The 72,089-nt window shown below is 38.2% G+C and overlaps 1 protein-coding gene across 2 annotated transcripts; it reads left to right on the forward strand.

Moving 5' to 3' along the window:
* Positions 1–24,900: 24,900 nt before the first annotated feature.
* LOC128577607 (syncytin-1-like) lies at positions 24,901–32,374 on the forward strand. Of its 2 annotated transcripts, XM_053579867.1 has the most exons (3): positions 24,901–25,111; positions 30,618–30,690; positions 31,006–32,374. In XM_053579867.1, the coding sequence occupies exons 1-3, from the start codon at positions 25,019–25,021 to the stop codon at positions 32,100–32,102; spliced, it is 1,263 nt and encodes a 420-aa protein (XP_053435842.1). In that variant the 5' UTR covers positions 24,901–25,018; the 3' UTR covers positions 32,103–32,374. The 2 variants fall into 2 exon arrangements, with proteins under 2 accessions (XP_053435842.1, XP_053435841.1); XM_053579866.1 differs by having other exon boundaries at positions 30,618–32,374.
* Positions 32,375–72,089: the final 39,715 nt, after the last annotated feature.

Here is a 72,089-nt window from a genome sequence, read left to right on the forward strand (position 1 = left end):
AAAAAACAAGGGATCCCATCGCAGGCTGGGCAAGGGATTTGAAGAGAAACTTCTCTGAAGAAGACAGGCGCACGGCCTTCAGACATATGAAAAAATGCTCATCATCTTTAATCATCAGAGAAATGCAAATCAAAACTACTTTGAGATATCATCTAACTCCAACGAGACTAGCCTATATCACAAAATCCCAAGACCAGAGATGTTGGCGTGGATGTGGAGAAAAGGGAACACTTCTACACTGCTGGTGGGAATGCAAATTAATATATTCCTTTTGGAAAGATATATGGAGAACACTCAGAGATCTAAAAATAGATCTGCCATTCAATCCTGTAATTCCTCTGCTGGGCATATACCCAGAAGACCAAAAATCACAACATAACAAAGATATTTGTACCAGAATGTTTATTGCAGCCCAATTCATAATAGCTAAGTCATGGAAAAAGCCCAAGTGCCCATTGATCCACGAATGGATTAATAAATTGTGGTATATGTATACCATGGAATACTATGCAGCCTTAAAGAAAGATGGAGACTTTACCTCTTTCATGTTTACATGGATGGAGCTGGAACATATTCTTCTTAGTAAAGTATCCCAAGAATGGAAGAAAAAGTACCCAATGTACACAGCCCTACTATGAAACTAATTTGGGACTCTCACATGAAAGGTATAACCCAGCTACAACTTAACAATAGGGGGAAGTGGGATGGGGGGGTGGGTAGAGGGAGGGGGATCGGTGGGATCACACCTGTGGTGCATATTACAGGGGTATTTGCAAAACTTGATAAATGTAGAATGTAAATGTTTTGGCACAGTAACTGAGATAACGCTGGAAAGGCTATGTTAACCACTGTGATAGAAATGTGTCACATGGTTTATGAAGCAAGTGTATGATGCCCCATGATCATATCAATGTATACAGTTATGATTTAATAATAAAAAAAAGAAAAAAAAACCCAAAAAAATAGTCCATTGAATGAATATAGTACATTTTGTTTGTGTATTTGTCTGTTCATGGATATTTGAGTAGTTTCTACTTTTTGGCTTTTGTGAATAATGAATGCTGCTATGAACAGTCTTGTGTAAGATTTTGTGTAAACATGTATTGTAAATGCTCTTGGATATAAACCTGTTATAAGTTGAATTATGTTCCTGCAAAATGTATGTGTTCAAGTCCTAATCCCGAGTATATCTCAGAATGTGACCATATTTGGAAAGAGTACCTTTAAAGAGCCAGTTATGGTCATATGAGTGATCTCCATTCTAATCTACTGGGTGCCTTTACATGAAGAAGAACATGCCACAGGAAAGGTGCACAGAGCACAAGACTACCTGTAAGCCAAGAAGAGAACCCTCAGGAGAAGTCAAGTACACCAGCAACTGGATAGCAAACTTCCAGCTTCTAGAGATGTGAGAAAGTAAATTTCTGTTGTTTAAGTCATTCAGTCTGTAGCTATTTTGTTATAGCAGCCTGACCAGGCTAATACAACACTGAAAAGAGTAGAATTTCTGGGTGATATTTTTGAACCAAACTGTCTTCCACAGTTGGTGTTCCATTTTAAACTTATAGCAGCAATGTTTTAGTGTTCCAGTTTCTCCACCTCCGCATCAATAGTTGCTATTTTCTGGATTTTTAAAAATTACTAGAGTCATCCTACTGGGCATGGTGGTTGTGATTTGCATTTTCCTGATGGTTGGGAATGTTGAGCAACCTTTCACATGAAAATTGGACATTTCTACTACTTCTTTGGAGGTATTTCTGTTCAAACACTTTGTTGATTTTTAAAATTAAGTCATATATCTTTTTATTGTCAAGTTGTAAATTTTCTTTGTGCATTTTTTAATTTATTTTATTTTTTTATTAGTAAACCATGCTGTGTACATTAATGCAATCATGGGGCACCATACACTGGTTTTTTAGACCGTTTGACGCATTTTCATCACACTGGTTGACATAGCCTTCCTGGCATTTTCTTCGTTATTGTGTTAAGACATTTATATTCTACATTTACTAAGTTTCACATGTACTCTTGTAAGATGCACCACAGGTGTAATCCCACCAATCATTCTCCCACTGCCCATCCTCCCCTCTCCCCCTTCCCCATATTCTTAGGTTATAACTGGGTTATAGCTTTCATGTGAAAGCCATAAATTAGTTTCATGGTAGGGCTGAGTACATTGGATACTTTTTATTCCATTCTTGAGATACTTTACTAAGAAGAATATCTTCCAGCTCCATCCATGTAAACATGAAAGAGGTAAAGTCTCCATCTTTCTTTAAGGCTGCATAATATTCCATGGTGTACATATACCACAATTCATTAATCTGTTCGCTGATCGATGGGCACTTGGGCTTTTTCCATGACTTAGCAATTATGAATTGGGCTGCAATAAACATTCTCGTACAAATATCTTTGTTATAATGTGGTTTTTGGTCTTCTGGATATATACCTAGTAGAGGAATTGTAGGATTGAATGGCAGGTCTATTTTTAGATCTCTAAGTGTTCTCAAACATCTTTCCAAAAGGAACGTATTAGTTTGCATTCCCACCAGCAGTGTAGAAGTGTTCCCTTTTCTCCAAATCCATGCCAATATCTCTGGTCTTTGGATTTTGTGATATGGGCTAATCTTACTGGAGTTAGATGATATCTCAAAGTCGTTTTGATTTGCATTTCTCTGATCATTAAGGATGATGAGCATCTTTTTCATATGTCTGTAGACTGTGCACCTGTCTTCTTCAGAGAAGTTTCTCTTCAAGTCCCTTGCCCAGACTGAGATGGGATCACTTGTTCTTTTCTTGCTAATACATTTGAGTTCTCTGTGGATTCTGGTTATTAAACCCCATTCTGAGGGCTGTCTGCTTGCTTTACTTACTGTGTTCTTGTCTGTGCAGAAGCTTTTTAGTTTGATCAGGTCCCAGTAGTGTATTTCTGAAGCTGCTTCAATTGCCTGGGGGTCCTCTTCATAAAATACTCACCCAGACCAATTTCTTCAAGAGTTTTCCCTGCATTCTCTTCAGTATTTAATGTCTTAAGTTTAAATCTTTAATCCAGTGAATGTCTATCTTAGTTTATGGTGAAAGGTGTGGGTCCAGTTTCAGTCTTCTACAGGTTGCTAGCCAGTTCACTGAGCACCATTTGTTAAATAGTGAATCTTTTCTCCACTGAACATCAACTATACAAAATCTCCCTAAAAGGAAAAGCCTGGGACCAGATGGCTTCAAATCAGAATTCTACCAAACCTTTAAAGAGGAACTTGTACCTATATTACTCAACCTGTTCTAAAATATAGAAAAAGAAGGAATACTACCCAACACGTTCTATGTAGCAAACATCACCCTGATCCCCAAACCAGGAAAAGACTCAACAAGAAAAGAAAATTATAGACCAATGTCACTAATGAATATAGATGCAAAAATACTCAACAAGATCCTAACAAACAGAATCCAACAACACATCAAAGAAATTATACATCATGACCAAGTCAGTTTTATCCCAGGGTCTCAAGGCTGGTTCAATATACGTAAATCTATAAGTATAATTCAGCACATAAACAAATTAAAAAATAAAGACCGTATGATTCTTGATACAGAAAAAGATTTTGATAATATCCAGTATCCCTCAATGATCAGAACACTTAAGAAAATTGGTGTAGAAGGGACATTTATTAAACCGATAGAGGCCATCTACAGCAAACCCACAGCCAATATCATATGGAATGGAGTTAAATTGAAATCATTTCCACTCAGATCAGGACCCAGACAAAGCTGCCCATGGTCTTCACTGCTCTTTAATATTGTAATGAAAGTTTTAGGCACCACAGTTAGGGAAGAAAAGCGATCAAGAGTATCCATATAGGGTGAGAAGAGATCAAACTTTTGGTCTTCGCAGATGATATGATTGTATATCTGGAAAACACCAGGGATTCTACTACAAAACTCTTAGAAGTGATCAAGGAATATGGCAGCATCTCACGTTACAAAATCAACATTCATAAATCAGTAGCCTTTATATATACCAACAATAGTCAAGCTGAAAAAATACTTAAGGACTCTATTCCATTCACAGTAGTGCCAAAGAAGATGAAATATTTGGGAGTTTATCTAACAAAGGACGTGAGAGATCTCTATAAAGAGAACTATGAAACTCTAAGAAAAGAAATAGCTGGAAATGTTAACAAATGGAAAAACATACCATGCTCATGGCTGGGAAGAATCAACATTGTTAAAATGTCCTTATTACCCAAAGCAATATACAATTTTAATGCAATCCCTGTTGAAGCTCCACTGTCATACTTTAAAGATCTTGAAAAAATAATACTTTGTTTTATATGGAATCAGAAAAAACCTCGAATAGCCAAGAAATTACTCAGAAATAAAAAGAAAGCAGGAGGAATCACGCTGCCAGACCTCAGACTATATTATAAATCAATAGTGATCCAAACAGCATGGTACTGGCACAAAAACAGAGAGGTAGATATAAGGAACAGAATAGAGAACCTAGAGATGAACCCAGCTACTTATCGTTATTTGATCTTTGTGCATTTTGTATATTAAATCTTTGTCAGATGTAAGGATGCAAATATTCATGTAATATTAAAAATCAACTCATCCACTCTGTGAGTTGTCTTTTCACTTTCTTAACAATATCTTTAGATGAACAAGAGTTGTTTTTATTTTGATGAAGTTCAATTCTTTTTTTCTTTGGTTGCTGTGTTTTTGGTGTTTCATTTAAGATATCACTGCCTAAATCAACATCTGAAGATTTACAGTTATGTTTCTTTTCAATAGTTTTATAGTTTTAGTACTTATTTAGCATTTGAAACATTTTGAGTTACTGTTTGTAAACTGTATGATATAGGTATCTAAATTCACTTTTATTTAATTGTCCCCACACCATTTTGGGAAAAGACTATTCTTTCTTCATTGAATGATTTTACCACCCTTGTCAAAAATTAATTGACGGATATATACATAATGGGTGTAATTTCTGGAAGTTCAATTTCATTCCATCATATGTCTTTATGCCACATGTCTATCCTTATGCCAATATCATATTCTTTAGATTACTGTAAGTTTCTAGTAAGTTTTAAAATTGGGAAGTGTGAGCCCTTCAACTCTTTTCTTGTTTTTCAGTATTCTTTTGGTGACATAGATCCCATACATTTTTGCATGAATTTTAGAATTGGCTTGTCCATTTCTGAAAAAAAAAGAAGGCAATTGGAATTTTGAAAGGGATTGCATTGAGTCTATAGGTTACTTTGGGGAACTATTGCCATCTTAACAATATTAAATCTTCTGATCTGTAAGCACAGTATGTCTTTCCTTTATTTAGATCTTTAATTTCTTCTGACAATGATTTGCAGTTTTTGGTGCATGAGTGCTGCATTTCATTGATTAATTTATTCTTAAGTAGTTTATTATTTTTGACGCTATTGTAAATTAAATTGTTCTCTTAATTTCACTTTCAGGTTGTTTATTGTAACGTATAGAAATACAACTAATTTTTTTATACTGACCTTGCATCCTGAAACATCACTGAATTAATTATTAGCTCCAGTAGAGTTCTATGGTTTTTGTTCCCTTCTTTGTTGAATTCTTTAGGGTTTCCTACAGATGAGATTGTTTCATCTGATAATAATTTTACTTCTTCCTTTCCAGTCCAGATGCCTCCTATTTTTCTTGCCTAAATTCATCTAGATAGTATTTCTAGTACAATATTTAATAAAAGTAGAGAGAGTAGATATCTTTGTCTTGCTCCTCATTTTAAGAGAAATCTTTAGTCTTTTACCATTAAGTTTGATGTTAGTTGTGCATTTTTCACAAATACCTTTCATCAGGTTAAGGAAGTTTCCTTCTGTTCCTAATTTGTTTAGTGTTTTGATCATGACATGGTTTTAGATTTTGTCAAATGCTTTTTCTGTGTCTTTGAAGATGATTATATATTTTTTGAACCAATTGAATTTCTATGACAAATCTCACTTGTAGTATATAATTCTTTCAATATGCTGCTGAGTTTGATTTGATAGTCTTTTGCTGAGGAGTTTTGCATGTATTGTCATAAGGGATATTGTTCTGTAGTTTTCTTTTAATGTAATTTTTCTGACTTTAGTATCAGCTTAATACTAGCCACATAGAATGAGTTAGAAAGTATCCCTACCTCTTCTATGTTTTGGAAGAATTTTAGTTAAGATTGGTCTTAATTCTCCCTTAAACGTTTGGTAGGATTTACCTGTGAAGCCATCTGGTCCTGAGATTTACTTTCTTGCAAGTTTTGAATTACTCAATACCTTAACTTGTTATAACAAATTTTATATTTCTTATTGAGTCAATTTGGGTAGTGGTAGGGTTCAATACATGCTACCTTAAAAGAGGGGACTTTGGCACTTGAGAGAACAGTGAAGAAGCATAAAAGTCACTTTCACCTTCTCCTACCCCTCTTTTCTCTGGAGCAGTCCATAAAACCTAGCTGATCTTCCCCTGCCATAGGTTATGAAATCTTCATTCCAGAGGTACCTACCATATACCTGGAAGACAGCAATGTCCTTATCTCTGAAGACAAAAAGGTGCAGAGAAGAATCTGAACAGGCCTTTCTATAGTTACATCCAGTTTATTACCATTAGATCATGAACTATTGTCCTCTAATCATATTTCTGCATGACTATCTATACTTCGTTATACCTAAACATAAAAAGAAATCGCAGGTAGGTTTACCTGTTTCAGTGGGTCTTTATTTTTGAAGGCTTCTTTGTCAATTAAAACTTATATTAAATAAATTTATTATATTTTTCTCTTATTAATCTGTTTTTTGTTATAGGGTTCACAGCTATGAACCTAGCATAGCTGAGGAAAGAAATCTTGTCTCCCCTAGTCTTCATGGTTTTAGGAATTTGTCCAATTCCTCTACATTACCTAATTTGTTGGCATAATAAAATTATTCAGACTATTTCTATGACTTTTTTATTTCTGTACAGTCAATAATAACATCTCTACTTTCATTCCCAAATTTAGTAATTTTAGTCTTTCCCCCCATCTTGGCAAGTCAAGGTAAAAGATTATCAATTTTGTTCATCTCTCCAAAGAATTTAATTTGATTGATTGTTCTCTATAATTTGTCTATTCTCTACTCCATTTGCCTCCACTCTAATCTTTATTCCTTTTTTCTTGATTTGAGTAACTCATACTTTCTTTAGTTTTTTGCATAGTTCTTTTCTGTGCTATTGAAAATTGGACATTTGAATGTTATAATATGGAAACTCGGGAAATTATATTTCATCCCTTCCTAGGCCTCAATGTACTTTTTTTTTTTTTATTAAATCATAACTGTATACAATGATATGATTATGGGGCATCATACACTCACTTCATAAACCATTTGACACATTTTTATCACAGTGGTTAACATAGCCTTTCCGGCGTTATCTCAGTTACTGTGCCAAAACATTTACATTCTACATTTACCAAGTTTCGCAAATACCCCCGTAATATGCACCACAGGTGTGATCCCACCGATTCCCCTCCCTCTACCCACCCCCCCTTTCCCACTTCTCCCTATTGTTAAGTTGTAGCTGGGTTATAGCTTTCATGTGAGAGTCCCAAATTAGTTTCATAGTAGGGCTGTGTACATTGGGTATTTTTTCTTCCATTCTTGGGACACTTTACTAAGAAGAATATGTTCCAGCACCATCCATGTAAACATGAAAGAGGTAAAGTCTCCATCTTTCTTTAAGGCTGCATAGTATTCCATGGTATACATATACCACAATTTATTAATCCATTCGTGGATCGATGGGCACTTGGGCTTTTTCCATGACTTAGCTATTATGAATTGGGCTGCAATAAACATTCTGGTACAAATATCTTTGTTATGTTGTGATTTTTGGTCTTCTGGGTATATGCTCAGTAGAGGAATTACAGGATTGAATGGCAGATCTATTTTTAGATCTCTGAGTGTTCTCCATATATCTTTCCAAAAGGAATGAATTAATTTGCATTCCCACCAGCAGTGCAGAAGTGTTCCCTTTTCTCCGCATCCACGCCAACATCTCTGGTCTTGAGATTTTGTGATATAGGCTAGTCTCATTGGAGTTAGATGATATCTCAAAGTAGTTTTGATTTGCATTTCTCTGATGATTAAAGATGATGAGCATTTTTTCATATGTCTGAAGGCCGTGCACCTGTCTTCTTCAGAGAAGTTTCTCTTCAAATCCCTTGCCCAGCCTGCGATGGGATCCCTTGTTTTTTTCTTGCTGATGCGTTTGAGTTCTCTGTGGATTCTGGTTATTAAACCTTTGTCAGAGATATACCCTGCAAATATCTTCTCCCATTCTGAGGGCTGTCTGCTTGCTCTGCTTACTGTGTTCTTAGCTGTGCAGAAGCTTTTTAGTTTGATCAAGTCCCAGTAGTGTATTTTTGAAGCTGCTTCAATTGCCCGGGGGGTTCTCCTCATGAAATACTCACCCAGACCAATTTCTTCAAGGGTTTTCCCTGCATTCTCCTCTAGTATTTTTATAGTTTCATGTCTTAAGTTTAAATCTTTAATCCAATGAGAGTCTATCTTTGTTAATGGTGAAAGGTGTGGGTCCAATTTCAGTCTTCTGCAGGTTGCCAGCCAGTTCACCCAGCACCATTTGTTAAATAGGGAATCTTTTCCCCACTGAATATTTTTAATTGGCTTGTCAAAAATCAAATAGCGGTAAGTAGCTGGATTCATCTCTTGGTTCTCTATTCTGTTCCAGATATCTACTTCTCTGTTTTTGTGCCAATACCATGCTGTTTTGATCACTATCGATTTGTAGTAAAGTCTGAGGTCTGGTAGTGTGATTCCTCCTGTTTTGTTTTTATTTCTGAGTAATGTCTTGGCTATTCGAGGTTTTTTCTGATTCCATATAAAACGAAGTAATGTTTTTTCAAGATCTTTAAAATATGACAGTGGAGCTTTAATAGGGAGTGCGTTGAAATTATATATTGCTTTGGGTAGTATGGACATTTTGATAATGTTGATTCTTCCCAGCCATGAGCATGGTATGTTTTTCCATTTGTTAACATTTTCAGCTATTTCTTTTCTTAGAGTTTCATAGTTCTCTTTATAGAGATCTTTCACGTCTTTTGTTAGGTAAATTCCCAAATATTTCATCTTCTTTGGCACTACTGTGAATGGGATAGAGTCCTTAACTGCTTTTTCAATTTGACTGTTGTTGGTGTATATAAAGGCTACCGATTTATGAATGTTGATTTTGTAACCTGAGACACTGCTGTATTCCTTGATCACTTCTAGGAGTTTTGTAGTAGAGTCCCTAGTGTTTTCCAGATACACAATCATATCATCTGCGAAGAGCGAGAGTTTGATCTCTTCTGACCCTATATGGATACCCTTGATCGCCTTTTCTTCTCTAATTGCGGTGGCTAAAACTTCCATTACAATGTTGAAAAGCAATGGAGACAATGGGCAGCCTTGTCTGGTTCCTGATCTGAGTGGAAATGATTCCAATTTAACTCCATTCAATATGATATTGGCTGTGGGTTTGCTGTAGATAGCCTCTATCAGTTTAAGAAAAGTCCCTTCTAGACCAATTTTCTTGAGTGTTCTGATCATGAAGGGATGCTGGATATTATCAAAAGCTTTTTCTGCATCAATTGAGAGAATCATATGGTCTTTGTTTTTTAATTTGTTTATGTGCTGAATTACATTTATAGATTTACGTATATTGAACCAGCCTTGAGACCCTGGGATAAAACCAACTTGGTCATGATGTATAATTTGTTTGATGTGTTGCTGGATTCTGTTTGTTAGGATCTTGTTGAATATTTTTGCATCTATATTCATTAGTGATATTGGTCTATAATTTTCTTTTCTTGTTGGGTCTTTTCCTGGTTTGGGGATCAGGGTGATGTTTGCTTCATAGAATGTGTTGGGTAGTCTTCCTTCTTTTTCTACATTTTGGAACGGGTTGAGTAATATAGGTACTAATTCCTCTTTAAAGGTTTGGTAGAATTCTGACGTGAAACCATCTGGTCCCGGGCTTTTCTTTCTAGGGAGGTTTTGTATAGTTGATGCTATTTCTGAACTTGATATGGGTCTGTTCAACATTTCCACGTGATTCTGGTTAAGTCTTGGAAGGTGGCGTGCTTCCAAGTATCGGTCTATTTCCTTCAGATTTTCATATTTCTGAGAATAAAGTTTCTTGTAATATTCATTAAGGATTTTTTGGATTTCTGATGAGTCTGTGGTTATTTCGTCTTTGTTGTTTCTGATTGATGATATTAGGGATTTTACTCTTTTTTTCCTGATTAGGTTGGCCAGAGGTTTATCTATTTTATTGACCTTTTCAAAAAACCAGCTTTTTGATTTATTGATCTGTTGTATTATTCTTTTGTTTTCAATTTCATTTAATTCTGCTCTAATTTTGGTTATTTCTTTTCTTCTACTGGGTTTGGGGTTGGAATGTTCTTCCTTTTCCAGTTGCGTGAGATGTCCCATTAAGTTGTTAACTTCCTCTCTTTCCATTCTCTTGAGGAAGGCTTGCAGTGCTATAAATTTCCCTCTTAGAACTGCCTTTGCAGTGTCCCATAGGTTCTGATAGTTTGTGTCTTCATTGTCATTTTGTTCCAAAAAATTGGTGATTTCTTTCTTAATCTCATCTCTGACCCAGCTATCATTCAGCATAAAGTTATTTAACTTCCATGTTTTTGTATGGGTATGCAGATTCCTGTTGTTACTCAATTCAAGTTTTATTCCATGATGGTCCGAGAAGATGCATGGAATAATTTCTATTCCTTTAAATTTACTGAGGTTAGACTTGTGACCTAAAATGTGATCAATTTTGGAGTAAGTTCCGTGGGCTGATGAGAAGTATGTGTATTCAGTTTTGTTGGGATGAAATGTTCTGTAGATGTCTGCTAAATCTAAATATTGGATGGTTAGGTTTAAATCTAAGATTTCTTTGCTCAGCTTCTTTCTGGAGGATCGATCCAACACTGCCAAGGGAGTGTTGAAATCTCCAATGATTATGGAGCTGGAGGAAATCAAGTTACTCATGTCTGTTAGAGTTTCTCTTATAAATTGAGGTGCATTCTGGTTGGGTGCATAGATATTAATAATTGAGATCTCGTCATATTGAGTATTACCCTTAACAAATATGAAGTGACCGTTCTTGTCCTTCCTTACTTTTGATGGTTTAAAGCCTACTGTATCTGCAAATAAAATTGCAACACCTGCTTTTTTCTGATTACCATTTGCCTGAAATATGGATGACCATCCTTTCACCTTGAGTCTGTATTTGTCTTTTAAGTTGAGATGTGACTCTTGTATGCAACAAATATCTGGCTTGAGTTTTTGTATCCAGTCAGCTAACCTATGCCTCTTTAGAGGACAGTTTAAGCCATTCACATTGATGGAGAGTATTGATAAGTCTGGTGGAATTTTGGGTGTCGAGTTTTTCAAAGGTCCAGTGGACATTTTTAATCCTTTCGCCAGTGTGGAAGTTGGAGTTTGATCCGAAGTTTCTGGGTGATTTTACTTTTGTGGTATAGGATTGTGTTGGTCATTGTGGAGGATAGGTCTGAGAACATCCTGAAGAGCTGGTTTACTTATGGCAAATTTTTTCAACATATGAATGTCATTGAAGTATTTAATTTCTCCATCATAGATGAAACTCCATTTAGCTGGATGCAAGATCCTGGGTTGAAAGTTTTTTTGCTTTCAACCCAGGAGATTAAAAGTTGATGACCAGCCTCTTCTTGCTTGGAAAGTTTCAGCAGAGAAATCTGCAGTTATTCTAATATTCTTACCTTTGTACGTTATAGTTTTCTTTCGCCGGGTTGCTTTGAGAATCTTCTCTTTCATGTTAACTTTAGTGAAGCTAATTATGATATGTCTGTTAGATGGCTTATTGGGGTTGAATCGTGCTGGGGTTCTGAAGCTGTCTGCTATCTGAATTTCAGATTCTCTGGGCATGTCTGGAAAATTTTCTTTCATAATTTCATGTAGAAGGGCCTCTGTGCCCTTGGCAGCCACTTCATCATTCTCCGGAATTCCTATAACCCTTACGTTGTTTTTTTTCGAATTATCTGAGAGTTCTCTGAGTGAGTGATCCGTTTTTGCTCTCCATTTCTCTTCCTCTTTGAGAGATTGGGAGCGTTCGAAGACTTTATCTTCAATGTCAGAAATCCTTTCTTCTGCTTGCTCCATTCTGTTACTGAGGGATTCTACTGTATTTTTCATATCTTTGAGGGCTGTAAGTTCTTGTTTCCGTGTGTCTAAGTCTTTGGTGGTTTTGTCTTTAAATTCGTTAAATTCTTGAGACAATTTTTGAATTTCTCCTCGAATTCCTAATTCCATTTTATTGATCTTGTCTGCAAACCAAATTCTGAATTCGACTTCTGACATCTCAGCCAGTTGTTTATGAATGGGATCTTCAATCACATCTGCCGTATCTTTTCTTGGGGGGGTTGATCTATTCTGGTTATTCATGTTACCAGAGTTTTTCCGCTGATTCCGCCCCATGGTTTACTCCCTTTGGTTTTTCCCCTGGGGTTTTATCGAGGGCCCGTACAGTGTTGTGGCCTGAGAAACTGGGGCCCTGTCTGGTGTGGTGGAGCAAAGTGGTTCTGTCTTGTTTTCAGCTGGTTTCTGTTCGATCCTATTGCAACTTCTACTCTGGCTTGAAGTCTCAGCTGTGTGGAAAAATCAGCAATTAAGTCACCCCGCCTGCCCACCTCTGGCCCCAGTTGGAAAAGGAGAATCAAACCTTCCTACAATCGCACACCCAGGGCACCACCTGAAGAGTCCTCAGTCTATTAGCCCAGTTCAAAAGGTCTGAATCAACTGTCTCAATCGGCACTTGTCTCGGGTGGAAGGGTTCAAGAGGTCTCTGGGAACTGGATCACAGGGGCCTGGTTACTCCTCTGACACAGTTCACCCCAGTGCAGCGTGGAGTCAGGAGGAGACACCCAGCAAACAGAGCAGTCTAGGAAGGTTGACGTCTCCTTCCCCACTTTGCCCCTCTGTCGGACCCAGTCACTGGTATCTCTGCAGATGGCTAACCCAGTTGCCTGTAGTGAACAGACACTCCAGGGATTTGCACCTGCCTGAATCGCAAGGAAGTCTGCCAGGCCCCCGCAGACTGCCGCTATCTAGCAGGAGGAGATGGGGCCTGACATCTTTGAGTGTTTGATGCAGGTGATGGGAAGGAGGTGTTCACTCAGGCTTAGCCCCGTCCCTGATGGATGCTGCTAACAGAACAGAACAGAACAGACAACTTTGTGAGGTTCTGTCTCTGTTCCTGTTGTCGCCTACAGAAGACGGGCTGTTTTGAGTTCAAACGTCTTTGCTGCTGGAGAATTGCGTCTGAACACCTCTCTGGGTCGGCCCCGCCCTGGAAGCTTCCCGGGTTTGTGAGCCGCGTCACCCGGTGGCCTCCTCTGGTTGCCCAGGGAGACAGGGGGTGTGGCCTCAGAATATCCAGAAGTGAGCGTTCTGCCGTTAAAGAAAAAACGGCTGTTGATCTACCTCCAGGGAACTGCTGCTCTGGTGTGGGCACTCAGGCAACCCTTTTCTCCTCTGTCCCGCGCCCCAGAGTCAGCACTGAGCGGCCACAGTTTGTGCTGGGTCCACACCCCTTAAGAGATCCCCCAAGAATCAGAACTCTTGGGGGATGGGCCCCCAGACCCCGATTGGGAGTGGGGCGGGGTGGAAGCTAGAGTTTCATTCAGTTTCACGCAATACTACGGTCCGGGGAGGGCTCCTGCACTGCACCGCAGGGAAGTGCCGCCAAGGCTTGATTTCCCCTCAGCAGACGTATCCCAGAGTCAGCGCTGACATGACGCAGCTCAGGCACTGTGCTCTCCCCTCGAGAAATCACCCAAGGAGCCGAACTCCTGGGGGACAGGCCCTCAGACCCCGAGTGAGAGTAGGGGTTCTCAGCTCTCAGCGGGGAGGCCAGAATCTTATTCAGTCTTGGGCCCGTATGCCCGGGGAGGGTTGGTGCACTGCACCGCAGGGAAGTGCCGCGAGGCGTGACTCCCCCTCAGCCCGGTGCCCTCTCCTCACTCGCGCGACTCAGAGTCAATGCTGACCAGTTGCAACTCGGGGACTGTCCACTCCCCTTGAGAAATCACCCAAGGATTCGAACTCCTGGGGGATAGTCCCTCAGACCCCGAGTGAGAGTAGGGGCTCTCAGCTCTCAGCGGGGAGGCTAGAGTCTTATTCAGTCTTGTGCCCGGGGAGGGTTGGTGCACTGCACCGCAGGGAAGTGCCGAGGCGTGACTCCCCCTCAGCCCGTTGCCCTCTCCTCACTCGCGCGCCTCAGAGTCAATGCTGACCAGTCGCAACTCGGGGACTGTCCACTCCCCTTGAGAAATCACCCAAGGATCCGAAGTCCTAGGGGACAGGCCTCCAGACCTCAGTGGGCAGGAGGGGAGCGCCGGGGATTCAGGGTTGCCGGCAAAGGATTCCCAAAGTTTTATTCAGCCCTATGTCCGGCAGGAGAACGCCACGGCACCCCAGTAGGGGAGGTAGGTCCAGTTCTTAGAAGGTCTCTCCCGTGGAGTGTAGTGGGAGGGCCTTTAATTTCTGCCCGCTTGTTCAATTTTGGGGCTCTTGAGCCGGTCTCATGGGGGAGGGGGACTCCCGTCCGCTTGGTGGTGGATTTTGTACCTTTTGTTTGTGTCATTGTGATCACAGCTTGCCTCAGCGGTGTTGATGTGCGTTCTTCAGCCTTCTCTCTTGGTGAGGCTCAAGTCCACCAGGATACTTACTAAATTCCTGTTCCTTAACTCTCCTTCTGGACGGGAGCCTTTGTTGAAAGCTGGCTTCAGTCCACCATCTTGTCTCCCCCCTACATCGTCGTCAATGTACTTGTTGTAGTTGTTTGACTCGTGACTTTTCTGGACTAATTTTGTAAAACTGGTATTCCTTATCATGTGAACTAATTGTGTAAAATCTATATTTTTTATCATGTGTGCCTGCTAATGTTTCTGTTCCATTAGCTGAGTGATCAATACATTGATTGGATCGAGATTTCCCTAAAGTCTAGAACCAAAAATTATCCCAGTTTTTGCATAGTGGTTCTGGAGAAGGAACATATCTTCAACATTTAGCCAGGAAGTTTACAACTCTGCCTCAACCTTAACTTCATGTTTGCATAGAACCTCAAGGTTAACCAGAGGTAAGATTTTAGGGCCTTTTTAGGTCTTATCTGAGCATGTGTAGAATCCTGGCATGCATGGGGCTTTCTAAAATCCCAGGAATATATGTAAACTTTTTAGAGCCATTATCGCCCAAGGCATCTCACTCCCCAGATTTTCCTGATTAGCTTTATGCTTACTGTGTTGTTTTTCCCAACTATTATCCATCCCAGGCAGCAGGGACTAAAGCATTTATCTGTAAAGGTTTTCGACAAAAGTCTCCTGAGTAATGCCTTTAGCACATGGCATTTCCAGTCAGGCAAAATAAAGCAAGCCTTTTGTGTAGGTCTTACAGTGATCTATTTAACAGATCAACTAAGGGAAATTTTCAAAATTGATTCATTCTCCTCCTTTCTTTACTGATGTTGGGAATACAGTCTGGTATTTTCAAGTCTACCACTGTTCTTATCAAGATTCAAATGTTTTTCTTGAATAAGTACTCCCTGGGTTACTACAAGCTTTTCCTTAGTTGCCACAGAGGTACAGTCAGCCTCTATATCCATGGGTTCCACTTCTGTAGAGCCCTGTATATCCATGGGTTCCATAACTGCAGATGCAAAAAAACATGCCTTTGTACAGAATATGTACAGACCTTTATTCCTAGTTATTATTCCCTAAACAATACAGTATAATGACTATTTACATAGCATTAACATTGTATTAGGTATTGTAAGTAATCTGGAGGTGATTTAAACTATCCAGGAGGATGTGTGTAAGGATTTGAGCATCTGTGAATTTTGGTGTGGATAGGAGGTCCTGGAACAAATCACCCATGGATACTGAGATACAACTGTAACCATGTTTAGATGCTTCTTGTTATCTATCCTTGAGAAAGACTAAGCACATAAGTGCACAAAGATGTGTGCAGATGAAAATTAACTGCAGCCTTTTTGTTAATAAGAATTATGAAATATTAGAAACAAGTTGACCATTATAAGGGACTAATAAAATGAATTATAGAATATTCATGCCAATGAATCTATTCAGCAATTAAAATGAAGTAAAAAAATGAAGTAAATCTGTTTGTACTGAATGCCAAAGAAAAGTTCATCAAGACATATTGCTAGTGAAAAAAACTGGTAGAAAACTATTTAGATAACTAAACTCTCAAGCCAACCATCTAAATTTCAGGATGTCTATAAAGTTCATGTGCATGAACTTTACAGCCACCCAGTATGTAAATGAATTGACTATACAATGGAAGAATACTAGCCAAACTGTTCAAAGTGGTTACTTCTAAGGAATAGATATAGACAAAAGAAGAGTTTGCTTTGTTTACTTCTGCATTATTTTAATTTTTTGCAATGGTATTTATTATAATACTTGAGTATATTAAAAATACAAATGACAATCTAAGTAACTTTGAAAATCTATATTATCAGTAAAACATTACATTCTCATTTATTTTTATCATTAAAAATTTTTTTATTGAAATGGCCTATATCAAAGATATTTAAAACAAAGTACAAAGAGAAAAAATTATTTATTTTTTATACTCTGTCACCCTGGGTAGAGTGCCATGACATCATAGTTTACAGCAACCTCAGACTCTTAGGCTTGAGCAATCCTCTCACCTCAGCCTCCAAAGTAGCTGGGACTATAGGCACCTGCCACAACACCTGGCTCGTTTTTTTATTATTTATTTATTCATTTTTTAGTAGAGACAAGGTCTTCCTCTTGCTCAGGCTGGTCTCAAACTTCTGAGCTCAAGCAATGCACCTACCTCATCCTCCCAGAGTGCTAGGATTACAGGTGTAAGCCACTGTGCCCAGGCAGAAAAAAAAATTTAAATGGAAAACAATGTTTAAAATTATTTTTAAATTCAGGGTGGCACCTGTGGCTCAGTGAGTAGGGCGCCAGCCCCATATACTGAGGGTGGTGGGTTCAAACCCGGCCCCGGCCAAACTGCAACAACAACAACAAAAAAAATAGCTGAGTGTTGTGGCAGGCGCCTGTAGTACTAGCTAATTGGGGGGCTGAGGCAAAAGAACTGCCTAAGCCCAAGAGCTGGAGTTTGCTGTGAGCTGTGATGCCATAGCACTCTACCAAGGGTGACAAACTGAGACTCTGTCTCTTAAAATAAATAAATAAATAGATAATATTTTTGGACTTGGCTGGAATCTAGGAGGCCTTGTTTCCAGTGCTAACTCTGATAAGTTCCTCACCTGTTCAGTGGTCACTTTATTACTTAAAGAACATGGATTAGGCAATCTCCAATGTCTAACAACCTATAATTTTATAATAATTTTAAAATCTAACAAATGCATCTGAAACTGTTTATTGTGATTTTCAAGTTCGTAGATATCAACTTTGGGGAAGTCTCTTAATTATAAGTATGTTGCCCATTTTTTCTTTTCATGAGTGGACTGCTTATACCATATATCTGTATCTGGGGAGGAGGAGTTGTCACTTGGATTTAATCCTACTTAACAAGAAAGAGGTTAAGAAGTGGCTTCCCCAGAATAATACAATAATAGATAACGCAAGTGGCAAAGTATAGTGGGAATGACATAGCTTAAAAGTCACACAGGTGGTAATCAGAAAAAAGCAGGTATTGCAATTCTATTTGCAGACACAAATAGGCTTTAAACCAACACAAGTAAGGAAGGGTAAGAATGGTCACTTCATATTTGTTAAGGGTAATACTCAATATGATGAGATTGCAATTATTAATATTTATGCACCCAACCAGAATGCACCTCAATTTATAAGAGAAACTCTAACAGACATGAGCAACTAGATTTCCTCCAGCTCCATAATAGTCGGAGATTTCAACACTCCTTTGGTAGTGTTGGATCGATCCTCCAATAAGAAGCTGAGCAAAGAAATTTTAGATTTAAATCTAACCATCCAACATTTGGATTTAGCAGACATCTACAGAGCATTTCATCCCAACAAAACCGAATACACATACTTCTCATCATCCCACAGAACATACTCCAAAATCAATCATATCTTAGGTCACAAGTCTAACCTTAGTAAATTGAAAGAAACAGAAATTTTTCCTTGCATCTTCTCGGAGCACCATGGAATAAAAGTTGAACTCAGTAACAACAGGAATCTGCATACTCATACAAAAACATGCAAGTTAAATAATCTTATGCTGAATGATAGCTGGGTCAGAGATGAGATTAAGAAGGAAATTGCCAAAGTTTTGGAACAAAATGACAATGAAGACACAAATTATCAGAACCTCTGGGACACTACAAAGGAAGTCCTAAGAGGGAAATTTATAGCACTGCAAGCCTTCCTCAAGAGAACGGAAAGAGAGGAAGTTAACAACTTAATGGGACATCTCAAGCAACTGGAAAAGGAAGAACATTCCAACCCCAAACCCAGTAGAAGAAAAGAAATAACTAAAATTAGAGCCGAATTAAATGAAACTGAAAACAAAAGAATTATACAACAGATTAATAAATCAAAAAGTTGGTTTTTTGAAAAGGTCAATAAAATAGATAAACCTTTAGCTAACCTAACCAGGAAAAAAAGAGTAAAATCTCTAATCTCATCAATCAGAAATGACAAAGACGAAATAATAACAGACTCCTCAGAATTTCAAAAAATCCTTAATGAATATTATAAGAAACTTTATTCTCAGAAATATGAAACTCTGAAGGAAATTGACCAATACTTGGAAGCACGTCACCTTCCAAGACTTAGCCAGAATCAAGTGGAAATATTGAACAGGCCAATATCAAGTTCTGAAATACATACAAAATCTCCCTAAAAACAAAAGCCCAGGACCAGATGGCTTCACGTCAGAATTCTACCAAACCTTTCTTTTTTAATTGTTTCTCTTTTTTATTAAATCATAGCTGTGTACATTAATGTGATCACTGGGCACCATACACTGGTTTTATAAACCGCTTGACACATATTCATCACACTGGTTAACATAGCCTTCCTGGCATTTTCTTAGTTATTGTGTTAAGACATTCTACATTTACTAAGTTTCTTACCCTTGTAAGATGCACCGCAGGTGTAATCCCACCAATCACCCTCCCTCCGCCCCCCTAATAGCTCCCTCCCCTCCCTTTTCCCATTCCCCCTATTCTTGGGTTATAACTGGGTTATAGCTTTCATGTGAAAGCCATAAATTAGTTTCATAGTGGGCTGAGTACATTGGATACTTTTTCTTCCATTCTTGAGAAACTTTACTAAGAAGAATATGTTCCAGCTCCATCCAGGTAAACATGAAAGAGGTAAATCCTATAATTCCTCTACTAGGCATATACCCAGAAGACCAAAAATCACATCATAACAAAGATTTTTGTACCAAAATGTTTATTGCAGCCCAATTCATAATTGCTAAGTCATGGAAAAAGCCCAATCGATCCACAAATAGATTAATAAATTGTGGTATATGTACACTATGGAATATCATTCAGCCTTAAACAAAGATGGAGACTTTACCTTTACCAAACCTGTAAAGACGACCTAGTACCTAGATTACTCAACCTGTTCCAAAATGTAGAAAAATAAGGAAGACTACCCAACATGTTCTATGAACCAAACATCACCCTGATCCCCAAACCAGGAAAAGACCCAACAAGAAAAGAAAATTACACACCAATTTCACTAATGAATATAGATGCAAAAATATTCAACAAGATCCTAACAAACCGAATCCAGCAACACATCAAACAAATTATACATCATGACCAAGTCGGTTTTATCCCAGGGTCTCAAGGCTGGTTCAATATAAGTAAATCTAGAAGTATAATTCAGCACATAAACAGCACATAAACAAATTAAAAAACAAAGACCACATAATTATCTCCATTGATGCACAAAAAGCTTTTGATAATATTCACCATCCCTTCATGATCTGAAATCTTAAGAAAATTGGTATACAAGGGACATTTCTTAAACTGATAGAGGCCATCTACAGCAAACCCAGAGCCAATATCGTATTGAATGGAGTTAAATTGAAATCATTTACACTCAGATCAGGAACCAGACAAGGCTGCCCATTGTCTCCACTGCTCTTTAACATTGTAATAGAAGTTTTAGTTATCGCAATTAGAGAAGAAAAGGTGATCAAGGTTATCCATATAGGGTCAGAAGAGATAAAACTTTCACTCTTCACAAATGATATGATTGTATATCTGGAAAACACCAGGGATTCTACTGCAAAACTCTTTGAAGTGATCAAGAAATACAGGAGCATCACGGGTTACAAAATCAACATTCATAAATCGGTAGCCTTTATATATACCAAAAATAGTCAAGCTGAAAAAACAGTTAAAGACTCTATTCCATTTACAGTAGTGCCAAAGAAGACGAAATATTTTGGAGTTTATCTAACAAAGGACGTGAAAGATCTCTGTAAAGAGAACTATGAAACTCTAAGAAAAGAAATAGCTGAAAATGTTAACAAATGGAAAAACACACCATGCTCGTGAGTTGAAATAATCGACATTGTTAAAATGTCCATACTACCCAAAGCAATATACGATTTTAACACAATCCCTATTAAAGTTCCACTGTCATACTTTAAAGATCTTGAAAAAATAATACTTCGTTTTATATAAAATCAGAAAAAACTTCGAATAGCCAAGACATTACTCAGAAATAAAAAGAAAGCAGGGGGAATCACATTACCAGACCTCAGACTATCCTATCAATTGAGAGTGATCATAACAGCATGGTACTGGCACAAAAACAGAGAATTAGATGTCTGGAACAGAATAGAGAACCAAGAGATGAATCCAGCTACTTAACGTTATTTGATCTTTGATGAGCCAATTGAAAACATTCAGTGGGGAAATCATTCCCTATTTAACAAATGGTGCTGGGTGAACTGGTTGGCAACCTGTATTTGACTGAAACTGGGCCCACACTTTTCACCATTAACTAAGATAGATTCTCACTGGATTAAAGATTTAAACTTGAGAAATGAAACTATAAAAATAATAGAAGAGAGTGCAGGGAAAACCCTTGAAGAAATCAGTCTGGGCAAGTATTTTATGAGGAGGACCCCCTGGGCAATTGAAGGAGCTTAAGACATTTCTTAAACTGATCTGGGACCTAATTAAACTAAAAAGCTTCTGCAAAGCCAAGAATGCAGTAAGTAAAGCAAGCAGACAGCCCTCAGAATGGGAGAAGATATTTGCAGGGTATGTCTCTGACAAAGGTTTAATAACCAGAATCTGCAGAGAACTCAAACCTATAAGCACGAAAAGAACAAGTGATCCCATTGCGGGCTGGGCAAGGGACTTGAAGAGAAACTTCTCTGACGAAGACAGGTGCATGGCCTACAGACATATAAAAAAAATGCACATCATCTTTAATCACCAGAGAAATGCAAATCAAAACTACTTTGAGATATCATCTAACTCCAGTAAGATTAGCCCATATCACAATATCCCAAGACCAGAGATATTGGCGTGGATGTGGAGAAAAGGGAACACTTCTACACTTCTGGTGGGAATGCAAATTAATATATTTCTTTTGGAAAGATGTTTGGAGAACACTTAGAGATCTAAGAATAGATCTGCCATTCAATCCTATAATTCCTCTACTAGGTATATACCCAGAAGATCAAAAATCATATCATAACAAAGATATTTGCACCAGAATGTTTATTACAGCCCAAGTCACAATTGCTAAGTCACCGAAAAAGCCCAAGTGCCCATCAATCCACAAATTGATTAATAAACTGTGGTATATGTACGCCATGGAATATTATGTAGCCTTGCATAATATTTTGTTTACATGGATGGAGCAGGAACATATTCTTCTGAGTGAAGTATCTCAAGAATGGAAGAAAAAGTATCCAATGTACTCAGGCCTACTATGAAACTAATTTATGGCTTTCACATGAAAGCTATAACCCAGTTATAACCTAAGAATAGGTGGAAGGGGGAGAGGATAGGAGGCAGGGGGGAGGATGGGCAGAGGGAGGGTGATTGGTGGGATTACACCTGCAGTGCATCTTACAAGGGTACATGTGAAACTTAGTAAATGTAGAATATAAATGTCTTAACACAATAACTAAGAAAATGCCAGGAAGGCTATGTTAACCAGTGTGATGAAAATGTGTCAAATGGTCTATAAAACCAGTGTATGGTGCCCCATGATTGCATTAATGTACACAGCTATGATTTAATAATAAAAAAAAGTCATAAGAAAAGTCAGACTGATATATATCATCTGGAAGACCTTGAAAAAGCTTTTGAAGGGATCTCAGTCTCGTTATCTATATCTATAAAGTGGACCTAATACTATCTACAATTATATTCCTGTATTTATAGTAATAATTACCATTTACGAAGCCCACACTGTGTGACTGGCAATGTATCAAGCACTTTGCAATATCTAATCTAATTCTCACAGTAAATATTAGCTGCAGAGGGAAGCCTAGTTACTTTGTGGCACATTGTGGTAGAATGCTGATATATTGTATGTAGGGGAACAAGTCTCTTGTTGATGCTGCAAAACTTCACTTTTGTTATCATGGAGTTCTCTTTGAGTCTGAATACAGTTTACCACAGTACATCAGTGCTAGCAGCATAATAATTTTCCTTTTGTGCGAAATAATGTTCCTTCAGGGCTAAATTTCATTCCTCTTATTTTCTTTTAGAAACTCTCAATTAAGGAGTCACTTTGAACAGCAGAAAAATGAATACTAGATCCACTCCTGATTGTCTCTTTATAACCTTGGCTGATATGCATCATAATGTCATTCTTCTTTGTAGGTGTTTCCACTGATTCTAAATGTTACGACCACTTGATATTTGTCAGGCAACGTTTCAGGTGGAACATAACCTACTCTTCCTTCTCTTTCTCCTCTACAATATCAGCCTCTTCAAGCACCTCACAGTTAGATTCATCTGTTTGCAAAAATAAAACTCTTTCAAATAATACTTCCAAAACTATAAGCAATTTTTAGTTTTATCAAGGTTAATTTGTAAATGTAATGCCATTCCAATCAAAATGCTGACGAAAAGAATGCAAGCTAATTCTCAAGCTATCTTTAAGACAAAGTTTATAAGTTCAACCAAGAATTTTTTTCAAAACAATGCTGAGGAGGCAAAAATATCCAGGAAATATCAGTTATGGTTTGGACTGAAGATTTTGGAGTGAGCCTTCATGGGTTAGAAGCATGTCCACAATTATGCTCATTCTCATTATATCAGTGTTTACTGGAGTGGCTGTAATTAGACCATTGTTTGTATTTTTTTAAAATAAGATATTATAATTTAGACATATTGTTTTGCCTGCCTAGTAAAAAGCCATTAGGTTATAAAGAAATGCCCGATTTCATTAAGTACTAAGTTTGATAGCTCGTGTCTCTGTCATTTTGCTCTGACACTTCTTGTCTTATCTTTATTATGAAGGTACATCCTTCTTCTTTCAAACATGTGTTTTGGCTTGTGATTATCTTTCTAAGTTGTTTTAAGAGCCACTTTTGTGAAACTATAGGTAAGTTTAAAATTCATGTTACTTTCTAATATGACTTCCACCACGGAACCAATGCAGTGAAGATGACTTGAAATATCAATGAAGTATTTGGGAAGGATGTAGTGGATGAACACAAATTCCTTCATTGGTTTGAGAAGTTCCTTTCTGGTGATTTTAAACTTGAAAATGAGCCACATGGGTGACCTCAGGTGGATAATAATGAGCTAAAAGGTGCAATGAAAGTGAATCCATCTCAACCTCCATGGGAATTAGCAACAAGGTTTGACATTGCTATTGGAAGAATATTGGATCATTTAAAACAAACTGGCAAGGTAAAGAAACTGAATAGATGGGTTCTGCATGAATAAAGAAAAACCTTGAAGCTTGCCTTTATATGCTGTCAGAACATAAAGTTAAACCATTTCTATACCATATTGTTATGTGTGATGAAAAATAGATTCTTTTTGACAATCTCAAGAGTTCAGCACAATGGTTGGATAAAGATGAAGTGCTGAAACACAGTGCAAAACTGAATATTCATCATAAAAACTACTTCTGTGTGGTTGGTGGTTTGGTGCTAGTATTAACCACTACAGCTTTATGAAACCTAATCAGTCGATTGCAGCATATGTCTACTGGAACCATTTGGATGAAATGATGCAGATGCTTGTGATTAAGCAGCTGAGACCTGTCAATAGTGACAGGCCAATCCTCTTGCAAGACAGTGAACAACTACATGTTGCACAAAAAATTCTGCTGAGATTCCAAAAGCTGGATTTAGAAACTCTCTGTCATCCACCATATTCACCAGACTTTGCACCAACTACCACTTCTTCCAGGCTTTGGACCACTTCTTGCAAGGAAAAGTATTCAATTCTCAACAAGCTGTGGAAAATGCCTTTCGTGATTCCCTCTCCAGGCTTCTTTGCTACTGACATAAATAAGCTACCATTAGGATGGCAAACCTATGTTGATTGCTTTGGCACATACATGGATTAACTGTACTGTTTCTTGTGGAAGGCTGACACCACAGCATCTATTTTGTAGGCCAAGTGCTATTTCCATTACTAACAGAAGTAAGTTTCTATTTCCCTGCAAACGCCAGGCCTAAGTTTCTATTTCCCTGCAAACACCAGGCCTCTTCTCGTAAATCACGTGAGCAAAACTTGGAAACTTGCCATTGGGAACTCATCTCCGCCATGGCCAGGTTGCTTGGATACCTGGTGACGCAAACTTCCTCCTTCACCTACCCTTATATACCCTGGAAGAACATTGCAATAAACAAGACTTGATCAGACTCCTGTCTTGTCTCCATTCTTTGCGCCCGTTGCCCCTTCCCATTCTCACCCCCTCCTCCAGGTATCCCTGTCGACTGACCCGCGGGCTGGGTCACATGGCGCCCGACCAGGGATCTGGATACAAGGGAAAATGGTGAAGAAGCTACTGGAGGCAGCCGGCCGGCTCAGAGAAACATCGGGACCTGGCCACGCAGTAGCCTGCTGTGCTGGAATGAGGATCTTGGTGAGTAGTAGCGATCATGGGGCAAGAAGTCAGTCAGCATGAGTTATTTGTGGAACAGTTAAGAGATGCACTCAAGACGCGAGGAGTAAAGGTCAAAATTAAGCAGCTATTTCAATTTTTTGACTTCTTAAAAGAAATCTGTCCTCGGTTTCTTCAAGAAGGAACCATAGACGAGAAAAGATGGAAAAGAGTAGGTGATGCTTTAAATGATTTTTATCAGATATTTGGACCTGAAAAAATACCAGTCACTGCTTTCTTGTACTGGAATCTCATTAATGATATTATTAGCTATCACAGTGTTTGTCCTGTGGTTGCTGATGTCATAAAAAAGGGAGAACTGTTACATCACCACAAAGAAAAGGATATTATATATATTTTTTATTTATTTTTATTAAATCATAGCTGTGTACATTAGTATGATCATGGGGCACCGTACACTTAATCCCAAGATCCATCCCAGGATTTTGGGGCTGCTGGAGGCACTTCTCCTAGCTGTCAGCTTAATGAGCAAGAAGATCTTATCTCACTAGAGAGTGATGAGGAACCGAACAGAAAGGAACAAAAGACTCCTACTGTTGGGCAGAAAGTTAAGCCAGAGAACAGACCGAGAATAAAACAGCTCAAGGTCAAGGTCCTGGAGCCAAAACGTAGGCTCTACCCAGACTTGAAAGTTTTCAAAATAGACTCTGATGATAAGCTTTCAGATGAGGAATGAAATGAGTTAGAGGAGGAGGTGGCCAAGTATCATAATCCAGATCGGCCCCCACTTGGAAAACGGCCTCCCTCGTACAGCACAGCGTCCTCTGCGCCGTCCCTGGCAATGGCCGCTATAGACCCAAAAAGGGATCTAGAGAACAAAATTGCACATTTACAAGAACAAATAAAACTCGAAAGGGAACATCAGGAGCTAATCAGTGAATTAGAGAGGCTTAAAACAGGCAAATTGGACCGTAAAGAGCAGAAGCCTCGAGAACAAGAGTCCGCTGGCCCCATATCCCAGTCTTCCATTAGAGGTGTAGTTATGAGGAGGCCCCCTGTTAACCAGGAGAGAACAGAGGCATTTCTGGTCACAGAGACCACAGACAATCAGGGTCAGGCATGGAGACATCACAGTGGATTTGATTTTCAGATGATTAAGGAATTAAAAACGGCAGTGGCCCAATATGGAGCCACTGCTCCCTATACACTAGCTATATTAGAATCGGAAGCAGAGAAATGGCTCGCTCCTGGTGACTGGTATATTCTAGCCAGAGCTGCCTTATCCGGGGGAGATTACTTATTATGGAATTCTGAATATGCTGAATTTTGCAAAGACACTGCCAAAAGAAATGCTCAGGTGGGAAATGGCTGGACTTATGATATGCTTCTTGGTGAGGGGCATTTTGCTAGTACAGATGCTCAAATGCAATATGATCCAGGTCTGTATGTGCAAATCCAAGCCACGGGAACCAGGGCTTGGAGAAAACTCCCAGTTAAAGGGGATTTTAGCTCTTTCCTCACCGCAGTGAAGCAGGGCCCTGATGAGCCATTTTCAGAGTTTGTCCACAGACTTTTGACAGCTGCAGGCAGGATTTTTGGTAGCGCAGAAGCTGGAATGGACTTTGTTAAACAATTGGCTTATGAAAATGCCAATGCGGCATGCCAGGCAGCTATTCGACCATACAAAAAGAAGACAGATTTGTCTGGATATATTCGCCTTTCTCTGACATTGGCACTGCATATCAGCAAGGTCTAGCAATGGCTGCCGCCTTACAGGGCTATACTATCAAAGATTTTTTAGCTCATAAAACTAAGGGCTGATGTTTTAATTGTGGGGAACCAGGGCACTTTGCTAAAGACTGCAAAAAGGAAAAATCTTCAACTCCTAAAAAACCACCCCCTGGCTTATGCCTTAAATGCCGCAAGGGCCGTCACTGGGCTAATGAATGCAGATCTAAAACAGACAATCAAGAAAATCCCCTCCCCTCTCAGCAGGGAAACGGGGAGAGGGGCCAGCCCCAGGCCCCGAAACCCAAACAAGTTTATGGGGCAGTCAGCTTTGTTCCAGCCAACAGCAATCCGTTTCAGACCTCTGCAGAGCCACCCCAGGAAGCGCAGGATTGGACCTCTGTTCCACCTCCCACACAGTATTAACCCCTGAAATGGGAGTGCAAATTTTACCCACAGGTGTGTTTGGTCCTCTACCCTCAAATACCTTTGGGCTAATTATTGGACGCAGCAGTAGTGCTGTCCAAGGACTCCAAATTTTCCCAGGTGTAATTGACAATGATTATGAGGGGGAAATTAAATTAATGGCTGCTTCCTCCAAAATAGTTCCACCGTACCCCATGGCCAAAGAATAGCTCAGTTATTACTATTACCCTTTTTGTCAACTAATAATAAGATTAAAATAAAGCACCAAGGTGCGGGAGGCTTTGGCTCCTCTGATGTTTACTGGGCTCAGCCTATCTCACCCCAGAAACCAATGCTTACTCTTAGCCTATATGGCAAGGAATTTCATGGCCTTGTGGACACTGGAGCTGATGTCACTATAATTAACAAAGAACTATGGCCCAGCCAGTGGCCCCTTTCCCCAACCTTAACTCATTTAACAGGAATCGGTCAAAGCCGAAAGCCCGAGAAAAGCACCAAGATACTCACTTGGAAAGATAAAGATGGCAATCAGGGAACCATACAGCCTTTTGTCATACCTGGCCTCCCTGTCAACCTTTGGGGATGAGATCTCTTGTCCCAAATGGGACTCATAGTGTATAGTCCTAATGATGTAGTGACAACGCAAATGCTTGCCCAGGGTTTTCGACCAGGAAAAGAATTAGGAAAAGAGGAATCAGGCATTCCCAGCCCTTTACAAATTACTGGAAAAACAGACAAAAAAGGGCTAGGAAATTTATCTTAAGGGCTATTGACATTCCTGCATGCCATGCAGATAGAATCACTTGGAAAAGTGATGAGCCTGTATGGGTTGATCAATGGCCCCTCTCAAAAGAAAAATTAGAAGCTGCTCAGCAGTTAGTGCAAGAACAACTAAAAGCTGGGCATATAGAGGAAAGCAACTCCCCATGGAACACTCCAATCTTTGTCATAAAAAAGAAATCAGGGCGATGGAGACTATTACAAGATTTAAGAGCTGTAAACTCCACTATGGTCCTCATGGGGGCGTTGCAACCAGGATAATCCACTCCTGTGGCCATCCCTCTTGGTTACTATAAAATTATCATTGATCTTAAAGACTGTTTTTTCACTATACCACACCATCCATTACATCAAAAAAGATTTGCATTCAGTCTCCCCTCTATCAACTTCAAGGAACCTATGAAAAGATTCCAATGGAAAGTTTTACCACAGGGCATGGCCAACAACCCCACCTTATGCCAAAAATTTGTTGCTGCAGCTATTCAGGAAACTAGGCTTCACTGGAACTCCATGTACATCATTCATTATATGGATGATATTCTTATTGCTGGACAGAATGCTCAGCAGGTTTTACTATATTACAGTGATTTATCATCCTCCCTCACAAACCAGGGACTTCAAATAGCCCCGGAAAAAATTCAGCTAAAAGATCCCTACCTTTACCTTGGTTTACACCTAACTGGACCCAGAATTACTAATACTCAAGCTGCCCTCAGATTGGACAAATTAAAAACACTAAATGATTTTCAAAAGCTCTTAGGAGATATAAACTGGCTTAGACCTTACTTAAAACTAACCACAGGAGATTTAAAACATTTATTTGCTATTTTACAAGGCGATAGTAACCCCACTTCTCATAGAACATTAACAGAAGAAGGCCATATTAGTACAACAAGCTATTCATTCACAATTTGTTACAACCATAGATTACACTCAGCCCCTGAGCTACATCATTTGTAAAACTACTCCACAGCAGTATTTTGGCAAACTGCCCCCATAATGTGGATCCACTTACCTGCTTCTCCCATGAAAGTTATTTATCCCTATTATCAGGCTGTTGCGGATATCATCATTATAGGAAGGGAAAATAGTAAAAAATACTTTGGTAAAGAACCAGATATCATTATACAGCCTTATTCTCAGGCACAAATTAATTGGTTATTTCAAACTACAGAACACTGGCCTATTGCTTGTGCTTCTTATTCAGGTAAACTTGACAATCATTATCCACCCAATAAATTATTACAATTTATTAGTACACATGACTTTGTATTTCCCACAAGAACCTCCAATTCCCCATTGCCCAATGCCTTATTAGTTTTCACAGATGGCTCCTCTTCTGGTCATGCAGCTTACGCCTTTAATACAGAGATTGTACAATTTCAGGTAAAATCAAATTCTGCACAAATTGTAGAACTTCAAGCAATTATCGCAGTTTTCTCCGCATTTCCCAATCGAGCTTTGAATATGTATACTGATAGTGCTTATTTAGTTCATTCAGTTCCCTTATTAGAGACAGCAGCGCAAATCAAACATGTATCAGAAACTGCTACCTTTTTCTTGCAACTTCAAAATCTTATTCACCAAAGTACCCTCCCCTTTTTCACTGGACACCTTAGAGCTCATTCCAATTTACCTGACCCCCTAACTGATGGTAACCGCAGAGCGGACGAAGCCACTCACTTAGTCTGTACTGCCCAAACCACCACAGAGCCTGATCGGATCGCATTAGCCTCCGCTGCTCACCAATTACATCATCTAAATGCTCACACCCTTAGACTCATGCTTCAAATTACCTGGGAACAAGCCCGCCACATCGTAAAGCAATGCCCTTCTTGTGTAATTCTACTCCCTACTCCCCATCGAGGAGTAAATCCTCGAGGTCTCATACCCAATGCCATCTGGCAAATGGATGTTACTCACCTACCTGAATTTGGAAAACTCAAATATGTTCATGTAACCATAGATACCTTCAGTGGATTTATTTATGCCACTGGCCAGTCAGGGGAGGCCGGCAAATATGTCATTGCCCATGCACTAGCCACCATGGCTGTACTAGGCACCCCTAAACAAATTAAAACTGATAATGGTCCAGGATACACAGGACATGCATTTAACACCTTCTGTAAACACCTCAATATCAAACACGTCACTGGTATACCATTTAACCCACAAGGGCAAGGCATAGTAGAACGTGCCCACCTATCTCTTAAAAACACTCTAGAAAAAAATAAAGAAGGGGGAATGGTACCTTGTTAAGGGGTCCCCAAGAAATCTCTTATCCCATTCATTACTCATTTTAAATTTTTTCACACTGGACCAAGACGGCCGGTCTGCAGCAGACCGCTTCTGGCACCCAGATACTAAACGGGATTTTGCCACTGCCCTATGGAAAGATACATTAGATAATAAATGGCACGGCCCCGATCCGGTTTTAATTTGGGGTAGAGGTGCCGTATGCATATATTCACAGAAGATGGAAGCAGCACGATGGTTACATGAATGACTGGTCAAACAAGTAGATAACATCATCACCTCTAAATCCAGGGAGCAAGAGACCCCCTGAGAAGGCTTTCTTTCCTTTTCTTTGCAGGTAACTATGAGCACCTGGATGTGGCTACTGCTGGGAATCTCTCTCCTGATACGAAAAAATGAAGGTGGTTTCGGTAATCCCCATGAGGCTCGGGCACTCTTACAAAAATTAACTGGTACTCCTTGAGAGTGCTGTGGTGGCACCTGGAACAGTGAGACAACCCCTCTCCTAAATGTAGATTTTGGTGATAAAACAGCATGCTTAGTAATGAGACAAGGTGTTCGTGGAGCACAGGCATGGGTCTGTAGCAAAAAGGCTAAAATTATCCCCACCTTTAATAACAAGCCTGGACCATGCCCTTGTATAGAATTCCATCCATCTGTACATAATACCTGTTATGAGCAGGTCCAAGTATGCACTGGTACAGATAATAATACCTATTTTACAGCAATCTTGACCAGACATTTTTCGGGGACATTTGGAGGCGAGTGGGACACAGTCCCTCAGGTCTGGGGGACCTCAAATAAATATGCCAAATCTGGCTGTCCCGATACAGTAGGAGAAACAGTTTGCTGGAATAAGACTCCACCTGTGCACGTCTCTGATGGAGGTGGACCCCAAGATCAGGTGAGACAGAATATAGTCCAAAAGCAACTGGAAAACATTGTAAACCACATGTCTCCTAAATTTAATTACCATCCAATAGCTTTACCCAAAAATAGGGATGCGAATCTAGACCGCCAAACCCTGAAAATGCTAGACATCACACATAGGTTACTTAATCAATCCAACCCTTCTTTGGCTCAAAATTGCTGGTTATGCCTTCATTTAGGACTATCTATGCCTATTGCTATCAATATTAATTCCATTGAATTATCATCTAATAACTGCATGCCCATCATGCCTTTACCAGTACAACCTATCTTTTCTGAAGCACCCTGTATTGTCTCCCCTTATAGAGACGACAGTTATGCTATTGATATTGGCATACTCTCTTTGACCAATTGCACTGACATCATCAATATTACTTATTCCCCGTGTGCTCCCAATGATATGGTATTTGTTTGTGGCAATAACTTGGCATATACCATTCTGCCCACTAATTGGACAGGATTATATACTATCCCTTTTTTGCGACCCAATATAGATATAGTCAATGGAAATGAATCTTTACCTATACCATCCTTTGATTATATATCTGGCCGTTCTAGAAGGGCTATCCAATTTCTCCCTCTCTTGACCACTCTGGGAATCACTGCTGGCATGGCCACTGGTACCGCCAGTATGGGCATTGCTGTACATAAATATACTGAACTATCTCAACTTATGGCAGAAGATATACAAGCCCTATCAAGCACAGTTAAAGATCTTCAAGATCAATTAGATTCCTTAGCTGAAGTAGTACTACAGAATAGAAGAGGTTTAGATCTTCTAACAGCTAACCAAGGAGGCATCTGCTTAGCATTACAGGAAAAATGCTGCTTTTATGCAAATAAATCAGGAATTGTTCGAGACAAAATAAAAAAAATATACAAGATAATCTAGAGGAAAGAAAAAGAAAAATTATGGACAACCCGTTTTGGAGCGGGCTAAACGGCTTTCTGCCTTATCTCCTTCCATTTTTAGGGCCCCTCCTTGACTTACTAATGTTACTGTCGCTAGGACCTTTTCTTTTTAACAAAGTCATGGCCTTTATAAAACAACAAATTGATGCTATTAAAATGCAGCTCCTCCAGGTTCATTATCACAGACTTGCTATGGAAGATGAACACATAACCATAACTACTTCGGGGACTAGCTAGTCAAGGACGGGTAATGAGAACCCTCATCGCAGACTTTGCTTATCCTACCAACCTAAGACAGGAGCCCGGTCAGATAGCTACCGTGTATCCCATGATGTGTAAGGAGGATCAGCTGAGATGGTAAGGCGGTCCCAACCTAAGACAGACACAGTCACCCCGCCCTCTCAGTCGAGAGCTGGTAAAACTTTAAAAGTAAAATGTACATTTAAAAATATTATAAAAAAGGGGGACCTGTGGAAGGCTGACACCACAGCATCTATTTTGTAGGCCAAGTGCTATTTCCGGTACTAACAGACTTAAGTTTCTATTTCCCTGCAAACACCAGGCCTCTTCTTGTAAATCACGTGAGTGAAACTTGGAAACTTGCCATTGGGAACTTATCTCCGCCACGGCCAGGTTGCTTGGATACCTGGTGACACAAACTTCCTCCTTCACCTACCCTTATATACCCTGGAAAAACATTGCAATAAACGAGACTTGATCAGACTCCTTTCTTGTCTCCATTCTTCACGCCCCTTGCCCCTTCCCATTCTCACCCCCTCCTCCAGGTATCCCTGTCGACTGACCCGCGGGCCAGGTCAGTTTCTTGTTTGAGATATAATAAACTAAACTTCATTTGAAATTAGACATTTCATATTTAATGTCCTAATATTTCTCCTTCTTCCTTGCTAAGGAAACCATGCTCTGGCTATCAAATGCCCCACTCCAGGGGAGGCAGCAAGTTTGAGGATGATAATAACAGAATATAAAGATATAAGGTTATTGTAAAGATCTTATTAAAATGCCAGGCCACCTCTGAGATCACCCCACCCATTTCAGTACTTTCTATTTAAAAAACAAAACTCTATTTGCACTTTAAGCTATTTTAGTCATATTATCTGTTACCTGCAGCAGAAAACATTTCTAATTAATATAAATGATGGGGGTAGCAGTGTAAAAATAAGCATTCTAAAATACTCTTTACTTACTGAAATTTAAATGAGTATATTATACAAATATTTATTGACCTACATTATATAAATGATGTTTTTATCAAAAAAACCATTGAAATTACAAAGCACTTATGGAGATAAAATGGAGAGAGCCAATAAGCTAATCACAGAAATTGGAAACTGAAATCGACTATAAATTGATTTCCCTAGTTTCTTCATTAAATTGAATTTAGTGTTGTGAAATGAGCAATAGGATTTGCATGGCTTTATTCAATCTTTCTTTTACTATACACCTTCTCCCAGAGATCTTTGGTGTCGTCATTAGAATATGTTTTAATATTTGTATTCATCTGTATAATTAAGACCCCCAAATAGAATAGAACATTTCCGTCACCTGAGAAAGTTCTCTCAAAAAATAATCATTGACCTGATTTTATCACCATAGAATTGTTTTAATTGTTTAATTAACTCAACAATTTCAATTGAATTCAGTTTAATAAAACAAATTAGTCAGTTAAATAATTTTGTTTAACATAATTATTTTAATCATTTAATTGTTTCATTATTTTAATCATTCAATTATTTTAATTGGCTTAGAACTTAATATAAATGGCATAATATAATGTATACTCCTTTGTGTCTGGATTCTTTTGCTCAACATGCCTATGATGCATCCACATTGTGTGTTTATCAGTGGTTTATTCATTTGTATTGCTCAATAATATTCCATCATGTGAACATACCACAGTGTATTTACCCATTTTTCTGTTCAAAGGTATTTACATTGCTTCTAATTGTTGGCTATAAAGAGTAAAGATGCTATCAACTCTTTTATAAAATTAAGTTTTTAATTGACATAAAATTGTATATATTTATCATGTACAAAATGTTGTTTTAAAATATGTATACATTGTGGGATGGTTCAAGCTAATTAAAATCTTAATTTCCTCACACACATCATTTTTGAGAAAATTTAAAGTCTCCTCTTAATGATTGTCAAAATATAATGTGTTGTAATTAACTAGAGTCACTATGTTGAATAATAGATCTCTTGTATTTATTCATCCTATCCATTTGAAATTTTGTATCCTTTGACTAACATCTCCCCAATTCTCCATCCTTCAGCACCTGGTAACTTCCATTCTACTCTCTACTTCAACTTTTTTAGATTCCACATATAAGTGTGATAATGTGATATTTGTGTTTCTGTATGTGGCTTACTCATTTAACATAATATCCTCCAGGTTCATCTATATTGTTGCAAATGACATAATTTCCTTCCCCTTTAAACACTGAATAGTATTCCACTGTGGATATATACGACATTTATTTTACCCATTTATCTGTTGATGGACACTGAGGTTAATGCCATAGTTTGGCTATTATGAATAATGCTGCAGTGAACATGGGAATATGAATATCTCTTTGACATGCTGCTTTCATTTCCTTTGGATATATATCCAGAAGTGAAATTATAGGAACATATAGTAGTTCTGTTTTTAATCTTTTGAGAAAGCTCCACACTGTTTTCCATAATGGTTGTATTAATTTACACTCTCACCATCAGAGTGCAAGTGTTTTCTCCACATTTTCACTAATACTTGTTATCTTTCATCATTTTGGTAATAGCCATTTGAACAGACATGTTGTGATATCTCACTGTAAGTTTAATTTACATTTCTCTGAAGAGTAGTGATTGTTGAATATCTTTTTATATAATTTTTGGCCATTTTTATGTCTTCTTTCAAGAAATATATATTCATGTCCTTTGCCTATTTTTTAAATCAGTTTATTTGTTTTCCTGCTGGAGTTGTTTGAGTTCATTATACATTTTGGTTATTAACTATTTATCAGATCTATGGTTTGTAAATATTTTCTCCTATTCTATGGATGTTCTCTTAACTCTGTTGATTATTGCCTTCGTTGTGAAGAGTTTTGTTTTTTTTTTTGACAAAGTCCCACTTTGTCACCTTTGGTAGTGTGCCATAGCGTCACAGGTTACAGCAACCTCCAGCTCTTGGGCTTAGGCAATTCTCTTGCCTCAGCCTCCAGAGTAGCTGGGACTACAGGCACTTGCCACAATGCCTGGCTATTTTTTGTTGTTGTTGTTGCAGTTTGGCTGGGGCTGGGTTCAAACCTGCCACCTTTGGTATATGGGGCTGGTGCCCTACTCACCAAGCCACAGGCGCTGCCCAGTTGTGAAGAGCTTTTAAATTTAATTTAAGGATTTCAAAGGAAGATGGCCAGCTAGAGGCAGCTTTTGCCAGAGACAGAGAGATACTGGATAGAAGTGGACTCAGTTAAGCTGAAGGTGGAGAGCTGAGCATAGATAGAAGATAGACAAGCACACGTCATCTCTGCTGAGGCAAGCTGTGACTCCAAGAAAGACGATCCAAGAAAATAAATTCCAGATACAAAACCCATTGCCAAGAGGATGGGAGACCCCTTCCCCAAGCCAGAGGCCCATTGTGGGCTCTCTGAAAGTGAGCAGGGAACAAAGGGCCTCTCACTTTACCGCATGGGAGAGAGCCACTATACCTCAGTCCTCTTTCTCTAAGACGTTCCAACTGTGAGCCTAGGCATCACCTTGCCTGGCATAAAAGTGAACAAATATTTTCCCCACATCTGAACACAAAGTCCACCTGTCCTCCATCACCTGATTGTCTGAAGGGATGCCTGCTGCAGAGCCTGGAGTGTTTAGCAATTCCCTGAGAGGCCCAGGCATTGTGTGGCCTGCTGGAAAGCAGGGCAAAAGCTGTGATTCATGTGGAAGCAGGGGGATTCAGGGAGAGAGGGATGCTCAGTGATGGTGCACAGTAGGGGTAGAGGCCTTGATATCTCTGTTATGACTTTGGTGGGCAAACTTTTCTGACTATCTTACTTACCAGAGGGGACCAGGTTCCAGCCCCTCAGGTTTGCCAGGTGGAACTGCCTGTGAATTCCTACTATCTGGCTGGCTGATTGAGATCCTTTGAACTCTTTCTCATGACCAGTGATTGTACTGCCTGGGACAATCTGATTAGAACTTTATACCTGGGATGTCCACCTGGAGACCCTCCAAGGGTGAGTGGCAGTTGTTTTTGTAGCACAGAGGGACATATTCTCCTCTTCCATTTGCCAGTGTGGGGTGGGGCACCACAAGTGTCTGTATCTTTCCCTAGAAGAGATTCCAGCCTAATACCTCAACTCATTGGGATTTGGTAAAGATTAGCCAACTTCTTAAGACAGGGCCAGCTTGTGTTATCTCACAAAGCATGTCCTCAGAGTCTCTGGCAACAGCTCTGAAATGGACCTTTGCAAGGCTGTAGGAGAAAAGCCACAATCAAAAGGCCCAGCTCACTGGTAAAGGGCTGGTTAGCTATAGTTCCTGAGATCCCCAATCCAATTTAACCCTACCAGTTTTAATTGCCAAATTTTTAGAAATATTCAAGGGGAGGAGCCAGTGGAAGAACTCTGAAAATATGAATAATCAGAGTAGATCAACTCCCCCAAGGGATGACAGAGGAGATACAAGAGTAAATGCCATTCATAGAGAAATGGCTGAAATGTCAGAAATAGAATTAAGACTATGTATGGCACATAAGATGTATAGAATGGAGAAAAACATGGAAATAGAAATTCAAAGAGTAGTTCAAAAGTTGTCTGAAAAAATTAATGAATTAAAAAACAAGTCACTAAGTATATCCAGATAATGAGAGAAGATGTAGCAGAACTTAGGAAGTGAAAAAGTTATTTGAGGAGCTTTGAAATACAATAGAATACCTCACTAATGGATTGAGAAGGCAGAAGAAAGGATTTCAGAAATTAAAGACACAGCTTTTGAAATATCCCAAGAATTCAAAGAGGCAGAAAAATGGAAAACAAGAGCACATCATTCCCTGAGACAGTTGTGGGATCATTCCAAAAGATGAAACATCTGAATTATAGGGATTTCTGAAGGAGAAGAGGATAGTACTAAAGGAAAAGATGCTCTACTCCAAGATATTATGGAAAAAATTTCCCAAGCATTGAAAGAGATACAGAAATTTAGATAGTGGACAGTTTCAGAAACCCAGCATGACTCAATCCAAACAAAGAATCTCCTAGACAGATTGTAGTTAACTTTGCCAAAGTTAATATGAAGGGAAGAATCATACAAGGACTAATGTGTAAGAAAACATTATCTACAAAGGGAAAAAAGTTAGAATGACTGCAGATATTTCAGCAAAACGTTTTAAGCCAGAAGAGGATGGTCATCAACTTTCAATCTTCTAAAATAAAACAACTTTCAGCCCAAGATCCTGTATCCAGCTAAACTGAGTTTCATTTATGATAGAGAAATCAAATACTTTGTTGACTTCCATATGTTGAGGATATTTGCTATAACTAGACCAGCTCTCCAGGAAATAGCCCCATTTTCCATAATGATCAGCACAATGGTCTACCACCAAAGTAAATGCACCCAGAATTTATTAAATAAAACCTAACTTTCACAATGGTGAAAGGATTAAAAATATGCACTGGACCTTTGAAAGAAAAGATGACCATAACACTACCATACCTATCCATACTCTCAATTAATGGGAATGGCTTAAATTATCCTCCAAGAGGCACAGGTTGGCTGACCAGATACAAAAAGTTAGGCCATGTATCTACTGCCTACAAGACACTTATCTTACATCAAAGGATTAAAAAAAGGCTCAGGGAGGGACCGGGCAAGATGGCTGACTGTAAGCAGCTTCCAAAAGAGGCTCCTCTCCAAAAGGGAAGATGATGTTCAAAAACAGCCCAATTAAGCTGAAGACTGGGAGCCCCGATGAGAGAAAAATGATAACCGCAGATCATCTATGCTGAGGCAAGCAGTGACTTCAGGAAACCAAGCTTCAGGTACAAAATTCAACTGAAAGGAAAAGAGTATGTACCCTCCCCCAAGAAAGCTGTGGTCTTTCTGTTCTTCTATCTCCCTTCTTTTTTCTCTTTGTTTGCTCCTGCAGGTTTTCTACAGACAAATGGTGAACTGTGCACCTCTTGTCTCACCACACAGGTGAGTGCTGTGGGAAGTGGGGACTACTTCCTCAGAGGGACCCTGCTGTGACTCTGAACACTCTCTCACTAGGCAGAAAAACTGAAGCAAAGTCTTCTCTGCCATTCTGAACTTCCAGTATACTCTTCACCCCTTACCTGATGAACCAGAAGCCTAACCCCTGCTGAGACTGACGGAGGAAGTTCTTGAGTGGTACCCACCCTCCCTGTCTGCCAGACCAAGTGCACCCCTACAAGACACTCCGGGGCCATGCTGAGTCCCCCCCAGACCACCCCCACGAGGACCTCTGCTGGCACCCACCTGGGCCAGAGGACTCTGCTGGCACCCGCGCAAGCCAGGGACCAGTGCCCGCCATGCACAGGGGACTCTGCCAGTGCCCACATGAGCCAGCAGTCTGTGCCCATGCCCGGCACCCACTGGGCATCCAGCCCACCCGGCCAGGGACTCTGGGATCTGCACAAGCCATGACCTCCCTCCCATAACCTCCCTGCCTCTGCACTGGCCCTCCCTTCTGGCCAGAGACTCTAGTAGCCGCATGACCTGTGCCCTCCCTCCAGAGCCCTCCCTGCCTATGTATGGAGCCCACCTCCTGGCTAGAGACTGCTGGAATCTTGGCCTCTCTGTGCCAAAGTCACCGGGCACCAGACACTCCCTGAACCATGTGCACCATCCCCTACCCTGTTGCTGGATCTGAGTGTGACACACTCTGGAGCTCCTCCCACAGCTAGAACTCCCTAGCTGGGACAGTCCCAGAGCAGGTACACAGAGTCACTCCCCACAAAGATCCAGCAATGATAGAGTGATCCCACTGAGGTCTAATCATGGAGAGACACCACTCCAACTGTGAGGTCAGCCAGAGACAATGGTGAAAAACAATCATGAGGTGAAATCAATGGAAAAACTCTGGCAATATGAATAATCAGGGTAGATCAACTTCCCCAAGGAACAACAAGGCAGGCACAGTACAAGATCCCATGCATAAACAAATGGCTGAGATGTCAGAAACAGAATTGAGAATCTGGATAGCAAATAAGATCAAATTAGAATTCCAAGCAGCAATCCAAAAGATGTCTCAAGAATTCAATGAATTCAAAGACCAAATGACCAAAGCTTTTGACACATTGAGACAAGAAGTTGCAGCCCTCAAAGATCTGAGAAATACAGTAGAATCCCTCAGTAATAAAATGGAGCAAGTAGAAGAAAGGAAGTTGCAGCCCTCAAAGATCTGAGAAATACAGTAGAATCCCTCAGTAACAGAATGGAACAAGCAGAAGAAAGGATTTCTGACATTGAGGACAAAGCTTTTGAACACTCCCAAACTTTCACAGAGGAAGAGAAATGGAGGGCAAAAACAGATCATTCTCTCAGAGAGCTCTGGGATAATTAGAAGAAAACTAATATTCACCTTATAGGGATCCCCCAAAACAATGAAGTAGCTTCACAAGGCACAGAGTCACTTATTCATGAGATTATGAAGGAGAACTTTCCAGACATGCCAAGAGATTCTGAAATTCATATAACAGATAGTTTCAGAACTCCAGCATGACTCAACCTGAATAAGACATCTCCCAGACACATCATAATCAATTTCACATAAGTTAATATGAAGGAGAAAATTCTGAAAGCAGCTGGATGTAAGAAAACCATAACATACAAGGTTAAGAGTATTAGAATAAATGCAGATCTTTCTGCTGAAACCTTTCAAACTAGAAGAGGATGGTCATCAACTTTTAACCTCCTAAAGCAAAATAACTTTCAACCCAGGATCCCGTATCCAGCTAAACTTAGTTTCATTTATGATGGAGAAATTAAATACTTCAATGACATCCACATGTTGAAGATTTTGCCATAAGTAAACCAGCTCTCCAGGATATTCTCAGATGTATCATCCATAAAGATCAGCGTAATCCTCTACCACAAAATAAACTCACATACAAACTGATCAAATTCCAAATTCCACACTGGCAAATGTATTCAAATGTCCACTGGACTTTTGAAGGTTTATCAATATTCTCAATTAATGTGAATGGTTTAAATTGTCCCCTAAAGAGGCACTGATTGGTTGACTGGATACAAAAACTCAGGCCAGATATCTGCTGCATACAAGAATCTCATCTTACCTTAAAGGAAAAATACAGACACAAGGTGAAGGGATGGGCATTTCCAGGCAAATGGAAAGCAGAAAAAATCAGGCATTGCAATACTATTTGCAGATACAATAGGCTTTAAACCAACCAAAATGAGGAAGGATAAGGATGGACACTTCATATTTGTTGAAGGAAATACTCAATATGAGATTTCAATTATTAATATTTATGCACCCAACCAGAATGCGCCTCAATTTATAAGAGAAACTCTAAAAGACATGAGCAACTTGATTTCCTCCAGTTCCATAGTAGCTGGATATTTTAACACCCATTTAGCAGTGTTGGATAGATCCTCCAAAAAAAAAAAAAAAAAACTAAGCAAAGAAATTTTAGAATTAAACTTAACCACTAAACATCTGCATTTAACAGACATCTACAGAAAACATTTCAAACAACAAAACTGAATACACCTTCTCATCAGCCCATGGAACATACTCCAAAATTGATCACATCCTAGGTCACAAGTCTAACGTCAGCAGATTTAAAAAAATAGATTCCTTGCATCTTCTCAGACCACCATGGAATAAAAGATGAACTCAATAACAATAGGAATCTGCATACTCATGCAAAAACATGGAAGCTAAATAACCTTGTGCTGAAGGATAGATGGGTCATAGAAGAGATTAAGAATGAAATTACCAATTTTCTGGAACAAAACGACAATGAAGACTTGAATTATCAGAACCTCTGGGATACTGCAAAGGCAGTACTAAGAGGGAAATTTATAGCACTGTGAGCCTTTTTCAGGAAAACAGAAAGAGAGGAAGTTAACAACTTAATGGGACATCACAAGCAACTGGAGAAGGAAGAAGATTCCAACCCCAAACCGAGCAGAAGAAAAGAAATAACCAAAATTAGAGTAGAATTAAATGAAATAGAAAACAAAAGAATTATACAACAGATCAATAAATCAAAAAAGTTGGTTTTTTGAAAAGGTCAATAAAATAGATAAACCTTTGGCTAACCTAACCAGGAAAAAAAGTTAAATATCTAATTTCATCAATCAGAAATGGTAATGATGAAATAACAACAGACCACTCAGAAATTCAAAAAACCCTTAATGAATATTATAAGAAACTTTACTCTCAGAAATATGAAAATCTAAAGGAAATTGATCAATATTTGGAAGCACGCCTCCTACCAAGACTTAGCCAGAATGAAGTGGAAATGTCGAAGAGGCCTATATCAAGTTCTGAAATAGTATCAACTATACAAAGTCTCCCTAAAAAGAAAAGCCCGGGACAAGATGGCTTCACGTCAGAATTCTATAAAACCTTTATAGAAGAACTACTACCTACATCACTAAACCTCTTCCTAAATATAGAAAAAGAAGGAATAATACCCAACGCTTTCTATGAAGCAAACATCACATTGATCCCTAAACCAGGGAAAGATCCAACAAAGAAAGAAAATTATAGACCAATATCACTAATGAATATTGATACAAAAATATTCAATAAGATCCTAACAAACAGAATCCAACAACACATCAAAAAAATGATACACCATGACCAAGTAGGCTTTATCCCAGAGTCTCAAGGCTGTTTCAATATAGGTAAAACTATAAATGCAATTCAGCACATAAACAAATTAAAAAATAAAGACCATATGATTCTCTCAATTGATTCAGAAAAAGGTTTTGATATTATCCAGCATCCCTTCAGGATCAGAACACTTAAGGAAATTGGTATAGAAGGGACATTTCTTAAACTCATAGAGGCCATCTACAGCAAACCCACAGCCAATATCGTATTGAATAGAGTTAAATTGAAATCATTTCCACTTACATCATGAACCAGGCAAGTTTGCCCATTGTCTCCATTGCTCTTTAACATTGTAATGGAAGTTTTAGCCATTATAATTAGGGAAGAAAAGGTGAACAAGGGTATCCATATAGGGTCAGAAGAGATCAACTTTCACTCTTCGCAGATGATCTGATCGTATATCTGGAAAACACTAGGGATTCTACTACAAAACTTTTAGAAGTGATCAAGGAATACAGCCATGTCTCAGGCTACAAAATCAACACCCATAAATCTGTAGCCTTTATATATACCAACAATAGCCAAACCAAAAAAAAAAAAAAAAGTCAAGGACCCTATTCCTTTCCCAGTAGTGCCAAAGAAGATGAAATATTAGCGAGTTTACCTAACAAAGAATGTGAAAGATCTCTATAAAGAGAACTATGAAAGTTAAGAAAAAAAATAGCTGAAAATGTTAACAAATGGAAAAACATACCATGCTCATGGGTGGGAAGAATCAACATTATTAAAATGTCTATACTACCCAAAACAATATATAATTTTAATGCAATTCTGATTAAAGCTCCACTGTCATATTTTAAAGATCTCAAAAAATTAATAATTCGTTTTATACAGAATCAGAAAAAACCTCAAGGGGGCAGAGAAAAGATGGCTGACTGAAGCCAGCTTTCCACAGAGGCTCCCATCCAGAAGGAGAGTTAAGGACAGAAATGTAGTAAGTAACCTCATGGATTTGAGCTGCACCAAGAGAGAAGGTGTAAGAACACACATCAACCCCACTGAGGCAAGCTGTGATCCCAAGGATACAAACAAAAGGTACAAAATCCATCACCAAGTGGACAAGAGTCCCCTCCCCCAAGAGAATGGCTTGGAGTGCCCCATAAACAAACGGGCAGAGTTCAAAGGTCATCCCACTACACTCCACGGGAGAGACCCTCTAAAAACTGGACATACCTCCCCTACTAGGGTGCCATGGTGTTCTCCTGCCAGGCATAAAACTTTATAAAACTGTATATATTCTCTACCTGCAACTCTGAGCTCTGAGCACTCTCCTCCACTCTCACTCTAAGGTCTGGAGGCTTGTCCCTCAGGATTCCAGATTCTTGGGTGATTTCTCGAGGGGTGTGGACAGTGCCTAAACTGTAGCTGGTCAGTGCTGACTCTGGGGAATTGGAGCGAGAGGACAGTTGGGAGTGAGGAGAGGACGGTCAGTTGAGAGGGAACCACACCAGAGCAGTGGTTCCCTGACGAACAGAGCAGCAGCCGTCTTTTAACAACAATACGGCTCACTCCCGAATATTCTGAAGCCACAACCCCTGTCTCCCTGGGCAACAAGAGGAGGCCAGAAACCACCAGGAACAAATTTGGGATGGAAACACAGACCCCATGAGTAAAGGATTTGCCTGAGGCGGTACTGACTTGGGTGGAGCACAGGGACTAGAAACGCACTCACAGACCCTGAAAGTTCCCAGGGCAGGGCTGACCCAGAGGACAGGTTTACTGAGCCTAAGATGCACCTGGCCCTCAGGGATCATCAGCCTATAGACAAAGGAAGGCAGCAGGATAGAACTGACTGGGGAATTTAGCAGGAACAGAAACAAAATCCCACAAAGTTGTTCTGTTCTGTCAGTAACATCAATCAGAGTCAGGGCTGGAACTGAGTGAACACCCTCCAGCCTTCATCAAGTGCCCAAGGTTGTCAGGCCTGACATCCTCCTGTTAGGTAGAGGCAAAGCGCAGCAGTCTGGCTGAACAGAAATAGATTTCCTATTAAGGCTGGTGTAAATCCCTGGAGTATCTGTGCACTACAGGCAACTGGGTCAGCCAAATGCAGGGCTATCAGTGACTGGGTGTGACAGAGGTGCAAGGTGGGGAAGGAGGCATCAACTTTCCCAGACTGATCTATTACCTGGGTGGCTCCTCCTGACTCCACAGAGCACTGGAGCAAGCCATATCAGAGTAGTCACCAGAACCCTGTTATCCATTTCAGAGACCTCTTAAATTCTCCCACCCGAGAAAGGTGCTGACTGAGACAATTGACTTGGACCTTTTGAACTGAGCCAATCGCCCAAGGACTATTCAGTTGGTGCCCTGGGTGTGTGGTTGTAGGAGGTATGATTTTTTTTTCCTAGTGTTGCCAGTGGGGGGTGGGGTGATTTAATTGCTGGATTTCTCCACAGCCGAGAATTCAACCAAGAGTAACTGTTTCACTAGCTTCAAACAGAAACCAGAAGAAAACAAGACAGAAACACTTAGCCCCACCACACCAAATAGGGCCCCAGTATTTCAGGCCATAACACTGTACGGGTTCTTCACAAAGCTCCAGGGGAAAAATCAAAGGGTGTAAAACTATCATGGGGCGGAATCCGTGGAAAAACTCTGGTAACATGAATAACTAGAATAGAGCAACCCCCCAAAGGAAAGATATGGTAGATGTAACTGAAGCTCCCATTCATAAACAACTGGCCGAGATGTAAGAAATCAAATTCACAATTTGGATTGCAAACAGGATTAATAAAGTGGAAGAAAATTTGGAATTAGAAATTCGAGCAGCAATTCAAAAGTCAGAATTAGGAATTCGAGAAGAAATTCAAAAGTTGTCTCAAGAATTTAACGAATTAAAAGACAAAACCACCAAAGATTTTGATGCACTGAAGCAAGAATTTTCAGCACTCAAAGATCTGAAAAATGTAGTAGAATCCCTCAGTAACAGAGTGGAGCAAGCAGAAGGAAGGATTTCTGACATTGAAGACAAAGCCTTTGAACTCTCCCAAACTCTCAAAGAGGAAGAGAAATGGAGAGCAAAAATGGATCATTCTCTCAGAGAACTCTGGGATAGTTCGAAGAAGGCTACTATCTGCCTCATTGGAATCCCTGAATCTGATGAAGTGGCCTCGCTAGGCACAGAGGCCCTTCTCTATGAAATTACGAAAGCAAATTTTCCAGACATACCGAGAGAATCTGAAATTCAGATAGCAGACAGTATCAGAAACCCAGCACAACTGAATCCCAATAAGACATCCCCCAGGCATATCATAATTAACTTCACTAAAGTTAATATGAAGGAGAAAATTCTCAAAGCTGCCAGGAGAAAGAAAACCATTACCTTCAAAGGGAAGAATATTAGAATGACTGCAGATCTCTTTTTGAAACTTTTCAAGCCAGAAGAGGGTGGTCATCGACTTTTAATCTCCTAAAGCAAAATAACTTTCAACCCCGGATCCTGTATCCAGCTAAACTGAGTTTCATTTATGATAGAGAAATTAAATACTTTAATGACATTCATATGTTGAAGAAATTTGCCATAACCAAACCAGCTCTTTAGGATATTCTCAGACCTATCTTCCATAATGACCAGCCCAATCCTCTACCACAAAAGTAAACTCACTCAGAAACTTTTGATCAAACTCCAACTTCCACACTGGTGAAAGGATTAAAATGTCCACTGGACTTTCAAAAAACTCGATACCCCAAATTTTACCAGACTTATCAATATTCTCAATTAATGTGAACAGCTTACACTGTCCTCTAAAAAGGCATAGGTTAGCTGACTGGATCCAAAAACTCAGGCCAGATATTTGTTGCATACAAGAGTCTCATCTTACCTTAAAAGACAAATACAGACTCAGGATGAAAGGATGGTCATCCATATTTCAGGTAAATGGTAATCAGAAAAAAAGCAGGTGCTGCAATTTTATTTGCGGATACAATAGGCTTTAAACCAACAAAATTAAGGAAGGATAAGAATGGTAACTTCATATTTGTTAAGGGTAATACTTAATATGATGAAATTTCAGTTATTAATATCTATGCACCCAACCAGAATGCACCTGAATTTATAAGAGAAACTCTAACAGACATGAGCAAGTTGATTTCCTCCAGCTCCATAATGTTGGAGATTTCAACACTCTTTTGGCAGTGTTGGATCGATCCTCCAATAAAAAGCTGAGCAAAGAAATTTTAGATGTAAACCTAACCATCCAACATTTGGTTTTAGCAGACATCTACAGAACATTTCATCCCAACAAAACTGAATACACATAGTTCTCATCAGCCCATGGAACATACTGCAAAATCGATCACCTATTAGGTCACAAGTCTAACCTCAGTAAATTTAAAAAAATAGAAATTATTCCTTGCATTTTCTCAGACCACATTGGAATAAAACTTGAGCTGAGTAACAACAGGAATCTGCATACTCATACGAAAACACGGAAGTTAAGTAACCTTATGATGAATGATAGATGGGTCAGAGATGAGATTGAGAAGGAAATTGCCAAATTTTTGGACAAAATTACAATGAAGACACGAATAATCAGAACCTCTGGGATACTGCAAAGATAGTACTAAGAGGGAAATTTATAGCACTGCAAACCTTCCACAAGAGAATGGAAAGAAAGGAAGTTAACAACTTAATGGGACAACTCAAGCAACTGGAAAAGAAAGAACATTCCAACCCCAAACCCAGTAGAAGAAAAGAAATAACCAAAATTAGAGCAGAATTAAATGAAATTGAAAACAAAAGAATTATACAACAGATCAATAAATCAGAAAGTTTGTTTTTGAAAAGGTCAATAAAATACATAAACCCTTGGCCAACCTAATCAGGAAAAGAAGAGTAAAATCTCTAATCTCATCAATCAGAAACAACAAAGACGAAATAACAACAGACTCCTCAGAAATTTAAAAAATACTTAATGAATATTCTATGAAAATTTATTCTCAGAAATATGAAAATCTGAAGGAAATTGACCAATACCAGGAAGAACGTCACCTTCCAAGACTTACCCACAATCAAGACGAAATGCTGAACAGGCCCATATCAAGTTCTGAAATGGCATCAACCATACTAAACCTCCCTAAAAAGAAAAGCCCGGTACCAGACAGTTTCACGTTAGAATTCTACCAAACCTTTAAAGAGGAATTAGTACCTATTTTACTCAACCTGGCAAAATGTTAGAAAAAGAAGAAAGACTACCCAACACGTTCTATGAAGCAAACATCACCCTGATCCCAAAACCAGGAAGAGACCCAACAAGCAAAGAAAATTATAGACCAATATCACTAATGAATATAGATGCAAAAGTATTCAACAAGATCCTAACAAACAGAATCCACCAACACATCAAACAAATTATACATCATGACCAAGTCGGTTTTCTTTTTTTTTTTTTTTTTATTTATTTATTTTATTAAATCATAACTGTATACAATGATATGATTATGGGGCATCATACACTCACTTCATAAACCATTTGACACATTTTTATCACAGTGGTTAACATAGCCTTTCCGGCGTTATCTCAGTTACTGTGCCAAAACATTTACATTCTACATTTACCAAGTTTCGCAAATACCCCTGTAATATGCACCACAGGTGTGATCCCACCGATTCCCCTCCCTCTACCCACCCCCCCCTTTCCCACTTCTCCCTATTGTTAAGTTGTAGCTGGGTTATAGCTTTCCTGTGAGAGTCCCAAATTAGTTTCATAGTAGGGCTGTGTACATTGGGTATTTTTTCTTCCATTCTTCTGATACTTTACTAAGAAGAATATATTCCAGCTCCATCCATGTAAACATGAAAGAGGTAAAGTCTCCATCTTTCTTTAAGGCTGCATAGTATTCCATGGTATACATATACCACAATTTATTAATCCATTCGTGGATCGATGGGCACTTGGGCTTTTTCCATGACTTAGCTATTATGAATTGGGCTGCAATAAACATTCTGGTACAAATATCTTTGTTATGTTGTGATTTTTGGTCTTCTGGGTATATGCCCAGCAGAGGAATTACAGGATTGAATGGCAGATCTATTTTTAGATCTCTGAGTGTTCTCCATATATCTTTCCAAAAGGAATGAATTAATTTGCATTCCCACCAGCAGTGCAGAAGTGTTCCCTTTTCTCCGCATCCACGCCAACATCTCTGGTCTTGAGATTTTGTGATATAGGCTAGTCTCATTGGAGTTAGATGATATCTCAAAGTAGTTTTGATTTGCATTTCTCTGATGATTAAAGATGATGAGCATTTTTTCATATGTCTGAAGGCCGTGCGCCTGTCTTCTTCAGAGAAGTTTCTCTTCAAATCCCTTGCCCAGCCTGCGATGGGATCCCTTGTTTTTTTCTTGCTGATGCGTTTGAGTTCTCTGTGGATTCTGGTTATTAAACCTTTGTCAGAGATATACCCTGCAAATATCTTCTCCCATTCTGAGGGCTGTCTGCTTGCTCTGCTTACTGTGTTCTTAGCTGTGCAGAAGCTTTTTAGTTTGATCAAGTCCCAGTAGTGTATTTTTGAAGCTGCTTCAATTGCCCGGGGGGTTCTCCTCATGAAATACTCACCCAGACCAATTTCTTCAAGGGTTTTCCCTGCATTCTCCTCTAGTATTTTTATAGTTTCATGTCTTAAGTTTAAATCTTTAATCCAATGAGAGTCTATCTTCGTTAATGGTGAAAGGTGTGGGTCCAATTTCAGTCTTCTGCAGGTTGCCAGCCAGTTCACCCAGCACCATTTGTTAAATAGGGAATCTTTTCCCCACTGAATGTTTTTAATTGGCTTGTCAAAAATCAAATAGCGGTAAGTAGCTGGATTCATCTCTTGGTTCTCTATTCTGTTCCAGATATCTACTTCTCTGTTTTTGTGCCAATACCATGCTGTTTTGATCACTATCGATTTGTAGTAAAGTCTGAGGTCTGGTAGTGTGATTCCTCCTGTTTTGTTTTTATTTCTGAGTAATGTCTTGGCTATTCGAGGTTTTTTCTGATTCCATATAAAACGAAGTAATGTTTTTTCAAGATCTTTAAAATATGACAGTGGAGCTTTAATAGGGAGTGCGTTGAAATTATATATTGCTTTGGGTAGTATGGACATTTTGATAATGTTGATTCTTCCTAGCCATGAGCATGGTATGTTTTTCCATTTGTTAACATTTTCAGCTATTTCTTTTCTTAGAGTTTCATAGTTCTCTTTATAGAGATCTTTCACGTCTTTTGTTAGGTAAATTCCCAAATATTTCATCTTCTTTGGCGCAACTGTGAATGGGATAGAGTCCTTAACTGCTTTTTCAATTTGACTGTTGTTGGTGTATATAAAGGCTACCGATTTACGAATGTTGATTTTGTAACCAGAGACACTGCTGTATTCCATGATCACTTCTAGGAGTTTTGTAGTAGAGTCCCTAGTGTTTTCCAGATACACAATCATATCATCTGCGAAGAGCGAGAGTTTGATCTCTTCTGACCCTATATGGATACCCTTGATCGACTTTTCTTCCCTAATTGCGGTGGCTAAAACTTCCATTACAATGTTGAAAAGCAATGGAGACAATGGGCAGCCTTGTCTGGTTCCTGATCTGAGTGGAAATGATTCCAATTTAACTCCATTCAATATGATATTGGCTGTGGGTTTGCTGTAGATGGCCTCTATCAGTTTAAGAAAAGTCCCTTCTAGACCAATTTTCTTGAGTGTTCTGATCATGAAGGGATGCTGGATATTATCAAAAGCTTTTTCTGCATCAATTGAGAGAATCATATGGTCTTTGTTTTTTAATTTGTTTATGTGCTGAATTACATTTATAGATTTACGTATATTGAACCAGCCTTGAGACCCTGGGATAAAACCAACTTGGTCATGATGTATAATTTGTTTGATGTGTTGCTGGATTCTGTTTGTTAGGATCTTGTTGAATATTTTTGCATCTATATTCATTAGTGATATTGGTCTATAATTTTCTTTTCTTGTTGGGTCTTTTCCTGGTTTGGGGATCAGGGTGATGTTTGCTTCATAGAACGTGTTGGGTAGTCTTCCTTCTTTTTCTACATTTTGGAACAGCTTGAGTAATATAGGTACTAATTCCTCTTTAAAGGTTTGGTAGAATTCTGACGTGAAACCATCTGGTCCCGGGCTTTTCTTTTTAGGGAGGTTTTGTATAGTTGATGCTATTTCTGAGCTTGATATGGGTCTGTTCAACATTTCCACTTGATTCTGGTTAAGTCTTGGAAGGTGGCGTGCTTCCAAGTATCGGTCTATTTCCTTCAGATTTTCATATTTCTGAGAATAAAGTTTCTTGTAATATTCATTAAGGAATTTTTGGATTTCTGATGAGTCTTTGGTTATTTCGTCTTTGTTGTTTCTGATTGATGATATTAGGGATTTACTCTTTTTTTCCTGATTAGGTTGGCCAGAGGTTTATCTATTTTATTGACCTTTTCAAAAAACCAGCTTTTTGATTTATTGATCTGTTGTATTATTCTTTTGTTTTCAATTTCATTTAATTCTGCTCTAATTTTGGTTATTTCTTTTCTTCTACTGGGTTTGGGGTTGGAATGTTCTTCCTTTTCCAGTTGCGTGAGATGTCCCATTAAGTTGTTAACTTCCTCTCTTTCCGTTCTCTTGAGGAAGGCTTGCAGTGCTATAAATTTCCCTCTTAGAACTGCCTTTGCAGTGTCCCAGAGGTTCTGATAGTTTGTGTCTTCATTATCATTTTGTTCCAAAAAATTGGTGATTTCTTTCTTAATCTCATCTCTGACCCAGCTATCATTCAGCATAAGGTTATTTAACTTCCATGTTTTTGTATGGGTATGCAGATTCCTGTTGTTACTCAATTCAAGTTTTATTCCATGATGGTCCGAGAAGATGCATGGAATAATTTCTATTCCTTTAAATTTATTGAGGTTAGACTTATGACCTAAAATGTGATCAATTTTGGAGTAAGTTCCGTGTGCTGATGAGAAGTATGTGTATTCAGTTTTGTTGGGATGAAATGTTCTGTAGATGTCTGCTAAATCTAAATATTGGATGGTTAGGTTTAAATCTAAGATTTCTTTGCTCAGCTTCTTTCTGGAGGATCGATCCAACACTGCCAAGGGAGTGTTGAAATCTCCAATGATTATGGAGCTGGAGGAAATCAAGTTACTCATGTCTGTTAGAGTTTCTCTTATAAATTGAGGTGCATTCTGGTTGGGTGCATAGATATTAATAATTGAGATCTCGTCATATTGAGTATTACCCTTAACAAATATGAAGTGACCATTCTTGTCCTTCCTTACTTTTGATGGTTTAAAGCCTACTGTATCTGCAAATAAAATTGCAACACCTGCTTTTTTCTGATTACCATTTGCCTGAAATATGGATGACCATCCTTTCACCCTGAGTCTGTATTTGTCTTTTAAGTTGAGATGTGACTCTTGTATGCAACAAATATCTGGCTTGAGTTTTTGTATCCAGTCAGCTAACCTATGCCTCTTTAGAGGACAGTTTAAGCCATTCACATTGATGGAGAGTATTGATAAGTCTGATGGAATTTTGGGTGTCGAGTTTTTCAAAGGTCCAGTGGACATTTTTAATCCTTTCGCCATTGTGGAAGTTGTAGTTTGATCCGAAGTTTCTGGGTGATTTTACTTTTGTGGTATAGGATTGGTTTGGTCATTGTGAAGGATAGGTCTGAGAACATCCTGAAGAGCTGGTTTACTTATGGCAAATTTTTTCAACATATGAATGTCATTGAAGTATTTAATTTCTCCGTCATAGATGAAACTCAATTTAGCTGGATACAAGATCCTGGGTTGAAAGTTTTTTTGCTTTAGGAGATTAAAAGTTGATGACCAGCCTCTTCTTGCTTGAAAAGTTTCAGCAGAGAGATCTGCAGTTATTCTAATATTCTTACCTTTGTACGTTATAGTTTTCTTTCGCCGGGCTGCTTTGAGAATCTTCTCTTTCATGTTAACTTTAGTGAAGCTAATTATGATATGTCTGGGAGATGGCTTATTGTGGTTGAATCGTGCTGGGGTTCTGAAGCTGTCTGCTATCTGAATTTCAGATTCTCTGGGCATGTCTGGAAAATTTTCTTTCATAATTTCATGTAGAAGGGCCTCTGTGCACTTGGCAGCCACTTCATCGTCCTCCGGAATTCCTATAACCCTTACGTTGTTTTTTTTCGAATTATCTGAGAGTTCTCTGAGTGAGTGATCCATTTTTGCTCTCCATTTCTCTTCCTCTTTGAGAGATTGGGAGCGTTCGAAGACTTTATCTTCAATGTCAGAAATCCTTTCTTCTGCTTGCTCCATTCTGTTACTGAGGGATTCTACTGTATTTTTCATATCTTTGAGGGCTGTAAGTTCTTGCTTCAGTGTGTCTAAGTCTTTGGTGGTTTTGTCTTTAAATTCGTTAAATTCTTGAGACAACTTTTGATTTTCTCCTCGAATTCCTATTCCATTTTATTGATCTTGTCTGCAAACCAAATTCTGAATTCGACTTCTGACATCTCAGCCAGTTGTTTATGAATGGGATCTTCAATCACATCTGCCGTATCTTTTCTTGGGGGGGTTGATCTATTCTGGTTATTCATGTTACCAGAGTTTTTCCGCTGATTCCGCCCCATGGTTTACTCCCTTTGGTTTTTCCCCTGGGGTTTTATCGAGGGCCCGTACAGTGTTGTGGCCTGAGGAACTGGGGCCCTGTCTGGTGTGGTGGAGCAAAGTGGTTCTGTCTTGTTTTCAGCTGGTTTCTGTTCGATCCTATTGCAACTTCTACTCTGGCTTGAAGTCTCAGTTGCCAGTGGTTGTGCTGCAGCTCCAAGGACTTTGAGGCAGGAGTGGCTGCGGCGGCGGCAGCCGGCAGGGTGGACTTTAGGAAGACTGGGGGAACCTCGTGGGTACAGAATCGGCTGGCTGGCTCCCCTGGCACTTTCCCCCTCCGCCAAAACTTTGGGTTGAGAGAGGTGGGTGCCGGGAAGAAGGCGGGGGAGCTGAGGCAGTGCCCCGCAAGCAGGAGGCTGCGGACTGACCTGGGGAGTACCTCGCCAGCCGGTGCCAGGCTGCGTTTTGACCAAGTTGGTTTTATCCCAGAATCTCAAGTCTGAGTCAATATCCGTAAATCTATAAATATAATTCAGCACATAAAAAAATTAAAAATCAAACACCATATGATTCTCTCAATTGATGTAGAAAAATCTTTTCATAATATACAGCATCCCTTCATGATCAGAACACTTAAAAATTGATATAGAAGCAACATTTCTATCAGTTTATATATAGGCCATCTACTGTAAACCCACAGCCAATATCATATTGAATAGAGTTAAATTGAAATCATTTCCACCCAGATCAGGAACCAGACAAGGCTGCCCATTCTCTCCACTGCTCTTTAACATTGTAATGGAAGTTTTAGTCATTGCAATTAGGGAAGAAAAGGCGATCAAGGGTATCCATTTAGGTTCAGAAGAGATCAAACTTTCACTCTTCGCAGATGATATGATTGTATACCCGGAAAATGCCAGGGATTCTACTACAAAACTCTTAGAAGCGATCAAGGCATAAAGCAGCGTCTCAGGTTACAAAATCAACATTCAGAAATCGGTAGCCTTTATATATACCAACAATACTCAACCTGAAAAAACAGTTAAGGACTCTATTCCATTCACAGTAGTGCCAAAGAAGATGAAATATTTGGGAGTTTACCTAATAAAGCACGTGAAATATCGCTATAAAGAGAACTATGAAACTCTAAGAAAAGAAATAGCTGAAAATGTTAACAAATGGAAAAACATACCATACTCACGGCTGGGATGAATCAACATTGTTAAAATGTCTATACTACCCAAAGCAAAATATAATTTTAACGCAATCCCTATTAAAGCTCCACTGTCATACTTTAAATATCTTGAAAAAAACAATACTTCATTTTATATGGAATCAGAAAAAACCTTGAATAGTCAAGACATTACTCAGAAATAAAAACAAAGCTGGAGAAATCATGCTACCAGAACTCAGACTATACTACAAATCTATAGTGATCAAAACAGCATGTTACTGACACAAAAACAGAAAAGTAGCTGTCTGGAACAGAATAGAGAACTAAGAGATGAATCCAGCTACTTACCATTATTTAATCTTTGACAAGCCAATTAAAAACATTCAGTGGGGAAAAGATTCTGTATTTAACAAATGGTGCTGGGTGAACTGGCTGGCTACCTGTAGAAGACTGAAACTGGACCCACATTTTTCACCATTAACTAAGATAGACTTTCGCTGGATTAAAGATTTAAACTTAAGACATGAAAGTATAAAAATCCTAGAAGAGAGTGCAGGGAAAACCCTTGAAGAAATTGGTCTGGGCGAGTATTATTATTTTTTTTTTTGTGGAGAAAGAGTCTCGCTTTATGGCCCTTGGTAGAGTGCCATGGCATCACACAGCTCACAGCAACCTCCAACTCCTGGGCTTTCTGGGGGAGTATTTTATGAGGAGGACCCCCTGGGCAATTGAATCAGCTTCAAAAATACACTATTGGGATGTGATCAAACTAAAAAGCTTCTGCACAGCCAAGAACATAGTAATTAAAGCAAACCAACAGCCCTCAGAATTGGAGAACATATTTGCAGGTTGTCTCCAACAAAGGTTTACTAACCAGAATCCACAGAGAACTCAAATGTATAAGCAAGAAAAGAACAAGTGATCCCATCGCTAGGTGGGCAAGTGACTTGAAGAGAAACTTCTTTGAAGAAGACAGGCGTGCGGCCTACAGACATATGAAAAAATGCTCATCATCTTTAATCATCCAAGAAATACAAATCAAAACTACTTTGAGATATCATCGAACTCCAGTAAGATTAGCCTATATCACAAAATCCTAAGACCAGAGATGTTGGTGTGGATGTGGAGAAAAGGGAACACTTCTACACTTCTGGTGGGAATGCAAATTAGTACATTTCTTTTGGAAAGATGTTTGGAGAACACTTAGAGATCTAAAAATAGATCTGCCATTCAATCCTATAATTCCTCTACTAGGTATATACCCAGAAGACCAAAAATCACATCATAACAAAGATATTTCTACCAGAATGTTTATTGTAGCCCTATTCATAATTGCTGAATCATGGAAAAAGCCCAAGTGCCCATCAATCCACAAATGGATTAATACATTGTGGTACATTTACACCATGGAATATTATGCAGCCTTAAAGCATGGTGGAGACTTTAACTCTTTCATGTTTACATGGATGGAGCTGGAACATATTCTTCTTTGTAAAGTATTTCAAGAATGGAATAAAAGGTATCCAATGTACTCAGCCCTATTATGAAACTAATTTATGGCTTTCACATGAAAGCTATAACCCAGTTACAACCTAAGAATAGGGGGAAGGGGGAAAGGGAGGGGAGGGAGGGTGTAGGTGGGCAGAAGGAGGGAGATTGGTGGTATTACACCTGCGGTGTATCTTGCACGGGTATATGTGAAACTTAGTAAATGTGCAAGGGTATATGTGCAAGGGTATATGTGAAACTTAGTAAATGTGTCTTAGCACAACAACTAAGAAAATGCCTGGAAGGCTATGTTAACCAGTGTGATGAAAATGTGTCAAACAGTCTATGAAACCAGGGTATGGTGCCCCATGATCACATTAATGTACACAGCTATGATTTAGTAAAAAAAAAAAAAAAAAAAAGAAAGAAAGAAAGAAAGAAAAGAAATATAAAAAACCTCGAATTGGCAAGACATTACTCAGAAACAAAAACAAAGCAGGAGGAATCACACTCCCAGACCTGAGACTGTACTATAAATCGAAAGTAATCAAAACAGTGTGGTACTGGCACAAAAACAGAGAGATAGACATCTGGAACAGAATAGAGAACCAAGAGATGAATCCAGCTACTTACCGTTATTTAATCTTTGACAAGCCAATTGAAAACATTCAGTGGGGAAAAGATTCCTTATTTAACAAATGGTGCTTGTGACCTGTAGAAGACTAAAGCTGGACCCACACCTGTCACCTTTAACTAAGATAGACTCTCACTGGATAAAAGATTTAAACTTAAGTCATGAAACTATAAAAATACTAGAAGAAAGTGCAGGGAAAACTCTTGAAGGTATCAGCCTGGGTGAGTATTTTATGAGGAGGACTCTCCAGGCAATTGAAGTAGTATCAAAAATACACTACTGGGACCTAATCAAACTAAAAAGCTTCTGCACAGCCAGGAACATAGTAAGTATAGCAAGCAGACACCACTCAGAATGGGAGAAATTATTTGGAATTCCTACCTCCGACATAGGTTTATTAACCAGAATCCACAGAAAACTCAAATGTATTAGCAAGTAAAGAACAACTGATCCCATCTCATGCTGGGCTTAGGACTTGAAGTGAAACTTCTCTGAAGGAGAGAGGTGCACGGCCTACAGACACATGAAAAAATGCTCATTATCCTTAATCATCAGTGAAATGGAAATGAAAACTACTTTGAGATATCACATAACTCCAGTAAGATTAGCCCACATAACAAAAACCCAAGGCCAGAGTTGTTGGCATGGATGTGGAGAAAAGGGAACACTTCTACACTGCTGGTGGGAATGCATACTAATATACTCCTTTTGGAAGGATGTTTGGAGAATACTTAGAGATCTAAAAATAGACCTGCATTTCGATCCTATAATTCCTTTACTAGGTACATACCCAGAAGACCAAAAATCACAATATAACAAAGACATCTTTACCAGAATATTTATTGCATCCCAATTCATAATTGCTATGTCATGGAAGAAGCCCAAGTGCCCATTGATCCATGAATGGATTAATAAATTGTGGTACATGTATAGCATGAAATATTAAGCAGCCTTAAAGAAAGATGGAGACTTTACATCTTTCATGTTTACACAGATGGAGCTGGAACATATTCTTCTCAGCAAAGCATCTCAAGAATGGAAGAAAAAGTATCCAATGTACTCAGCCCTACTATGAAGCTAATTTATAGATTTCATATGAAGGCTGTAATCTAACTATAGAACAAGAATATGGGTAAAGGGCCAAGGGAGGGGAGGGAATGGGGGAGTGTTGGGTGGAGAGAGGGTAATTGGTGGGGCCACACCTCGGTGCATCTTAGAATGGTACAGGTGAAACTTACTAAATGCAGAATACAAATGTCTTCATAAAATAACTAAGAAAATTCCATGAAGGGTATATTAAACACTTTGATGAGACTATTTCAGAATGTATATGAAACCAGCACATTGTACCCCTTGATTGCACTAATGTACACAACTATGATTTAATAATAATAAAAAAAAAAGGCCCAGGGTAAATGGATGGACATCTATAATACAGGCAAATGGAAATCTGGAAAAAACAAGGGTTGTAATCTTATATGTATGTATTATAGGATTTAAACTAGTGGTTCTCAGCCTGTGGGTCATGACCCCTTTGTAACTATGAAAATACATCCTGCATATCAGATATTTACATTACAATTCATAGTAGTAGCAAAATTACAGTTATGAAGTAGCAATGAAAATAATTTTATGGTTGGGGGTCACCACAACATGAGGAACAGTATTAAAGGGTCACATCATTAGGAAGGTTGAGAACCACTGACTTAAACCCACAAAAATAAGGACAGACAAGGATGGATACTACATATTTGTCAAGGGAAACACTCAACATGAAGAGGTTTCAATAATTAACATTTATATGTTATAAAATGTGACTGATCCTCAATTTATGAAACAACTCCTAAAAGATATCAACAAATAGATATCTTCCTGTACTATAATAGCAGGAGATTTTTAACACCCCTTTCTCAGTTATGGATAAATCCTCGAAGAAGGAACTAAACAAAGAAATAATAGACTTAAGCTTGACCCTAGTAAATATGGACTCAACAAACATCTACAAAACATTTCATCCTAATAAAACTGAATACACATTCTTCTCATTAGCCCATGGATCATCTTCAAAAATTGATCATATCTTAGAACCTCAACAAATTTAAAAAATAATAATTATACCTTCTATCATATACCATCAGGGATTAAAAATTGAACTCAACAGCAACAGAAATGTTCATACTGTCATGGAAACTAAATATGCTGAATAATAGCTGGGTCAAAGACAAGATTAAGAAGGAAATCATCAAATTTTTGGAAGAAAATTATAATGAAGGCACAAGCTATCAAAACCTGTGGGATACTGCAAAGGCAGTCCTGAGGGAAATTTATAGCATTAGCAGGCTTCATCAAGAAAACAGAACGTAAATCAGCAATGTAATAGGCCATCTTAAACAACTGGAAAAGGAAGATAAATCCAACTCTAAACACAGCAGAAGAAAATAAATAACCAAAATTAGAGCAGAACTAAATGAATTAGAAAACAAAAGAATCATTTGAAAGATCAATGAAACAAAAATTTGGTTCTTTGAAAGATTAATAAAATCAATAAACCTTTGGCCAGCCTAACAAGAAATAGAAAAATAAAATCTCTAATAACATCAATTAGAAATGATAAAGGGGAAATAACAACAGATACCACAGAAATTCAAAAAATCCTCCATGATTACTACAAATATCTCTAAAATCTCTATTCTCAGAAATATGAAAATGTTGAGGAAATGGACCGATACCTGGAAGCATGCCATCTTTCTCAACTCAACCATAAAGAATTAAAAATTTTGAATAGACCTATATCAAGCACTGAAATAGCATCAAATATACAAAATCTCCCAAAAAAGAAAAGTCTGGGACCAGAATTCTACCAAACCTTTGTAGAGGAACTAGTACCTATATTACATAACTTCTTTAAAACATAAGAAAGGAAGGAATCCTCCTCTACACATTCTATGAAGCAAATATCACCTTGATTCCCAAACTAAGAAGGGACCTAACAAACAAAGGAAAGTATAGACCAATATCTTTAATGAATATCAATGCAAAAATATTCAATAAGATCCTAGCAATCTGAATTTAATGATAGTTCAAAAAATTATACACCAAGACCAAGTTGGTTTTATCTCAGGGGGGTTGGTTAAACATACATAAATGTATATATATAATACAGCACATAAATAAAATAAAAAACAAAGACCATACGATTCTATGAATTAATGCATAAAAGGCTTTTGATAATATCCAGCATCATTTCATAATTTGTACACTTAAAATATAGGCTTAGATGGGACATTTCTTAAACTAATAGAGACCATCTACAGCAAGCCCACAGCCAATATCATACTAGATGGAGTAAAACTGAAAACATCTCCACTCATATCTGGAACTAGACAAGGATGCCCATTGTTGCCATTGCTATTCAACATAGTACTGGAAATCCTAGCCATTGCAGTCAAGCAAGAGAAAGGGAGCAAGGGTATTCAAATGTGGACAGAAGAGATTAAACTTTTGCTCTTTGTGGATGACATGATCTTATACATGGAAAACCTCAGAGACTCAACTACAAAACTCTTAGAAGCAATCAAGGAATAGAGCAATGTCTTGGGATACAAAATCAATACATACAAATCTGTAGCTTTTATATATACCAAAAATATAGTCAAGGACTCTATTCCTTTTACAATAGTGCCAAAGAAGATGAAATACCCGGGAATATATCTGACAAAGAATGTGAAAGGTTTCTCTAAAGATAGCTATGAAACCCTGAGAAAATAAAAAGCTGAATATGGTAACAAATGGAAAAACATACCATGCTTATGGTTGGGTAGAATCAACATAGTTAAAATGTCCATATTACCCAAAGCAATCTACATATTTAATGGAATCCCCATCAAAGCACTGATGTCATACTTTATTTTTATTTTTTTCCTTCTTTTTCATTTATTTATTTATTTATTTTTTTATTAAATCATAGCTGTGTACATTAGTATGATCATGGGGCACCATATACTTGGTTCATAGACTGTTTGACACATTTTCATCACACTAGTTAACATAGCTTTCATGGCATTTTCTTAGTTATTTTGCTAAGACCTTTACATTCCACATTTACTAGGATTCACATATACCCTTGTAAGATGCACCGCAGATGTAATCTCATTAATCCTCCTCCCTCTACCTACCTCCCCCCCCCACCCTCCCTTTCCCCCTTCTCCTTATTCTTAGGCTGTAACTGGGTTATAGCTTTCATGTGAAGGTCCTACATTAGTTTCATAATAAGGGTGAGTACATTGGGTACTTTTTCTTCCATTCTTGAGATACTTTACTAAGAAGAATATGTTCCAGCTCCATCAATGTCAACATGAAAGAGGTAAAGTCTCCATCTTTTTTTAAGGCTGCATAATATTCCATGGTCTACATATACCACAGTTTATTGATCCATTCATGGATCGATGGGCACTTGGGCACTTTAATACTTTATTTTATCTAGAATCAGAAAACCCCCTAGCCAGTACAATACTTAGAAATAAGAACAAATCTGGAGGCATCACACTACCAGGTTATGCTACAAATCTATAGTGATCAAAACAGGATGGTACTGGCACAAAAATAGAGATTTAGATATGTGGAATAGAATAGAGAATCTGGAGATGAACCCAGCCACATACCATCATCTGGTCTTTGATTAGTCTTACTAAAACATTTTTTTGGGGAAAGGAATCCCTATTTAACAAATGGTAGCGGGAGAACTGGCTAGTGACTGTAGAAGACTGAAACTGGACCCATACCTCTCACCACTAACAAAAATTAATTCTCACCAGATGAAAGATTTAAATTTAAGACATGAAACTATAAAAATACTAAAGAAAGTACAGGGAACATGCTTGAAGATACTGGATTAGGTAAATATTTTATGAGGAAGACCTCCTTAGCAATTGAAGCAACACCAAAAATAAATTATGGGATTTGATCAAGCTTAAAAGCTTCTGCACAGCTAAGGGCACTACAACTAAAGACAGCCTTCAGAATGACAGAATATTTTTGCATGTGATGATTACAACAAAGATCTGATAACTAGAGTCTACACAGAACTCAAATTAATCAATATGAAAAGAGCAAACAACCCCATTTCTTTATGAGCAAGAGATTTGAACAGAAACTTCTCTGAAGATGACAGACAAATGGACAACAAACACTTGAGAAAATGCTCATAATCTTTAATATCAGAGAAATGCAAATCAAAACCATTTTGAGATATCACCTTACTCCAGTAAGAATAGTCCACATCACAAAGTCCCCAAACTGCATATGCTGGGCTGGATGTGGAAAGAAGGGATCACTTCTGCACTGCTGGTGGGATTGAAATTAGTACAACTTTTACGGAAAGAAATATGGAGAGTCTTTAAGGAATTAAAAGTTGACTTTCTATTTGATCCCACAATTCTATTACTAGGTATTTACCGAGAAGAACAAAAATCATTTTACCACAAAGATATTTTGCACCAGAATGTTTATTGCAGCCCAATTCATAATTGCAAAGTCATGGAAGCAGCCCAAATGCCCATCAATCCATCAATGGATGAACAAATTTTGGTATATGCATACCACGGAATACCACTCAGCCATTAAAAAGATAGAGACTTTACATCTTTTATGTTTACATGAATGGAGTTGGAACATACTCTTATCAGTAAAGTATTTCAAGAATGGAAAAAAATGTATCCAATTTACTCAATACTATTATGAAACTAATATATAAACACACATTCATACGAATGATAGAATACAAATATAGTCTAGAAAAGGGGAAAGATAAGGAGGGAAAGGGGAGGGGAAGAGAGAGGGCAATTGGTGGGAGGATGGAGGGCATTTGATGACATCTCATGTAATGTGCACAATGCAAGGGTAAGATTCAAAATAACTAAGAGTAAATTATAAATGTCTTACCACAAAAAAATAAGTAAGTGAAGTGATGGTTATGTTGATCCATTTGATTTAAGCATTCCACATTGTATATCAAACCATCATGTTGTACCTCATAAATGTATACTGTTATGATTTAATAAAAAATTAAATTAAAAAATAAATTTAATTTAATTTAAGTCTATTTTTCTACTTTTACTTTGTTGCTTATGCTTTGGGGGTCATATCTAAAAAATTATTGCCCAGAACATTGTAATGGAGTTTTTCTCCATGCTCTTTTTTTTCTAGTAGCTTTAGTTTCAGGTCTTATGTTTAAATCTTTAATCCACTTTTGTTTGGATTTTGTGTGTGGTGTGAGATAAGGGTCTAAGTTCATTTTCCTGCATGGAATTATAACTTTTCCAGTGTCATTTATTAAGAGTCTGTTTTTTTTTTTTCTTTCACCACTGTTTTGTTCTTTGTACCAGTGTCAAAAATCAAGTGACCATAAATGTATGAGTTCATTTCCGGTCTTTTAATAATGTTCCATTATTCTATGTTTCTGTTTTAATACTGGTACCATACAGTTTTGATTCCTATATCATTACAGTATTTTTTTTAATTTCAGAATAAAGCCTCCATCAGAAAGACTGAAAGATCAAAAATTAATAATCTAATGACATGTCTAAAGTAAATAGAAAAGGAATAGCAAACAAAACCCAAAGAAAGCAGAAGAAAAGAAATAACTAAAGCCAGAGCAGAACTAAATGAAATAGAAAATAAGAAAATAATATAGAAGTTCAATGAAACAAAAAATTAGTTTTTTGAAAAAAAGCAAAATTGATAGAACTTTTGCTCTATCAACTAGATATAGAAGAGAAAGGACCCAAATAAGTTTAATCAGAAATGAAAAATGTGATATCAGAACTAATACCACAGAAACACAAAATATCTGTGAATACTATAAACAGCTCTATGTACATAAATGTGAAAATGTAGATGAAATGGGCCATGTGTGGTGGCTCATGACTATAATCCTAGCATTCTGGGAGGCCAAGGTGAGTGGATTTCTTGAGCTCATGAGTTTGAAACCAGCCTAAGCAAGAACAAGAGCACATCTCCACTAAAAATAGAAAAAAAAAAACTAGTTGTGCGTCATGTCACATGACTGTACCCCCAGCTACTCAGAAGGCTAAGGCAAGAGATCATTTGAGCCAAAGAGTTGAGGTTGCTGTGAGCTATGATGACACCATGGCACTCTACCCAGGGTAATGCAGTGAGAATCTGTAAAAAAAAAATGTAGAGAAAACATACAAATTTCTGGAAATACACAACCTACCAAGACTCAATCAAGAAGAAATAATACACCTGAACAGATCAATAATGAGCAACATAATTGAAGCACCAATATAAAATCCTTCAACAAAGAAAGCCCCAAATTAGATGGATTGACAGGCAAAGTTTATCACATTTACAAAGAAGAGTTGGCACCCATATTGCAGAAATTATTCCACAACATTGAGAAAGAGGTAATTCTCTTCAGTATCCTTCTTATGAAGGGAGTATCATGTAGATACCAAAGCCAGGAAAGGACACAGCAAAAATAAAGAAAACTATAGACCAACATCACTTACGAATATAGATGCAATAATCCTTAACAAAGTACTAGAAAACCAAATTCAATAAGCACATTAAAAAATAATCAACCATGACCAAGTGGTCTTTATCCCAGGGATGCAAGAATAATTCAACACATGTAAATCAATGAATATGATTCACCACATAAAGACAAGCAAAAACAAAAATTATATCATCTCAATAGATACAGAAAAAGTGGTAGACAAAATTTAGTACCCTTTCATGATAAAAACCCTCAATAACCTTGGCATGGAAGGAACATATCTCAAAATTATAAAAGCCATATATGACAAACACACAGCCAGCATCATATTGAAAGATGAACGTATTCCCACTAAGCACTGGAACAAACAGTCATTACTTCTATTCAACACCGTGCTCAAAGTCTTAGCCAGAGCAATCAGGCAAAAGAAAGAAATAAAGACATCCAAATCAGGAGAGAAGAATTCAAACTATTGCATTTTACTGATGATATTATCTTGTATTTAGAAAACTACAAAAATTCCACCAACAGACTTCTGGAGGTGATAAATAAATTATGAAATATCTCAAGTTACCCTATCAATGTACTCAAATCAGTAGTATTCCTGTACACCAATAATAGTCAAATTGAGAGTCAAATCAAAGACTCAATACCATTCATAATACCTGCAAAGGAAATAAAATACCTAGGAATATACCTAACCAAGGAGGTAAAAGATCTCTACAAAGGGAACTGCAAAATACTAAGGAAAGAAATCGAAGATTATACAAACAAATAGAAAAATATTTCATGCTTACGGATTGGTATAATCAACATTGTTAAAATGTCCATGCTACCCAAAGTGATTGACAGATTCAATATAATCACCATCAAAATACCAATAACGTGTTTTGTGGATCAAGAAAAGAAAATCTATGCTTTTTAAAAACCAGAATAGAGCCTGAATAGCCAATTTAATCTTTAAAAAAGGGAACAAATTTCGAGGTATCACATTACCAGAATTCAAAATATATTACTAGGCTATAGTAACCAAAATAGCATGATATTGGGACAAAAATAGAGACATAGACCAATAGAATAGAACAAAAATCCCAGACATCAAACCATCCACATATAGCCAACTGATCTTTGAGAAACCAAACAATAATATACACTGGAGAAAGAATCCTTATTCAATAAATGGTTCTGGGACAACAGGGTACCCATATGCATAAGAATGAAACAGGATTCATATATTTTACCACTCACATAAATTAATTCAAGATAGATAAAATCTTAAATGTAAGGCCCAAAATCTTAATAACTCTAAATGAAAATGTTAGAAAAAATCTTCTAGATCTCATCCTAGGCAAAGAATTTATGAAAAGGTACCAATGGCAATCATAGCCAAAAGAAAAAGAAGTGAATAAAACCTGATTAAATTTTAAAAGCTTCTGAACATTCAAGGAAATAATTAAGAGCAAATAGACGACCTACACATGAGAGAAAATATTTGGAAGCTACACATTTTATAAACAAATACCATCCAGAATCTAAGATGCTGTATGGTAGCAAATCAACAAGGAAAAAAGTATCCATTTAAAAAATGGGCAAAAGAAATGAACAGAAGCTTTTCAAAAGAAGATAGACATCAAATTACAAGAGAAACTCTGACATGAGCAACTTGATTTCCTCCAGCTCCATAATAGTCAGAGATTTCAACACTCCTGTGGCAGTGTTGGATCGATCCTAGAACAAGAAGCTGAGCAAAGAAATCTTAGATTTAAACCTAACCATCCAACATTTGGATTTAGCAGACATCTACACAACATTTCATCCCAACAAAACTGAATACACATACTTCTCATCAGCCCATGGAACTTACTCCAAAATCGATCACATCTTAGGTCACAAGTCTAACCTCAGTAAATTTAAAGGAATAGAAATTATTCCATGCATCTTCTCGGACCACCATGAAATAAAACTTGAGCTGAGTAACAACAGGAATCTGCATACTCATACAAAAACATGGAAGTTAAATAACCTTATGCTGAATGATAGCTGGGTCAGAGATGAGATTAAGAAAGAAATCACCAACTTTTTGGAACAAAATAACAATGAAGACACGAACTATCAGAACCTCTGGGAAACCGCAAAGGCAGTTCTAAGAGGGAAATTTATAGCACTGCAAGCCTTCCTCAAAAGAACGGAAAGAGAGGACGTTAAGAACTTAATGGGACATCTCAAGCAACTGGAAAAGGAAGAACACTCCAACCCCAAACCCAGTAGAAGAAAAGAAATAACCAAAATTAGAGCAGAATTAAATGAAATTGAAAACAAAAGAATAATACAACAGATCAATAAATCAAAAAGCTGGTTTTACAAAAAGGTCAATAAAATAGATAAACCTTTGGCCAACCTAATCAAGAAAAAAAGAGTAAAATCTCTAATCTCATCAATCAGAAACAACAAAGATGAAATAACAACAGACTCCTCAGAAATCCAAAAAATCCTTAATGAATATTACAAGAAACTGTATTCTCAGAAATATGAAAATCTGAAGGAAATTGACTGATACTTGGAAGCACGTCACCTTCCAAGACTTAGCCAGAATCAAGTGGAAATGTTGAACAGGCCCATATCAAGTTCGGAAATAGCATCAACCATACAAAACCTCCCTAAAAAGAAAAGCCCGGGACCAGATGGTTTCACGTCAGAATTCTACCAAACTTTTAAAGAGGAATTAGTACCTATATCACTCAACCCTTTCCAAAAGGTAGAAAAAGAAGGAAGACTACTTAACACGTTCTATGAAGCAAACGTCACCCTGATCCCCAAACCAGGAAAAGATCCAACAAGAAAAGAAAATTGTAGACCAATATCACTAATGAATATAGATGCAAAAATATTCAACAAGATCCTAACAAACAGAATCCAGCAACACATCAAACAAATTATACATCATGACCAAGTCAGTTTTATCCCAGGGTCTCAAGGCTGGTTCAATATACTTAAATCTATAGATGTAATCCAGCGCATAAACAAATTAAAGAACAAAGACCATATGATTCTCTCAATCGATGCAGAAAGAGCTTTTGATAATATCCAGCATCCCTTCATGATCAGAACACTTAAGAAAATCGGTATAGAAGGGACATTTCTTAAACTGATAGAGACCATCTACAGCAAACCCACAGCCAATATCATATTGAATGGAGTTAAATTGGAATCATTTCCACTCAGATCAGGAACCAGACAAGGCTGCCCATTGTCTCCCTTGCTTTTTAACATTGTAATGGAAGTTTTAGCCACCAAAATTAGGGAAGAAAAGGCGATCAAGGGTATCCATATAGGGTCAGAAGAGAAAGAGATGAAACTTTCACTCTTTGCAGATGATATGATTGTATATCTGGAAAACACTAGGGACTCTACTACAAAACTCTGAGAAGTGATCAAGGAATACAGCAGTGTCTCAGGTTACAAAATCAATATTCATAAATCGGTAGCCTTTATATATACCAACAATAGTCAAGTTGAAAAAACAGTTAAGGACTCTATCCTGTTCACAGTAGTGCCAAAGAAGATGAACCATTTGGGAATTTATCTAACAAAGGACGTGAAAGATCTCTATAAAGAGAACTATGAAACTCTAAGAAAAGAAATAGCTGAAAATATTAACAAATGGAAAAACATACCATGATCATGGCTGGGAAGAATCAACATTGTTAAAATGTCCATACTACCCAAAGCAATATATAATTTCAATGCAATCCCTATTAAAGCTCAAATGTTATACTTTAAATATCTTGAAAAAACAATACTTCCTTTTTATATGGAATCAGAAAAAAACCTCGAATAGCCAAGACATTACTCAGAAATAAAAACAAAGCAGGAGGAATTACGCTACCAGACTTCAGACTATACTACAAATTGATAGTGATCAAAACAGCATGGTATTGGCACAAAAACAGAGACGTGATGTCTGGAACAGAATAGAGAACCAAGAGATGAACCCAGCTATGTACCGTTATTTAATCTTTGACAAGCCAATTAAAAACATTCAGTGGGGAATAGATTCCCTATTTAACAAATGGTGCTGGGTGAACTTGCTGGCAACCTATAGAAGACTGAAACTGGACCCTCACCTTTCACCATTAACTAAGATAGACTCTCACTGGATCAAAGATTTAAACTTAAGACATGAAACTATAAAGATACTAGAGGAGAGTGCAGGGAAAACCCTTGAACAAATTGGTCTGGGCGAGTATTTCATGAGGAGGACCCCCTCGGCAATTGAAGCAGCTTTAAAAATACACTATTGGGACCTGATCAAACTAAAAAGCCTCTGCACAGCCAAGAACACAGTAAGTAAAGCAAGCAAACAGCTCTCAGAATGGGAGAAGATATTTGCAGGTTATGTCTCCAACAAAGGTTTAATAACCAGAATCCACAGAGAACTCAAACGCATTAGCAAGAATAGAACAAGGGATCCCATTGCAGGCTAGGCAAGGGATTTGAAGAGAAACTTCTCTGAAGAAGACAGGCGTGCGGCCTTCAGACATATGAAAAAATACTCATCATCTTTAATCATCAGAGAAATGCAAATCAAAACTACTTTGAGATACCATCTAACTCCAGTGAGACTAGCCTATATCACAAAATCCCAAGACCAGAGATGTTGGTGTGGATGTGGAGCAAAGGGAACACTTCTGCACTGCTGGTGGGAATGCAAATTAATACATTCCTTTTGGAAAGAGATATGGAGATCACTTAGAGATCTAAAAATAGATCTGCCGTTCAATCCTGTAATCCCTGTACTGGGCATATACCCAGAAGACCAAAAATCACAACATAACAAAGATATTTGTACCAGAATGTTTATTGCAGCCCAATTCATAATTGCTAAGTCATGGAAGAAGCCCAAGTGCCCATCGATCCACGAATGGATTAGTAAATTTTGGTATATGTACACCATGGAATATTATGTAGCCTTAATGAAAGATGGAGACTTTACCTCTTTCATGTTTACGTGGATGGAGCTGGAATATATTCTTCTTAGTAAAGTATCTCAAGAATGGAAGAAAAAGTACCCAATGTAGTCAGTCCTACTATGAAACTAATTTAGGGTTTTCACATGAAAGCTATAACCCAGTTACAACCTAAGAATAGGGGGAAGGGGGAAAGGGAGGGGAGGGAGGGGGGAGGTGGGTAGAGGGAAGGGGATTGGTGGGATTACACCAGCGGTGCATCTTACAAGGGTATATGTGAAGCTTGGTAAACAGTCTGTGGAGCTAGTGAATGATGCCCCATGAATATATCAATGTATACAGCTATGATTTAATAAAAAAAATAGAAGATAGACAAATGGCCAATAAACATATGAAAAAATGCTCAGTGTCACTAATCATCAAGGAAAAGCAAATTAAAACCAGAATGACCCAGCACTTGGGAGGCCAACGTGGATGTATTGCCTGAGCTCACAGGTTCAAGAACAGACTGAGTCAGAGTGAGATCCTGTCTCTAAGAAATAGCCAGACATTGTGGCGGGCACCTGTGTTCCCAGCTACTTGGGAGGCTGAGGCAAGCGGATCGCTTCATTCCAAGAGTTTGAGGTTGCTGTGAACTAAGATGCTATGGCATTCTACTAAGGGTGATCAAATGAGAATCTGTAAAAAAACAAAACAAAACAAACAAACAAAATAATGAGATTCACCGTACCCAGGTTAAAATGGCCTTTATTAAAAAGTCAAAAAACAATAGATATTGGCATAGGTGCAAAGAGAAAGGAGTGTTTATACAGTGTTGGTGGGACTGAAAATTAGCACAACCTCTATAGAAAAAAGTATGGAGATTTCTCAGAGAATTAAAAGTAGACCTACCATTTGATTCAGCAATTCTACTGCTGTGTATTTATCCAAAGGAAAGAAGGCATTTTATCAAACAGATCCCAGCACTTGAATGTTTATTTGCAGCACAATTTCATCAATGAAATGCCCCAGAGGAGGGCATGTGAGAAATTAAAATTGTAAACGTGCCTTTTAATGCCAAATTTGAGTATTTAAACCTTACTCATTTAACACTGAAGAAAGGGAATGGCACGATTAAATATGTTTTTCAAAAAGAAAAAGGCATAAGAGAGGAGATGGGCTGAATAATGGGAGAAGCAATGGAGAAAATTATATGAGAGGAATACATAAAGATAGAATTGACAAAACATTAATAATGCTGACAGTAAGAGATAAAAAGGCTAAAATGATCAAATATTTATTCAGTAAAAAAAAAATTAAGCATTGGAAGTTTGTATTTCTGCCAAAGAAAAAGATTTAGTTCTAGTTCTAGTTAGTCTAGTTCTATCCCCATCTCTCAACAGGACATTTTCCATCTTTGTTGGTGGAAAGTAGTCGGCATTGAAAAGGCTTCCATTGTTTATTGATTCTCATGTCCAAAACTTTGCCATATGTAGAAAACACCAGCTGGCTACAACGGATAAAGACTTCAAATAACTTTACCCATTTCTCTGCCACTCACATAAGTGGCCTGAGGGGCATTCAGGATTTATTTCTAATGTTTTTTTTTTTGTATTTCATTTGGTTCTCAGATACCCAAAGTCTAGGAATCCAGTGTAGTTGGAATGTCTACACACATTGTTAGTATTTATCTCTGTTTTTAGTTAAAGTCAGACTTATGAGATATAAGCAATTATTCAGTTTTTATTGAAGAACTTGACAGTATCTTAAAAGGATCTTAAATTACTCTTTTCTAATCATTAGAATTAGAAATAGCTTCCTGCACCTGGGGGCATTTGGCATTATGGGTTATAATGATTCCTGTTTGGTTTTGTTAGTTTTTCCCACAGTAAAAGGATCTTTGTCTCTCTCTTTATATGTAGACAACTCCAAAGTTAAAAATAGCCCATACTTATATAGGCCTGTTTCTATATTGGCCAGAAATGTAAATCAAGACCTCCTCTAACTCATTTACCTTCTCTGGGGTGAAGCACTAAATGTTCTGAAAGAAAGTTCATCAATGAAATGTCACTCACCAATCCTCTAGAGAAAGGTAAATCTATTGGAAAATGAGAAAGAGAAAATCACCATCAGAAGCCATTATTGATTCAAGTTCAAGACAAATCCTCCAATCTTACATAGTTATGAAAATGGGAAGAGAAAATACTCTTAATTTGTGTGCAAGAATCATCAAAAATGTCAATTTGGTTCTTTTTGACCCAAATACCAATATATGTTGTTAGTGTCCTCGCTTTATGGTATGACAACATATTTCAAACTTATCTTTCACATTTCCTGCTCGAAATTTAAAATTATCCATTTTTCCAAAGAATGATTTTTCCTTTTAATAGGTAATGGTTTTTAGATAACACAATCCGGGTGGTACAATCACTTGCTGCCCTTAGGCTAGACGTTGTTTCCATACCTTTTGGACAGAGCTAGGAACTGTATGAGCTATATGGTTTTGAATCATATGAAATTGCCTTTTCTATAAATCAAAAATGATAAAATATAAGCAGTTTCATGTGGTTCGGCCTAATGCTTTTAAGGGAAAATGTATCATGAAACATCCAATTCAAATTAATTTTCATAGGGTTTTTATTTAATGCCTTTGATTTTAATTTGTATTTCTTTTCTCTTTCACAAAAATCTTTTTTTTTCAGAGACAGAGTCTCACTTTGTTTTGTTTATTTTGAGTATTTTGTTTATACTCAAGATACTGAGTATTTTGAGGCTGAGGCGGGTGTATTGCTTGAGCTCACAAGTAAGACACCAGCCTGAGCCAGAGGGAGACCTTGTCTCTAAAATAGCTAGCAAGGTGTTGTGGTGGGGACCTTGGTAGAGTGCCATAGTGTCACAGCTCACAGCAACCTCCAGATCTTGGGCTTAGCAGATTCTCTTGCCTCAACCTCCAGAGTAGCTGGGGACTATAGGTGCCTACCACAACACTCGGCTACTTTTTTTTTGCTGCAGTTTGGCTGGGGCCGGGTTCGAACCTGCCACCCTCAGTATATGGGGCTGGCACTCTACTCACTGAGCCACAGGCGCTGCCCCACTAAAAATCTTGATTCCTAGAAAGGTTAATATGATTAATAATTTTCTTTATCCTACTATTAGCATTAATACCTATTAGTGAAATGTTATTGAACACATAACTACTGAAAATAGTTTCTTCAATAAAAAATTGATATCCCTGGATGGTGCCTGTGGCTCAAAGGAGTAGGGTGCTGGTCCCATATGCCGGAGGTGGCGGGTTCAAACCCAGCCCTGGCCAGAAACTGCAAAAAAAAAAAAATTAATATCCTTGAGAACAAATCCAGTCTCTTAAAGTGAGAATTTAGTACTGCAAGAACGGTACCAAGCCATATATGAAGGACCTGCTCCTATGGCCTCTGATGAGGCCCTACCTACCAATGTCACTACACTAAGGATCAAATTTCCACATGAGATTTGGAGGTTTCAAATATCTAAACCAGGCGTCCTCAAACTGCGGCCTGCGGGCCACATGAAGCGGTGTGAATTGTATTTGTTCCTGTTTTGTTTTTTACTTCAAAATAAGATATGTACAATGTGCATAGGAATTTGTTCATAGTTGTTTTTTTTTTTTTTTAAACTATAGTCTGGCCCTCCAACGGTCTGAGGGACAGTGAATTGGCCCCCTGTTTAAAAAGTTTGAGGACGCCTGATCTAAACCATAGCGGTCAACTTCACAA

The sequence above is a fragment of the Nycticebus coucang genome, chromosome X (genome assembly GCF_027406575.1).
Source record: "Nycticebus coucang isolate mNycCou1 chromosome X, mNycCou1.pri, whole genome shotgun sequence".
Taxonomy (NCBI): Eukaryota; Metazoa; Chordata; class Mammalia; order Primates; family Lorisidae; genus Nycticebus; species Nycticebus coucang.

Coding starts and splice junctions, on each gene's coding strand:
- LOC128577607 (XM_053579866.1), top strand. CDS start 30,825: ATGAGACAAGGTGTTCGTGGAGCACAGGCATGGGTCTGTAGCAAAAAG.